Source organism: Rhopalosiphum padi, chromosome 3 (genome assembly GCF_020882245.1).
Source record: "Rhopalosiphum padi isolate XX-2018 chromosome 3, ASM2088224v1, whole genome shotgun sequence".
In the NCBI taxonomy this organism is placed as follows: Eukaryota; Metazoa; Arthropoda; class Insecta; order Hemiptera; family Aphididae; genus Rhopalosiphum; species Rhopalosiphum padi.
In genome coordinates this window covers 17,371,474-17,443,562 of record NC_083599.1, presented here as the reverse complement: position 1 = coordinate 17,443,562, position 72,089 = coordinate 17,371,474, and the positions used below count along the sequence as shown (strand labels likewise).

General features: G+C 27.0%; 7 protein-coding genes and 1 long non-coding RNA gene across 10 annotated transcripts in view; 6 read left to right on the top strand and 2 right to left on the bottom strand.

The window, feature by feature from the left end:
* Positions 1-6,039, bottom strand: part of LOC132924087 (solute carrier family 66 member 2) — a 16,368-nt gene extending 10,329 nt beyond the window's left edge. The window contains exon 1 of the mRNA XM_060988184.1: positions 5,363-6,039. The gene's annotated coding sequence lies outside the window, so the exon portion shown is untranslated. The remainder of the gene's footprint in view (positions 1-5,362) is intronic.
* Positions 6,040-8,464: 2,425 nt separating this feature from the next.
* LOC132924088 (uncharacterized) lies at positions 8,465-8,855 on the top strand. The gene is made up of 2 exons (XR_009661294.1): positions 8,465-8,623; positions 8,756-8,855. It is a non-coding gene; the product is annotated as an uncharacterized LOC132924088 (long non-coding RNA).
* Positions 8,856-32,405: 23,550 nt separating this feature from the next.
* On the top strand, positions 32,406-36,916 carry LOC132926989 (zinc finger protein ZPR1). The gene is made up of 6 exons (XM_060991428.1): positions 32,406-32,676; positions 34,352-34,765; positions 34,822-35,089; positions 35,163-35,323; positions 35,508-35,777; positions 36,684-36,916. Exons 1-6 carry the CDS (start codon positions 32,569-32,571, stop codon positions 36,801-36,803), a joined length of 1,341 nt encoding a protein of 446 aa, XP_060847411.1. The 5' UTR covers positions 32,406-32,568; the 3' UTR covers positions 36,804-36,916.
* A 4,202-nt stretch (positions 36,917-41,118) lies between these two features.
* Positions 41,119-49,036, bottom strand: LOC132926531 (phosphatase Herzog). The gene is made up of 5 exons (XM_060990888.1): positions 48,287-49,036; positions 44,768-45,036; positions 44,488-44,637; positions 43,634-43,819; positions 41,119-43,548 (listed from the first exon to the last, which is right to left on the bottom strand). The coding sequence occupies exons 1-5, from the start codon at positions 48,357-48,359 to the stop codon at positions 43,360-43,362; spliced, it is 867 nt and encodes a 288-aa protein (XP_060846871.1). The 5' UTR covers positions 48,360-49,036; the 3' UTR covers positions 41,119-43,359.
* Positions 49,037-53,945: 4,909 nt separating this feature from the next.
* LOC132926960 (mitochondrial import inner membrane translocase subunit Tim23-like) lies at positions 53,946-56,317 on the top strand. 3 transcript variants are annotated; one of them, XM_060991389.1, is made up of 5 exons: positions 53,946-54,092; positions 54,190-54,435; positions 55,099-55,363; positions 55,442-55,611; positions 56,136-56,317. In XM_060991389.1, exons 2-5 carry the CDS (start codon positions 54,408-54,410, stop codon positions 56,252-56,254), a joined length of 582 nt encoding a protein of 193 aa, XP_060847372.1. In that variant the 5' UTR covers positions 53,946-54,092; positions 54,190-54,407; the 3' UTR covers positions 56,255-56,317. The 3 variants fall into 3 exon arrangements, with proteins under 3 accessions (XP_060847372.1, XP_060847373.1, XP_060847371.1); XM_060991390.1 differs by having other exon boundaries at positions 53,959-54,092; positions 54,201-54,435; XM_060991388.1 differs by lacking the exon at positions 53,946-54,092 and having other exon boundaries at positions 54,099-54,435.
* A 2,634-nt stretch (positions 56,318-58,951) lies between these two features.
* Positions 58,952-63,876, top strand: LOC132926974 (WD repeat and FYVE domain-containing protein 2). The gene is made up of 8 exons (XM_060991414.1): positions 58,952-59,105; positions 59,181-59,357; positions 61,111-61,252; positions 61,485-61,711; positions 61,920-62,159; positions 62,297-62,402; positions 62,804-63,027; positions 63,113-63,876. Exons 2-8 carry the CDS (start codon positions 59,197-59,199, stop codon positions 63,246-63,248), a joined length of 1,236 nt encoding a protein of 411 aa, XP_060847397.1. The 5' UTR covers positions 58,952-59,105; positions 59,181-59,196; the 3' UTR covers positions 63,249-63,876.
* A 519-nt stretch (positions 63,877-64,395) lies between these two features.
* On the top strand, positions 64,396-66,081 carry LOC132927506 (micronuclear linker histone polyprotein). The gene has a single exon (XM_060992048.1). The coding sequence runs from the start codon at positions 64,573-64,575 to the stop codon at positions 65,326-65,328; it is 756 nt and encodes a 251-aa protein (XP_060848031.1). The 5' UTR covers positions 64,396-64,572; the 3' UTR covers positions 65,329-66,081.
* Positions 66,082-67,002: 921 nt separating this feature from the next.
* On the top strand, positions 67,003-69,990 carry LOC132927182 (tubulin beta chain-like). The gene is made up of 5 exons (XM_060991662.1): positions 67,003-67,136; positions 67,282-67,390; positions 67,732-67,927; positions 68,010-68,169; positions 69,002-69,990. Exons 1-5 carry the CDS (start codon positions 67,080-67,082, stop codon positions 69,815-69,817), a joined length of 1,338 nt encoding a protein of 445 aa, XP_060847645.1. The 5' UTR covers positions 67,003-67,079; the 3' UTR covers positions 69,818-69,990.
* The last annotated feature ends 2,099 nt before the right edge of the window (positions 69,991-72,089 follow it).

Here is a 72,089-nt window from a genome sequence, read left to right as displayed (position 1 = left end):
AATGTTATGCCAATAAAAATATCAAAATAAAACAATTAATTTTATAAATCAATACTGTTTACAATAAATAGGTCATAAAATACGACATTAAATAAAATTATTAACAATTCTATTTTTTTTTTTTACATTTGACTAGGAATTCGCTAAGAAATTAAATTTAAACACAAAATTCAAGCATTTGAAAATATTACAAATAATACCCTCAAATCAACCAAATAAACACAAAATACAATACGGCCATAGTATTTAGATAATATTATATTTTAAAGTACCCAAGTCAAAAAAGTCACATAAAAAATAGTGATATAAAAGTTGATATACACTGATGTGCATACTTGCACATTATTAAGTTTATGAAAAGATACCATTATGTATAATATACTACTAACCACAAAAACAGTTATTGTAGGTGAACTTAATCTTCTTAACTATTATTTTAATAAATACAATTATAATACTCAACTTGAATTTATATTTAAAATTAATGTATTTTTTAATAAATAAGGACAACATTTTTTACAGACATAATTTTTTCCAGAAACCTTGTAACATATTTATACCAGGAGATAGAAATAAAATCACACATCACACAATAGTATAATTTCAACTTTCAGGGTCACTTTTGTAAGTACATTATTTTATTTTTATTGTAAGATCATTAGGAAATTATAAATTGATACATTTATTTATTATTAATATTTAACTTTAAAAGCTAATAACTTCTGAATCATCAACAATTGATTTAAGAATGAAATTTATAATTAATTATACTTAAATATTAGTTTAAATTAAATCTTTAACTCTTTATAATTTATTCATGCTTTAATTAAAAACTTTTATTGTTATTATTAAAATATTTACTATACATAAGTAATTTTTTAATATAGTTATAACTAAAAACACAAGAAGGTAAAATATCCAGTTATAGAACCTATTACAGCCCGTGATTATCAAAAGTCACTATTAAGTTTATTTAGTTTAAGTAAAATTAATTAATATAATAATTGGTATTCAGTTTTATATTCCCTTCCTCTTCTAATAAAAGCAATTTGTATTATCTTGTCTGCAGTATCTTCAGTATTATAAATTATCATTAATTAAAAAAGATAATAGGTATGTGTATGCAGTTAAATTGTGAAATTTTAACAATACTTCATAAGCCATAAATGTATCCCTAATCAACAAATCTTTTGTATACATTGGACTCACTAGCTTAAACTTATTGGTTTAATTAGAATAGAAACAATAGATTTTATATTCTATGTATTAGAAAACAAATTAATACTGATGAAGTCATAATGAACCAATAATGTTTCAAGGAAGTATAAAGGTAATATATAGTTATGTAAATATAATTTATATTTTTTATTTCATATCAATAAATGGTATTATCTTGGGAAATATAATAAACTATTACTATTTAACTTTTATGATTTACCATAGGTTCCAATAATGAAGTAGTTTATAAATTAACAATAACTATAAATATTTCAAAACTTTATTTTAAATACAACATAATATAGTTTAGTTTCCAAACAAAATATAATTGAAATATAGTTTATATATACTTCAAAACTTATAAAATAAATTGTTTACTTATTGATAAGAGCATGTTGAGTTTAATTGAATTGAAACTTTTGGACTATGTACTAAAAGTGTATAGAAAAAGTATAAAAATAAATATAGAAGTAGGAAAACCAATTCGGACTGTTATATTTATTTTGTTAACACTATCTTTTGGTAAGCGTATTGTGTTTATTTTATATTTGACACAGAAAATCAATTTTATAAAAAAATCTAAATTACAATGAGCTAGTTTCTGAAAATTTAGTTAAAAATAAAATAAAAAAAATGTTCTTGAGGTAAGATAGATAAATATTAGTTTTATTATTCTATTTCTAAAAATTTAGCAATTTATGAAGCTTCTATTATACATTTTAACTTAAAACGTGAAGAAAAAATTGGTTTTTATTCAGTTATTTATTGTTATACTTAAAAAAAAGAAAGATACTTTCTACTTTCTAGCATACCAAACATGTAATATCCAACATAACTAAAATATGTAATTGTATATGCGTTATACATTTTAAATTTAGTAAAACAATGTAGTGATGTTTTCCAGAGGTAGTACTACTAGTACTTAGATGGGAATGTCGCTGTAGGTGGATATATGGGTGTTTGTGTGGTGAAATACAAATAATATGGTACTGGTAGTAACTGAGAGTATTTATTATTATTGTATTTAGCAAACTTAAAAGTAGTAACAATAGTAACAACTACAAATCTGTTAGCCAATATGAGTAGAACAATCATAGAAAAATAAAATCATCATGAGTCAAATTACGAAGAGCGGTGTAGTCAAAGATCAGTTGTAATATTTTCTATAGTATTTATTGTATTTCTAGTTGCACCCATCTGTCAAAGGTAGCACACGAGAGTTGAACATGAGAACATTGGCTACAGCAGGTAAACCACATTCAAACATGTTTTCTTTGGTCAATGTCAATAGTAAAAATTGTTACCAGCCACTTGTTAATATATCAGTAGTGTAGCCCAGGGGGCAGAGGGGGCTGCAGCCCCCAACTCATGAAATATTAATAAAAATTTAAAAATTATTTTAGTTTTAAATGGTCTATGAAAATCACTACAAAAGTCTTAAATGGTATTTTACAAAAATTGATCAGCCCCCCCCCTGAAGAAAAACCCTGGCTACACTACTGTAGTATAATAATGATATATTGTTTACTTTTTAATTTGGTTAAAAAAATTTTCTGATAGTATAAAAAGCTCAAAAAGTTTCATGCATTTCTTTTATATATTTAGATATTTTTTCAATAAAGATACCTTAAGCAATTTCATAATTTTTAAATAAATATGACATTCAATAAATAAAACATGAATATTCAGTAAAATAATGTAAAAAAATGTCAATATAAATTATTAAATGATGATGTATAATGTAACCTCTAGACCTAAGTTGTTAAAAAAGTATGAAGAATTTTCGATAAAAAAAATAATTTATTCATCTACATTCTACATCAATATTATCCCCTTCAAAGTTGTGTATCTTTTAGATATTATACACTTATCACTTACATCAGCTCTTTTTTCAAGTATTTTTTATATATATATATATATAGCCAAAAATGAAATATATCACATATTATATTTACATTAGAAAATTTTAATAGGTAAAACATTATCTTAAAATAATAATTTACTTTAATTTACTGTTTTTTGAAATGGTTCATTAACTGTTGTTATTATGCAAGTTGATTAGTCTACCTAACTAAGTATTTATGCAAACAACATTTACTATATTAAATATAATTTTTTTAAATTAATTAATAAATATAATTTTTTTTTTTTTTTGATTATTATTTGGTTGCTAAGTGCTCATCATATATAATTAACAAAACTCTATATCAATATTTGATATCAAAATGAAAATTTTTATTTGAAGCTTAAAAACAAATGTACTATTGTAAAAACACAAAGGAACATTAGGGTTAATTAATTTTGTGAATTATTACATAGGTATTGTATTATTAGGTATAATATATAATAAATGGTTCAACCATTGTCATATTTTTAAAAATGGTTATCTTTATGAGATCATAAAAATCACTTAATATTCTTATTGCATGCAACAAATATTCATAAAAATCACTGTTACCTTATCTTTTTGTTTTAGAAAAATAAATCTCATTAAGTAGGAGGTATCATTACATTTGTTTACTGAAACTAATATGTTTAACCATCAAACAAATGTAAGTCCTATTCATTACATAATGTGTATTAACTATAAGCACATAATAATACATTTATGGTACTATATTTACACAAACATGTAATCCTATCTAGTCACACAATGGAGTGTTGTGGGTTTAATTAATATAACAATTTCTAATTATGCTTATAATATTAAATAAATAAGCGAATAATTTTAGGTAAAGAAGCAACCAGTAGGGGTTTGTGGGTAACCCTTCATGAAATGTTTTTAAAATACCTACAAATTATAAATTTTTGAGTTATACAATACAATGTGATGGTATCTAACAAATGAAGGTCTTATAGTTTTAAATATAGCAACAAAAATGTTGTATAGTTTGTGTTCTAAGTATTTTTCTCTGAAAAAAAAACTATATTATTTAGTTTTTACATATTTTTTCTGTCAGATAACATTTAGAAACATTATTTTTATCAACAATTATAATTGTTTTTTTCTATCAAAATATTTTTAAGATTTAAATTTTAACACAATCTCAAACGCAGTGTTTTTAAGCTTGTATTTATAATCATATATATTTCTTATAAATATGTTAATGGTATTTTAATTTATGTTAAAATAATTTTTAATGAATAATATTATTAGTTTTTGGTCTAGGCAGGTGGTAATAAATATTATTTAGGTATTCATAAGTATGTGATTATGATATTTACAACAAAATATTGATTGTTTTTTAATGACTAACACATTTTATATGAATTTAAAAATATTACAAATAAGTACCTATCTAGGTAATTTTATAGATTTTTATAAAAAAAAATAACAATTAATCTAATTGTTCAAATAAGTTTAATAAAAGTTATAACAAGTTATTAAATAATAAAGAAGTTTTGTTATAATTAAAATTGAATATAGTAGGTACCTCCTATAACCTATGTTGTATTTTAAAAATTATATCTAAAATACATTTGAACTAGCATTTGAACTACCTAATTGAAATAGATAAAACAATTGATTTCACATACGGTTATTGCCGTTTTTTTTTTTTTATCAGTTCAATTCAAGATCAGTGAATTTTTTTTTTTTAATCATGGCATACAGTGTACCTATAAAATATTTATTCTTAACAATAGCAGTTCAATGACAAAAACATAGGTATAATTGTATACGCATGACCAGATCTATACTAAGTCAGTGCGATCAAGGTCTAACTCCTATAATCTGAAATGCAAAAGAAACATTACTACCAATTGAGAAAAACTAGAAGTGTGTAAAAATGTTCTTCTTATTGATCGATAGAAGTCAAAGGAGAACGGATATGATGGGAGTTAAAAAGGACTTATGTACACACAGGTACATCAATCTCCATATCGACAATGAACGTTGTGGAAAAGTGACCATTTCTGTCGTGTTTTAATTTATTTTCACAAGCTCTCGAATGCCCAATAAAAACCTGGGTGTTTAAAGTACCTAGCGCTTATAGACTTCAGAATTGTCGGATTGATGTCCGACAATTCATCGGCCGATGGCGTTTTCGACACACGTCCGACGACCGAGGACAGCAATAACAATATATAAATAGGTAGTACACACGAGGGCAGAGAGACAACACCAGTGCAGTGGGATAGTTACCTAGAATTCAAGGCATCGTGACGACGACGGCTTTGGTCGAGTCGCCTTTGCGTGCGGGTTTGTGCGGACACCGAGAAACTCTCCTGCTCACGTCGTACGCATGATCGCGGGCAGCGACAGAAACGGTGGCCACGAAACGCCAAAAGTCTCACCCGTTACTCTGCTACGCGACACACAAGACACAACGGCCGAGGAGCTGGTGACGAATTCGTAACGCGACGGCACGCCGCTGACTGGCGTCTGACGCGCGGACGGCGATGGAGCGGTGCGATAGCGTGCACCGCACTGTGTGTGTGTGTGTACGGTCGCCGATAGCGGTCGACGGTGTCGTCGTCGTCGTCGCGCGCGCGTTATCTGAGACGACGTCGGTGGCGGTGTGTGTGTCGTGGACGACGGCGCGGAGCGCATTAAACGGACGGCGACGGACCGACTGGCACGCTGACGTTGGTCCTACTACTTACTACTATCACGACAACAGCAGCAGCTATCGCCACTGATGCCGCTGTCGGCTGTCGCTGGCGTTGCTGTTGTTTTTGTCGCTGTACACGGCGGCGGCGGCGCTCGTATTGTTCGATTCATTTGCGTGCCCGCACGAAACGCCAACGGTGCTATTATATGCGTTACCGTTGTCTCGCGTTTTCGACAATGAAACGCCGCCGCGACGACGGACGGCTTTAACAATTTTGACAAATCGAACGTTGATAGTGAAACAATAATAATAATAATAATAATAATAATAATAGTAGTAATAATAATAAAAAGCCCCCTCGGACGCGTTATCGCGATAAAAGTCGACGGCGGGTCCCGAGCAGTGGGGGGGTGCGCTCGTAAAAGGCGGCGATGATGATCGAAGAGTGAGAAAGACGCGGAGGGCGAGGCGCGTGCAGGGACTCGGGGAGAGGCCGCCGGCGGTGTGTGGAGAGCGAACGATGAGTGAGAGTGTCATTATTCGCGAAACACTATGTAACGAACGACGACGGTGTATAATGTATATAGAGCTAAAAGAGGCGCGCGATTTGCCGGGGGACGGGGTGGCGAACGAAAAAAGGAACGAACACGAATATACACTCTTATTGCTACGCATAGGCCTTTGTAGAGAGAGAGTGAGAGAGTGTGAGAGAGACACGTCGCAAGGTCGTTGTGTAAATAACGTCTATGCGTCATGCCGTCATAGTGTTCAAAAAAAATGTGTTACAATAATAATATTGTTTCATAACTGTAATAGCGGTGTAATCACGACGATAATATACGTCATGCGATGTACACACCCAAACGATGAAACACGTAGGAATTTACGATTTTTACCTGCCCCGCTGCCTAATACGAGTCTATTACCACAGCCGTGGTTATTGTCATGCTGCACCAGATCACAGGATTCGCACACGGTGTTACATATTATTATATGTGTACAACTACCGTACGAGAATACGAGATACGACATGCACACAAAGTGTAGGCCGCTGTAGTCGCTACAAAATCTGAATATTAATCGATGCAATTACTGTTGATAGTCATCGGCACTGGTGCAGTGATGCGCAGACAGGTAGGTACCTGCCTACCAAATTTCCAGTGTATATGGAACAGTCAATTGTTCAATAAATAATGTATGAATATAAGTGTGACACATTCATTGACAGGCCGTGATCGAGGTGGGGTTAGCCTCCTGAATAATTTATATGAGCCGGAATACTTTCAAAAATAAAAATAATTTCTACTTTACATATGTAGCTAAAAAAAAATAAAAAATGAAATAATCAATTATTTTTAATTAATTAATTATTTATATTCTTTTTTTTATTCTGCATGTATACACACGTTTTCAGGTAGATAAGTATATATTATATCTACTTAATATCTCCAGTAGGTCCAAATAAATCATTTAAACTTTAAGTTTTAAAGAGGTGCCTTTCCTTGGAACATAATTCGAAACATAAACTTGGTACTTTAGAAAGGTGATTTTCCGAAATTCTCAATAATTCAAAAATTATTAAGAAAAAACTCAAAAAAACTATCGAAAATTGAAATATTTTGTTTAATTATAATTGTTTTAAACAATTAAGCTCAACTATTAAAATTGAACTAAAAACGGGGAATTTGCTGAATCATGATCGATGAATGAAATTTATTTTAATTATTCACTCATGCGGTAGGTATAAATGATCCAGAATGACAGTTTTTAATTTATTTTAATACGAACTTTTTACACCAGGGTTTAAGGTAGACCAACAGTTTAAGAAATGTTTTAGTTCCATAAAATATTTTATTTATTCTCTTCAGTTCGATCGCTTTAACATAACACACCAAAAGTTCTATAAAAAAGTAAAATATTTTAACTGTAAGGTAAGACATGCTGGTGGTGGCATATAGCGGCAAGGCACCCGCATATCTGTTTATTACCAAATACTTAAACCCCTGCACCCCCCTCCGCATCATAAATATGTAACAGGATCACCGCCAATATATAGACATATTATTAGACTTGATCAAATTACCTCATACTTTTATCATGTCATCTATGATTTATTGTCATGGATATATTTTCAAAATCGATTTCTATAGGCAATTATTATACCATATTTTCGACACGTACACACCCAAATTATTTAAAATGACGAACAAATTATAAAGACCAGTCAAGGTTTTGTGGTTGTTCAACATAATAATATTAATGTTATGTGTTTGTGATTAAATTTAATTATAGCTGTAGGTATTCACAATTTACGCATAAAAATTTAAAAAAAGAAATTCTCTCATTATACATATAAAAACAGAATTATATCCATACACGAATTTATTCAGTGTGGAAACCGCATTATCTTTTTGAAGATTAAAATAAAAATAAAACACAAATAAAAAATTCTATATAGTAGGTATATTATTCACATTGGTAATTTGTATAATCTCAATTCTCTCGCACTCACGTTGTTTACGTTTAGAATAATTATGTGGTAATTATTGAACACGTGTAGTGTGTATAGAGCTGAGCTAATATATACGCCTAAATAATAATGGTCGCAGCGAATAATTATTATTATATTAATTTTGAGGTAGGTACGTTTAATAATATATTTCAATATAATATTATATAGTCAGCGACCGGCGGCAGAAGAACCGACCGACTTATATAATATAATATTATATTATAATAATAATAGTATAAAATTATTTAATGCATAATAGTGTTCTGATGTTCGCGTATTATCGTACTGCAGCTGTGGACTCGATAAAATTATTACTACGTGCCGATGAGAATGATTTAAGGTGATAATAATATTACGTTAAAAATTTGATGCGGATATTTTTATATATAATATATATATATACGTACCACTCGTACCAGCATTATTATTATACGATATTATATGTCTTATAACGGCGTGTTGTAAATAATAGTATGACGATGACAAACGACGGAGCTGTAGGACCGAGTGGCCGTGCCTTTGTGGACGACTACGAGACGACGAGTTGATTCCGCCGGGACGTGTCCGCAAAAGCCGATATTATATTCAACTGCCTGCGTAGCATTTATATAACGGATATACCGTTGGCCGTTGCCGCCGCCGCCGCCGCTGTTGCTGCTGCCGCCACGGCGCGGTGAGAACGCGTTGTGGGGGGAACGTTTTCGAAAGGAAAAAAATTGAGTAAAAACCACTCGTACACACCTTTGTACCTATTACCGAAACTATACGGTATACGTTAACGTATATCATGTTACGTATACCTAAATGTGAGTATATTAAATTATATGTTAAGACTTAAGTGCACGAAAACGAATAGGGCCTGCAGACGATGTATAAATGTACAACGCGTAATATGTTTAGGTACCTACACATATTATATACGATATACCTACTGTGAATAATTATTACGTTATTTCATTATAATTGTGCATATTATAGGGTAATTATGTATTTTTATGGTAATTATTGTTATATACTTATATTATATACCTATGATATATATACACAATATATACTAAAAAAACTAAATAAAATAAATCATAAATATATATATATTTATATATACACGTATAGTTTATATTATATTATATGTACTTACTATGATAATAATAATAATATTTCTATTATATATACATTTTCTAATATGTATAACGACCACTCGAATATAATGGCGATGTCCGAAAACGTATATATTATAAATAATATTGAGTACCTACCTACCTACATAATATATATTATATACGTGATGTGTAGTTTGTATACTCAGAAATAAAATGTGCCTATTATTATGCGGCTAAACATACACAAATGTTTATCATACACATAAACATAATACACACACAAATCAAAGTACACACTTGGGTCAAACGGTGACCTTTTAAGTTTTGGGTGTAACCCTTGTACAGTTGTACTCCACCGACTATAAATATATGGCAGTCGGCAGCCAGCTATTATATTCGGCTATATACATATATCGACATATCGCTCGTAAATATGATAAAATATAGGTACATGGGTATATTAGATTTTATGCATATATATATATATGTATATAATACAACGCGATTGAAAAATAACACAAAAATAAAATATACACTCAAGTGCATATACACAATACGCGTATTATGGTGGTGTATTGTATTATAGTATAGTTAGTTGTAGGTACGCTATATATGCGTTGCAAACAAAAAAAAAAAATGTTTGTTGTTTGTATGGAAAATCAAAGTATATTATACCTACACCTATATAATATAATATACAGAGTATGATGCGTGTACTGGCTGAACTGCAAGATGATTCACCGAGCTTTTTCACCTTTTAATTTTGATAATTTAGCAATATTTATTAATTTATTATATTGATTACATTAGATATTCAACCGAAAAACTAATTAACGAGTTCGGAGTTTAATGTATATTGAATATTTTAAAATAAGTATTGAATTTGAATACATAATAAAAAAAAATAAAACATAATTTTCTATTCCATTCGAACTACAACACTGGGTATAGGTACAGCAAACAATTAATATTCCCAATTTTGGCAAAAAAAAAAAAAAAGGTTTTCAATTTTGTGGGGACTCAGATTTACACTTCAATTATTTAACCAACATACACCATTACTATTTATTAAGAAACATAGATACGTATCTCACACTGTATATAAATGGTTACGTTGCCAATACGTGAACAAAATTAAATTACATTATTATCATTTATCATTATATTATATTGCATTCACAGTCTTATAATTATTAGCAATTTAATTTAGCATTATCTTATTTTTGTTATACCTTATTAGCATTATCTCATTTTCGTCCCCAAATTAGATATTATTGCTATTGTTTTTTTTATTATTATATAATACTATTAATGTTATTACCTAATGTTATACATTTTTTGTAGTGAAGATAATTCCACACGAAATTTGTTACAACGAATTCCAGTAATCTTAAAAATAATTTTAACAAAAAAAAAAAAAATATTTTTATTCAAATACCTACTAGTTTTCAATTTGGCACCTAGTTCTTAAATATCATATTTTCTAATAATTAGATTTGTTATACCATTTAAGGAGTGTTTCGTGGTGTCGACGATGGATACTTACAGACTTTTTGTTTTCATATGATGACCGCTCTTTTTTACTATATAAGTTGTTGGTCATATGCATATATGCATATAGACATATGGTAGATCATTGTTTTTGTAAATGTTTATGCGTTTAAATTGAATTGTATACTTGATAAATAGTATAATATGTGAACGTGTACTGTGTAGATTTTCAGTTATTGAACTTTAGATAGGCATACTTACTTAAAAATTTGCGAAAATTAGAAGAATACGATTGATAAATCACTCTGTATACGAACATACGCCCGATGAACTCTCCGAAATACCTATCATACAAAAGTGTAAATGTCACACATTAACTGCAGAAATTACCCTGTGCCTGTATATAATATACATATTATATATAGCGTGAATAACATTTATTATTTGACCCGCGTTCACAGTCCGATTTAATAGGTATTATAATTTTATATCATTATATGTCTGTATACATCATATATATATATATATATACATATATATTATATATTATGTGTATGCATGTAGTATGCGTGTGTACCTTTAATGTGTTGTGTCACTGTGAGGTGTTTATTTGAACACATGTGCCAACATACAATGTATCTACTACCGAGGACGGGTATAAATATAACATATGTATATTGTATATATATATATAAAAACTATTGGTACATTACGCTATTACGCTACATTATATTTCAAGTGTTTGTTTCCTCCTGTTTTCACACACACACACACACACGGTGTATTTTGTATTTGCTTTGTAATATACCTCAAAACTCGTACGGGTAAGTACGACTAGTACGAGGTAGTATATACTGGTAGTACATATACACCTATATACTGCTGTTATGTCGCTGTATTACATATATATATATATACATATTATACTACGCGCGTATCGTGCAGTGTGAAATATGTATATTAGTATATTGCACTATTTCAGTACTTATTACGCTTATATAATACTACTTAGCTGATAATAGGTATAAATGGTATAATAGTATATTACATTGCAGAATATTTATTTTTTGTACCAATTATAATTAATATTATATATATATAGGTAACGCCGAATTGGAGCTTAAACTCGGAACCATAATAATAATAATAATGTTAGGTATATGATGGTACGCGTGGCTGTAATAAGAGTATAAGGCGTAACGATGGTGATATATACGCACATGAATACATGATACCCATCATGTATGATGAGCCTGTAGAGTGTGTATATATATAATATGAGCTACGATGTGCTCACGACCATCTCGCGTATATAATGTCATTGCAGTCTGAAGGCAAACATTAACCAAAAACAGAATTTAATGAGTGATTGACCAACGAGGTGGACGGTTTGCGTATATGTATATAGCGTACACGTCGAGATGTCCGGTCAGCAAACAGAGGGCGCTCCGCGGAAAGCCATTAAAACGCCTCCACTCGCGATTATAATATACATCCGATTCCGTCACCCTTTGACCTATAAAATCGACCTGAGCTCGGAATAGAACCTTTATAAGATCTAAAATGATACGAAGAAAACGTTTACGACAAAATTGTACAACCATCGTCACGTCGCTCATGATGCAGCTATTCTATGCAAATGAATAATAATTATGATGTATACTTGTCACATGACATATTATTAAGCTTACATCGTATTATATACCAAGGAAAATAAATCGATATTCGTTTTACAATGTTGTACACTTATATACATGTTAAACATAGGTACAACATGTAGTACACAACTGTCATTTTAAACCGATTTATCTTATACGTACGGCCATACAGCCATACAGGTATTATAGTAAAATACTCAAATTATATATATATATATATAAGTATCTACAAATAATATATATATCCATGTCATAAACATAAAATATTATTCATTTGTACATATATATAACTAGCTATAGGTACACTTTATATTATATGCTTGTAACTTTATTCATAAATAAAATTTGAAGTTGGCAAATTCTTGTAAATAATATACATAATACATGGATTGGGGGTCTAAACAAACATTATTGATACGCAGAGCATTTATGTAAGACTGGGGATTTTATTGTTTTATAGTTCTCCTCATCCCCCCACACCATAAAACTACGATCATGTATTATAAAATAAATATTATACTATATAGGGTTTATTTAATCAAAGATAAAAATTAAATAATGTAAAAAGCAAAAAAAAACAGACTTAAATTATTTGTTTCTTACAAAATTTAGAATTCAATTTAGTTTAGGTAGTATGTGTTTAATAAATTCATTTTTAAGTTGAAGGAGTGTCCCACAGATTGTATACCTATATAAATAAGACATTTTACCGACAATTTTATGAAAATGTTTTATATAGTTCTTAAAAAATTTGAAAAACTCTACTCCTATTATATATACTCCGTTTTAATTTTAAGGCATATCAACATAATAAATAATAATAATCAATTTTGATTATTTGTTTCATATAATTTAGGAAATGTTATTAAATGTTTGTCGTGTAGGTTTGTGCTGGGTATTGGCTTGAGTTGATTATATGAAGTTTCGACTATCATTATAACCTATTATCACTGTATAGAAGATTAAAAGAATAAAAAAAATGTTTTGAATAAAAAAATGACTTAAAGGTCATATTGTATAAATATATTTTATAATAAGAGTAAGGGTACGTCAATGTAATTCATTAGATACTATATAGTACTATACACTAAACATATATATATATATATATATATATATATATATGTGTGTGTGTGTGTGTGTGTGTGTGTGTATAATCATTTTATTTTTCGGGATAACAATAACAAAAGGCATTGTATATTTTAATATTTGATAGGTATTTATATAAATATATGATAGAGCGTAGTTAATTAATTTTGTGAAATATGACCAATGAATTGTGATATTGTGATCTATTATATTAAGATGATTAATGCAAAAATGTTTAAGACTTACAATTATGATCAAGCTATTCATACTATATAGGCTATAGTTACTTGTATTTTTGAACTCAATTCAAACAATTTTGAACATTTTTATACACAAACTCTTTCTTTTGTGTTTTAAAAACCTTAACTGAATATACACATTTAATACTTTACTAATATTATATGTATATAGTTTATTTAACTCCTCTTGACACTTGTATTAGAGTTGTATAGTAATTAGTAAACAGTTATAGAAGGTATTTTGAAAGCGATAATAATCATTAATCACTTTCTTGATGAATACACTGAGTAATTATACATAACAGCTAGATATATTTACTCTGCTTATATTTTAGTTTTAACCAAACTGCATGGATAAATAATGATATTTTTCTTTTTAAAGAGATCTGTATTCATTAAAATAATATTATAATAAGTAATACGTAGGTATGTATAAAAAAATATTCACGAACAGCTTGGTCGAAGGTGGTGTCAATTGACATATATTTCAATATTAATGTTTTTTTTCTTACTTTACTTATTTTTATTGGATGGTTGGTATGAAGAAAATGTATAAGTTATTGGGTTGATGGGCTTGCATTTAATTATCCAAAGATTGAACCAATTTTTTAATTACATATATTATTTTAAAATATTGAGTTTTGATCTAATTTGTTGAAGTTTTATTTAATACCTACAATTCATACAATATAAATTACACCATACAGAGTGACATAATATTAACGTAAGACATTCATTATTTAAAAAAAACTTTAAAACACTAACGTTATCAATAATAAATATTTTAAATCATTTTAAGTTGAGCGAACGACATTATTGGAAAAAATGATAGTTTTTACCATTTTTTATCACTATATTTTTATAAATTTTTATTCTTTTAAACGACAGCAAACAAAGTATACATTTTTAATTTCATATTTCTATAAGCAGAATATTATTTGGAACATTTATCGATCTATTAAAATCAAATTTCGGATAAGTAGCGATTAATAGTTATGATACAAGAGTACAAGACATAGGTAAGTATTAAAAGTATAGACGAGCGGAGTAGTGGACCAATATTTTTCGGTATACTCATTTAGTAAATAGTCCTCTCCGCTCGTTTAAAATTTAAATATTTATTACTCATTTATTTAATATTGATACAATTAAAATTATGTGTGATATAAATTACTCGTCAAAAATTAAATTTTTATACATCAAACAACTCCTAAAATGTTTTTGCTTTGAAATAAGAAATTAAATATGCACGTTGTTATTAAAAAATTTAAAAAGCTACAGTGATAAAAAGTAGTAAAATATATGTTTTTAACAATTTGAAATGATGTAAAAAAATATATTTAAAAACATAACTAGTTTTTTAATTATTGATTGTCTTACGTTAAATAAATCCGGTGTACATCACAGTATTTTTACACCTACAATGAACCCAAGGGCGGATCTGAAGCTTGTTTAAGGGGTGTTAAGTACAGGAATATTTTGAGTGATATAAAGTATAATGAAATTTATAAATTAACTAATTAAAAAGAAACCTTTTTCGTGGGAAGGAAACTATGTAAGACCCAAATCTCCATCTATGTCTTGAAATTTTTTAAATTTTGTGTGGAGTGATCGACGAATATATTGGTTTACAATAACCAAATGTAGTTTTTAATTTTTGCATGTGTCTATGATCATCTTTTTGAGCAGTAAAAATGTTTCAATATTTTTTACTTAAGTTGTTTGAAAAAAAATGTGCAATTGTATTTTTTGATTTTTTGGATTACATAAAATCAATAATTTTAATTTTTGAAAAATTCAAATATGTACTTGTAAAATAATTGTGCCTATATTGAGTATATATCTTAAATATTTATAAATTTATAAAAGACAATTTTGATTTAAATAATAAATAGAAACATATTAGGTTCCTATACATTTAATGTTTTTAAATAATACAATTTGTTGGATGATGTTTTATATGTACGTTCTACGTCTCTACGATACAATTTTGTCAAGATTTGAATTTTAATCGTTCATAGAACATTTATCGGACGTATTTAAATTCACCATTGAACATGTTACTATGTTGACATGTCTAATGTCTATAGTATATAGCTCTGTCTTCTATACGTTATTCATATTCTATAATCTAAATTGATGAATCTCATGTATTTCTGTGACTAATCTATCATGTCTTTATCCAGAGCCCAAACGCCATAAAGAACCAACGTGTGAAAAATAGATGTTGTTATTTTGTATTAAATTCTTTTTTTCTGAAGTATAAAATATAATACTATGGTACCTAATACCAAACTAGAAACCTAACTGTTACAAATATACAATAGTACATAATCTGATTAAAATATTAAATAAATATAAAAAATATATATAATATATAAATATAAATTAAATTTTTTTGTTGGCTATGAAGTAAAATTTAGCACATTTATAACATCAATAGTATATTATAAGTTGATTTTTTGGAAACTTTCCAGTCCTATACATTCAATTCTGGCCAACTATAATATATTTTTACAAACTCAATTTAACCTGATCAATTACCTATAGGAACGGTATCTAGATTATATATATTTTTTAGGTCATGGTTATTTATATTTTTGGTAAAGTTAATAAAAAGATAATTGTTGGTAAGTATTTCATTTATATTACTAGTTATTTTTGATAAAATTTCAGTCTAACATTTTCATTGTATATATTACGGATTATTAATGACAAATTAATAAAGGGAGTTTATCTTAATAGTTGGATAATTAGAATAGAATGAGTAAATAATTAAAAATAAGCGATTCGAATTTTTTTATTTTTAGTATTTGCGGTCGTTATTATAAAGAATTTAATAAATTCCCTAGGAAATAACTTATCATCCCTATAAATAGCTATAATATATTTAAGCTGATGCAGTTAAAAAAAACATTTTTTGTAGTTTTAATAAAAATTAATTTTGTTTTTTCAGATCATATTTTTATTAATTATTTATACTGTTTGAGTGTTTGTATAAAAAATCAAAAATGTTTATATGTTTATCTAGTTGACACTTCGAAAAGTGATTACTGTTCAGTACTCAGGTATATCCGGCACGCCCTATGTATATATAATATATATTATGTTTCTTAATGTTCAATGTTAATATTGAATTTTTTGTCTGGGTGATGTAATATATTAGATTGTACAATTATTTATGATATCAATACCATAGTATGTTTAGCTTATCATAGTCGCTAACTATATTTCAGAAATATTCACAAATCACGCAACTATATACTATTATATCTATATTTACAAGATTTGTGGTACGCTATATAGTATATTCATTTCTCATATTATAGTACTAATACTATGTATATAATATGCTGTATATACCAGTGGCGTGTTTACAGGGTAGGCCGACTGGGCCCGGGCCTGCCCAATTTTTATTTGACTGTTTGGTTTTTGTTATCACAAATAAAAATGTTATTATTCATATTTATTATTGAACATTATTATTATAGTCATGTCCCATACTCTCATGTCATAGGACCAATCTTCCCTAATAGTTATAAACACACACACACACACACACATACACACACACTCAGAGACATATTTAGGAGGGTGAAGGGGGGCAACGCCCTGCAGGGCACCAAATCGTAAGCTTCTTAAAGGCGCGCTGCGCTAGAAGTTAAATGTTTAGGATTAAGTTTTTTAATAGGGGAAAAAGGACGCCAATATATTTTTGCATCTAAAACGCCAAAATTGTAAATACACTTCTGTACATCACACTATACAGAACAAAACGAGCCTACCCAATTTTTTTTTGCTGTATACGTCGATGGTATACACCAATATTATATATGTATGTTTTATATACATTATTAACCATGTAAAAATAGATTTTCATCCCTCACATTCTATTCTCTACAAGAAAAGTTAAGAATGGTCTGTCATCTTATAGTCAGACTAGTCAACTTTTACCCTTTGAACGTAGCAGCGCAATATTAGCAGTCAATAACTAAAACAATCTATTATCTAAGGTGTAACAAATACAATTAATACAAATGTTTAGTATAAGTAGACTAGTATAGTTAATAGTAGACACTGTTAGAAAACTTTCAAAGGTTGCATAGACTTTATTTTCGACGCTAGACTATTTTTAACTTATGATCTGCATCTTCAATTTAGCAACTAGTAGACAGGAGCAAACATAGAACTTTTTTTTTGGACAATTTTAAGTATTATTTAGTTATATTTCATTTGCATATTGTACATAGCTATAATAACTAACTTTAAAATGAAAACATCGACAAAAACCTAAGTGATGTCTTAGATAATATTCTTACTTTAAATAGAATGTAGATTGATTTTAATATTTAAGCTAATAAAGTAATAAGTAAGTACATAAAATGGATTCCGCTGAACGCGATTTTACTATGTTGTATGTTACTATTTATAGTATATATGTTAGTAAGATGGCAATACAGCGAGTATTCTGAACTTAAAATAAATTAATAAATTTCAAATTTATAAGATTATTTATTCTAAATCACACTAAAATAACAGTTTATTTTTCCAAAAACTTATGTAACGTACATAATATTAAGTTTGATTCCCAGCTATATTTTGTTATGTTTTCGCTATTATTTTGGAAAAGTATTAGTGAATTTCTATTTTTCATAATTATTATTTATAGTATTTATACCTATATGAAATAGCTAGTATTATATAAGTGATAATTATTTATGTACATAGAATGTAATTACGATTAAGAAATTATTTTAAATAATTAAAAATATGATATATAATATTTTTATTAGATTCTGAGCGAAAATCGAGATGAACATGGGCGTAGCTAGGATTTCAATCAGGGGGGGGGCATTGCCGTAGCCAACTTTAAATCATTATAACCCAATATTTATAAGGTATAATAAATATAATTTAGTTTGAAGTGCAAGGGAAGGGCACATGCCCCCTCCCTGCCCCACCATCACTACGCCCGTGGAGATGAATATATTTGATTTTAAAATGATGATATATACTTTTCTTATGTCTGTAATCGTTCTTTGGTGCAGTAAAAATGTTTTCATTTTATATTTTAGGGGTGATTAATGGTAACAAATTGGATTTAGAAAAAAAAATTCAGAACTTTTCTCTATAACTATTAACTATTGAAAGAAAAAAATTAAGGAAAAACGAGATTTTTTACGCTAAACCAATTTTAGACTAAATTGATTTCTATATTTTAATTTTAAATTAAAAAAACCAAAAATCATATAATATAATTTTCTATACATTGAATTATCAAAATAATTTTATTTTTTTTTTTGAGCTATTCATAGAGATGTGAACTTTTCGAAATTTTATTATAATTACTAAATATTAATAATAATAATATAGATGCAATATTTTTGGAACAAAATTAATCAATCCATCGTAGTACTAATAATAAAATAAATTACTTTAATAACAATATCATGTATATAATTTGTGAATTGTGATATAGACTGACAGACAGTTGTACGATTCTCGTATACAATATAACAATGATTTATCATTGAACTCAAATTTAACATATTATCATACATAATTAGTAATTATTAATTACAGTCGACACTTACTGTAATGCTGTATATACAGCATGATCGGTTACCCACTTGCTCACCTTTTTAATATTATTATTTTAAGTATAATTTGTTATGAAATATTTTTCTTAGGATATTTTGATTTTGGTATAATTTTCTAGTCATTATTTCTGCAGGGATAATTTGGTTTTGAAATTTACGGCCGGAATATTTTGGTGTAGAACCAGAAAAATGTGTTGATTATAAAATTTGATTTATCATAGATAATTTAAAATAGCTGGTTCTTATTGTGACCTTTACATTACAATTTGCAAGTAAATATAGCTGTCACCAATTCAACAATATAACAAATTTGTTAGATATATTATATTATTGTTAGACAGCTTTCATTTTTTAACGTTTCTTACAGACTTTTGTTGACACTATAAAATCTTGAATTTAGTTATTACCGTCTTTATAAGCTGCTAATAAATGAGCACGAAATATATTATGGTTACGAAAAAATAATACATAAAGCGTTAAAGCTTTATTCGGTTAGAAGTTAGAACAGTTATACAACATTGCTAATTCAACACAGAAATAAAATGCCAAGATTATTAAGTATTTTTTAAACAACCATTTCCATAAAAATACGTCATAAAATGAACGTGATTTCTCAGCTTTACGGCAATTAAAAATATACTTAAGAATTAATGCTGCGTTAAGAATCACACAGTTTAACAGTAATATGTATACAAAAAAAATATTCTGTCAATTTTAAAAATATAATTGATAAATTTGATGCTGAGGAGTGAGAATTCAATAAAAGATCGCTGTTTGACACTATACTCTATACACAGTAATAGTAGGTAATCAATTAGCTGTTACAGACAGTTAATTTTTATTATTATTAATTATTTATGGAAATAAATTAATGCCAGAATACCTATTAAACTAATAACTACTCATAATAGTATATTTATTTATTAGATATTTAATTGAAAACAGTTACAAATTAAAAAAAATATGTTATTTTTGTAATGCCAAAATTAGTTTAATGTACCTACTTTTATGAGTCCTGACGGTGATTTTATAATTAATGACGTTTAGACGGCATAATATGGAATTTTAATTTGATAAAAACTTCATATTTATTGATTTGTAGATTTGTGAATTATGATAGATTTTTGCACCCGCTTAAGTTTATACATCTAGATCCACTTATAGAGCTACTAGTGCCTACTACTAATCACAGACTAACTGCAGTTAATATAACCCTTATAATTGTATTGGTTCAAATTTAGGTTTCGGTTCTAAAAATATAAAATTTCTGTTTTGATTTAGGAAAATATAAAATATTGGTTTTGAACCCTATTGGTTTTAACCTTTTCTATAAGACTTTTATTTTTAAAAATTAAGTAGTACATAAAAATGAACAATGTTTGAAGAACCTTTTTATTTAATGACAGCTATTTGCAATTAAGTGTCTTTCAGAATTTAGATTATTTATCATAATAATATTATCACTAAAAATATAAAAAATACTATTATATTAATTTGACTATTCATCATGGACGTTTCGCTGTACCCAATTTAACCTAATCATAGAGTTCTAGACATTATGAGAATTCAAAAAATATTGCTAATAGGTATATTACGTGTATTTGATTATAGAAAACTAAATCATTATACTAATACATATATTCCAAAATACCTTTTTTATTAGGTAGTTAATAATAATTCAATACATATAAAAACATATATATGTATATAATATAATATTATATATATATATCGGTAAGATAGATACAGTGGTGTAATGAGGTAATAGAGTGTCACCATGGGCGCCCGCAGGAAATTTATCAGGGAGGGGCATAATGAAATCAAACACCAAAAAATACACTAAAAAAAGTTTATTCCTTGTAAACTACAAAATGTGTTAGAATTATATGAAATCAAATACCAACCTCACACACTAAAGTAAAAATATCGATGAAATGTTTATAAATCAAAATAAAAGTTAAAATGTTCAACATTCTATTTGAATTCCAGGGGGGGCAAATGTCCCGTCTTGCCCCCCCCCTTCCGGGCGCCCACGAGTGTCAAATGACCTTTTTTTATTTTAATTAATGCATGTACCTAATGCATATAGAAAATAATATATTTTTATATATATAATATATATATATTATTATTATTATATTTTGAAGATTTATGTCAATTATTTTAATTCATTATAGCATGAATAAATTAAACATAAAAAAAGAAATATAATTTATAGTAATGTTCAATGTTCAAAATCTAATATACTTTATTACTTTAATATTTATATAACCTTTAGTATCCTATTATTCCTATTACACAATAATGGACATATATTTTTTAATATAATACATTAGATTAGTTAATTAAATTAGAAATTTGGATTAGATATATTATTTATTTTAGTAAATATTATTATAGTATTACATCAACTAAAGTCTAAAGTAATGCAATAATCTATTAATAAAACTACCTTCGGTTTTGTAAATGGCGTGTGGGCGATTTTTGAAACTGTCAATTTGATCTCGACATGTTGTAGTAATTAAACAAAATATATAAGTAGAGTAGTATATTTACAATTTCGTACAACCTGTCTATGCTGTGCTGCTGTGGTTCTTGTTTAATTAATAATCTTTAATGACTTCACATTAATTAGTCCTTTTACGTGTTAGTTTTATCATTTTTTTTACTTTGTGTTAATAACTTCTCGCTTCTAAAAATTAAAATTATAATATTAAAAGGTCAGTGTCCAGTGACAAAATATAATATATAATATATTTTATATAATTGTATAAAAGAATTTACTCACGATATATTTACATTTTTCGATGTAAAAACCTGACACTCCGAGAGACTGAAGAAAAGATTTTATGTATAAACCATCATAAAGAGAAAAAACTCATCAATCGTGCATACACATTACACACGCATAATATATTGCATACCTAGTCAATTGCAAGCAGACAAGCAGGTGATTCGACAGTGGCACAAAACACGATGAACATTGTTGTCAGTTAATAAATAATGAAATTAGTACCGGAGACGGATGACTACCCTCTCGTAGGACTGATGAAGCCGAAAATATATAAAATAGGTAAATCATAATGATATACTCGTAAAATTAATTAAGTAAATTATTGATTATTATAACATACTTGTATTTCTTAAAAGTAATACAATTGGAAAAAATGAAGAGGTCAAAAGCCATAATATTATATATATTATATAAATTATGCATACACTAAACTATATAAATATAGGTACCTAATATAAGTATTAGTTTTTATATTTTCATAAGTAATCATATTTTGCCATTCTAGTATGAATTACAAACCATAGCCGTTCAGACCTCGTCCACATTTAATAGCTGCGGGCTATGGTCTAACGTAGATATATAAGGTTCAGAGCTACTGATTACAGTATTGAGAATCAGAAAAACATTACAAACTGTTGCAATAGAAATTACCACACTAAATTTACAAGTACATATCCAATCAATAAAAAAATTATTTAAGACTACACGTTCATAGTGGTGGTCGGTGTGCTGCTACATTACTTAAATATAGCTTATGCCCTATAGTCTATACAATAATCCACTTATTATTTATTACAGTTATTGAACTATGTAAATATACAACTATGCAAGTAATATCATTTGAATAGTTCATAAAGCATAGGTTATTTTTTTCCTTAAAATATCTACTAAACACCAATAATACCCTAATCTGTAATGATTACTAAACATAATGATTTATAAATATAAATTTCAGTGGATTATGTTATATTCATCACTGTGTGTTTAATTTAGTTACGATAATAAACATGAATCGTGATGGACAGTAGACATTCTAGATTATTTATAGTGTACCTATACTGAAATCTAAAAAAATCATAAACTGAAAAACTAAATAAAAACCAAAACACACTAATTATCATGTTAAATATAAATATTAAATTATTTATATACGTATATACATTTTAATATTAAAAATAATAGTATATAACACTTTTTGTACCATACTAAGTTAAGTAAAACAAATACCATATACCATAAATATAAGCATATATCACATGTTTGCAGTGTTTTTAATAAAAATAATTTTATTGATATGACAGGTGCATTAATTCTTATAAAATAATTGTATTTTGAAATATATAATTTATATTTATGTATGATAATGATATAATAATAATAAAATCACTTTTAACAATCTGATAATTTTGATTGTTTTGGAGTTTTTGCGAATAGAAATATTTTTTATAGTCTTAAGGCACTAGGACATTAAATAAGTGTTAGTAAATAGGTAGGTGACATAGGTAATTTTTATAATATAATAAATGATATATTATTATGCCTTACGCCCTTACAGTACATAAATATAACTTGAGCAATTAACAGAAAACATTGTACAAAGTATTATAAAATAAACGTATGTATAAATATAATGTTGAATACCTAGCTACTAAAGTATATATAAATTTGTAGTAATATATATTTTATTCGTTTTGTGTTTTTACATAAATAAACAAATATGCATAGACGCATAGTGCATACATTCTTGGACATAAGCCATGATTTAAAATTAAAATAGAACATAGATTAAATCTAAAATTGTTGACAAAACATATTTCTAATTTAAATTTAACAAATGTCAAATAAATTTATGTGAAATACTTCAATTTGATACCTGCTATTTTAAATATTATTTATAAAAACAATCTAGTACATCTAGTTTAATTTTAATTAGGTAAGTAATATTGATTTGTTTCTGTAAGTTTTAAATTGTCTGATATTATATTATTATTTATTGTAATATTGTGTTAGCTAATCGAGCTCGAAACTAGCTTTAAATAGATTAGCTAATAGCTAAATATAATATGCAAATTAGTGGATGATTGTAATAACAACACTTAAATTGTAAAACATAACAAACAACTTAAAACTACTACTTAACTTTAAATGGCTATTATAACTAACAGTATAATACTTTGAAAGTTAAAAACTAATGCTTATTGCCTATAATACTATACACCATTGAATATAAATTGCGTGTACTACGGACTTGTAATATTTTATAATTAATGGTTAGTGAAATTATATTATATTATTTAGATACAATGAATAATGATGAGTATGATGACAATATGACATAATGATAAAATGACAAAGAATATGGGTGCACCGGTCGAAGTATCTACCTAAAGCTGCACGTGGTGATTTGTTTCATAAAGTACTCATTCCGCGCGGATGTTTAACAACAATTTTACATCATTAGTTATAATATGTAAAGTTTTATATTTTTTTAACGTTAAACAATCTTTTATTATTATTATAAGGCCTCAGCAACTGTATGCTTGCTTATGGTTATTACTTTATTTTAGTGATATTGATTCATGCCTGGTGGACGCTAGTTATTATTTACATTATTATTTATTAGTTTATTACATTACTACACTCAATTAGTCACTATAAGTAGTACCAAAATAACACTTTGTTGTACAATTGTTATTGTATATTTTGATGAAAAAAAATTCTCAAAGTAAAAATGAATTATTAAAGTACTTTGATTTACCGATATAATCATTATAATCTATCTATTTTATACAATCCATACTGAAATACTGAACCGAATTCAAGTTGACGAACAGATATGTATGTTATATTCATTTAATTATTTTAAGTATACTATATAAATACAAGATACAAGTATACAACATATTACACGTCTATACCTCCTTAACTTAATAATGATTATTTATCCATTAAAAATATACGTACCTACAATAAATAACCGCGGTTATTCCCACGGGGAAATATATCAGCTCTGCGGTGTTGTAATGTTGTATAGTAGGTAAGAGTAGGTTTCTGTAAACTGTAAAGCATATTACCGATATTTAATATGAATTAAATAATAAATCATTATTCATTACCTATGAAAAAAGGGTTCTGAACAGGGAGGACCAATTTTAGTAGGTACACACTACACGGTGTATCTATGTATCATCATATACTATATTACTATACCTATAGATATAACAATCTTACATTAAATTTACATTTGAATGTGTCAGATCATTGTGATACACTCATTACACTCTGTGCATATCGTCATTAATAATTTATTTTTCTATCACTGATACAATAACTAATTTTCCCAAAAAATAAATAGCATGTATAATAATATTATTTAATATAATATAACTAATTGTTAAGTAAGTTATAAGTGAATACCGACATCTGCATACCAGTAAATAGTTTGAATATACATTCGTAGACCGTGGTATATAAATAGCTTCTAATAATAATTAATCTAAATAGTTTGAAAACTTTTAAGTTTAAAATAAATAATAATGTATCAATCCCTTATAAATAATATTATTGGAACTAAAATAATATAAATAGCTAAAAATATTATACTTCATTTAAATAGGTATATAATTTCAACGAAGGATTAATATGAAAAGTAAAAACTGTACATTTTTATTATTGAGATGTTTAATGTTTTGTATGGACTAGGTACTGATACCTTGTATTAATTTTCAATCTAGTTGAAAATTGTATACAATTTTGATTATTTTGTTTGAATCTAAACTAAACGCTTATAAAAAACATCGTACTGTGTTTTAGTTACTTTTTAATGTGCGGTACAAACAATTTATATTCTTCATAAATTGTTCTTCTAGTTTAAAATGTTCAAGATTTTTACCCAAAAATAACCATTGCATCACATATAAATAAAAAAATAGTTTGGACAAGTGGGTACTGCTCTGCAGCTGTATACAGTGGGTATCTAGTAAATCACTATATGTGCCTATGTAATGGACGCGTTAAATTTGAATTCAACTATAACGTTGTGGTTGTATGCGAAAAACAATTCCGATTTGAGATGGTCAGTAATTAAATTATGGTTAGATTTAAAATATTACCTATTTATACTATGAAACTATTCACACAGTTTTATACTAAAATGGCATTAATTCAAAAGTTAATAACAATAATATAATATGGTATAGGTATAATATTATAATATATTAATATAAAATGTTAAAAATTAAATCAACTTACTGTACCTAGTATTAATAGTAAAATTAGTAAAATTAATTACTTTAACAACAAAATAAAAGAATAAATCATAAAATATTATACTTACCTAGTGATATTGATTGACAGTCGATTGATAGTCTCCGCTCAGAATTGTTTTTCGTTTACAATAATATATCATTATCATTGAATTCAAATTTAACACATCCATTACAGTGGCCAACTCTACACCCATCACTGTACAGAGCGGTTTCCACCTACCCACATTTTTTTCTTAGTAATACCATAAATTCAAATAGTTACATGTTTGCCAAAATCATAAAAAAACTGTTAGGTACTTGCATTATATAATATATATTATTATACATTGCACTTATAAATTAATTGTGTCAATACATGTGGACAATTTGTTTTATAAGTAGGTATTTACAGTTCAATTTTCGACGAAATTTTGTATTTATCCAAAAATTATTTTTTTTTTTTTTGTAATTATAATTAAATTTGTTTATCATACGTTCTTATTATTTTCTATGTATAATATAGTTTAATACTATTTTCTGATAGGCTAGGTAATTTTACACGTATAGCTATTTATACCTTGTACTTATTCACACGCGTTTGGTTATGTATGTGTAATGTGTATACCTCTTTGTACTGACTTTCAATTTATTACATTAAACATTATTGTATAAACATTAAATATTATTATACCATTTATACCTTGGAATTATAAAGACAATGGTATCTTAAAAAAAGTTTAGTTACTGCATTGGCTGTATACATACTAGGTTCTTATATATAATATTATACATTCCTATACCTAAATCATATTACTAAATTGCTCCATGTGGACGGATGCTTATTATATTGATAAAAGCCCAGTATATACGTAATAGACTAATAGGTAATTACTAATTAGTAGCCACCAGTGCCAAATCTTTTTTTTTTGTAATATATTGCATAGAAATATTTTTATAAGTTTTTCATTAATATACATACCTATTTATATAATTCAAGGTAAATCTATGATAATGATAAGTTATTTGTAATTTGTATTCGTGAATATTAAATAGTAATGATTTATGATAAGCACGAACTTAAGATAAGAAATGACAAGCGGATCCCATTTTTGTGCTTGAACACGATTTATAGTTTGATTATTATGTATAATTGTATATCATTTAAATTTGTTTAGTCATTCCATTATAATCTCCTTTATTTTTAACTAGTCCCATTTATGTAAGTTCAAGTCTGGCTTGCAACCTGGTTTGTGTTATATTATATTTTTAATAAAAGTTAAAAGTTATGATCTTGTATTCCTGTCGTTAGTAAATAGTATGGCCAGTATGGGTACTATATTTATTAACATAGTTATTACTTGTATTCATAAAAGAGTAGATGCATAGAAAACACTTTATAAACAAAGGGGTAATTACAAAATAATAGGTTATAAGTATGTGTATTGTATAGGTATTCTAGCATTACAAAAATGTTAGAAAAAAATTAAGTACGACCCCCAAAATTTTTTAAATGATCTGTTTACGGCATTAGTAACCACTATATTATTAGTATATAATCAATAAAGAAATAAATACATGCTTAAAAATTTGATAAAGAATCTATTGACAAGTGACTGATATTTTTTTTCTTGATATTCGTAATTGTGTTAGTTAGGCAACTGAAAAATAAGTCTGTAAAAATATATAATAACATTTATGACATCGTTGAAAACTGTTCTACATCTAAACATTATAAAAAATAATCAGTAAATGTATAATTGTGTGACTCACTTTAAACAAAAATTAAAATTACAAAGATACTTTGGTAAGTATTACTAAAATAGTAAAATAACATAATATATTGTATGAGTGTATTGTGTATGACCACAGAATAAATGAAATTCCATCTATTCTATAGTATATGACTGTGTAGTGGTATGATGGCAATATGGCGTGTACAAAGCAACAAAGTTAATTCAAGAACGTAAACACTAAACATCTAAAGCAGTAGAAAAGCAACAAAAAATTCTCACGTCTAAAATTGATAAAGTTAAAGTTTAAAGTAAGCCATTTACTACGCGTATGTAATGGGTAAAGGTTTATTTAATAAAACCTATTATTTTATGCTATTATGTAGGTTCCTAAAAAAAAACTTAAATGTAAAATTGTTTGAAAAAATATGATATACACATAATATAATAAAAAAAACCATTTTTATGTATTCGATTATTATTAGTTTGATATTTATAGAATTTCTTTTTTTCATATCACATAAATGAAGTTTTAAGTAAATAAAAAATCTTGAATAAAATCATTATAAATTATTACTATATTGGTTAATTTTCCAGAAATACAACTACACAAGTGTAATTGTGTAAGGATTTGTTTTAGGTAATATATTATGCACACATACATTATGTCATTACCTATGTCAAGGTGACAATGTGTATGTAGTTATAGGATTAAATGTTCTAGTATGTAAAAATTATGCTTATGTATTTTAATTTTAAATAAGAGCAAATTATATCTGAGATCTCATAAGTTATAAATTATAATACATCAAGCTCGTTGAATAACATTTTTATCATAATAAAAAAAATTTGAAAATTTGAATTCTCTAGTGAAAATGATAATACGTAGGTACCTAATATTTAATAATGAAATGTTTTTTGAATTGCAACAAAATACAAAAAATAGGAAAACTCGTTATTTCATTTTTTAATTTCCTTGTCGTCAACATTTTAAATTCAATCGCGTGTTTTATTCTATTTTTATATTTAGGTACACTTAAGTAGCTAAGTTTCCAATATATTTCAAATAAAATGGGTATTAAACTATTAAAATAGAACTATTATGCCTTTTGCTCATACATAACTGAATTGCTCCAAATGTAGGTACTGTAGAAGGACGTACTGCACTAAATAACAGTAAGTATAAAAGAAAAAGATTTAAATGTTTCATTTCCTCAAAATATAAAAACATAACGGACTAATCGATGCAGAATTATTAAAGGCGATATAGTGCTCAGTGGATACCACGATTTAAGATATATCTTAAGCCGTGATGGATACCAACAATTCATACAGTTATACGAACTGTGAAAATATTATCAATGTCCACAATACAAACATAGATTATTTTTTATTCGTAACTAATATTTCATTTTAATTATTAACAGAACCCAACTTAAAAAATATGGGTAGGGACAATATAATTGTAGGGGCCTTTAATATTTTGTTAAATGTAATTTAAACAATTTAAAGTGAACAGTGAACTTTAAAATAACATTAGTGAACACAATTTGATTTACACAACATAAATTAATTTGTATTATATTTAAATATAATTGTTAACTATCTATATTCTATTAGATAGTTATAATAATATCATCAGTAAAATGAAAAATATTAATTAATGTTTACTGATATACATCTTGTTAATGTCTAACAAAAGCAATGATATACAGTTTCACAGTGCCACTTTAATTTTTAATTATTATAGGGGCCTGGAGACTCCAATAAAATCGGCGTCCGGCTGTCCGGGACTGTAACCCCCTAGCCTCCCATAAGTTGGTCTCTGGGCTCTGATTATTAATTATTATAATCAAACTAATATATTATTTAAATATTTCATGTAACATGATGCCATGCATTACAACTTACAAATAATGCATTACTTCATTAGATAATTATTTAAGTCTTATTAATGTTTATTTTATTTGTTTCCATAAAACGGTAAACGGTAAAAAAAACCAAGGAAAAAAAGAATGCGGGAAAAAAGAACAAACAGAAAAGAACACGGAAAAAAGAACAAAAAAAAAAAAAGAACAGGGAAGAATTGTTTAAATACATATATACCTATTAATTGATTATGAAAATTAAAAAATGATTACTTACACATATTTATACGACCCGCATGTACACACATAAAAATTAAAAATAATTAAAAAATTTATAGAAAGGTATCAAATTATTATTATTAATTATTTATCAATTATTAATGATAGTATCATATTATAATCTTACAAGCATAATAAATATATCATATAAAAACATTTAGCATGTTGCTGGTAACATTTTTGTTCAATTGATCGTAAAAAACTAAAATAATTATATTATAATTTATAATGTACATTGTTGTAGTAAAAATGTTTTTTACTCTATATTATATCTATAATCTATATTAAACTAAGTTAATATAATATTGTTTTTGATATATAAAGATATACTATAGACTATAGTCTATAGGTATATAAATATACTACCTATATAAAGATGAAGAATGAAAGATACATTTTTATATTTATCATTATCACATAATTTTATGCAATAAGAAAACATAATTTTTCAAAATATATATATTTTTTATATTTCAATATTTTTAAAAATTATATTACTTACATCTTTTACATTTTTCTTGAGGAAATTAGATAGGTACCGTCCGTTTTTAAGCAGTTCAATATAGTATGTAGACAATTTCTATGTGTGAGCGTGTTATTTTTACCTTGGTCTTTTTTCGAGATGCCGAATCAGATTCAGAGCTTTTGAAAATAAGTCAAGTCAGGTCAAGATAGCACTATCAAACTTAATAAGACTAGCGTCATTCTGCTCGAAGTGCGAAATCCATCTGCCACATTTGACACCTGTCGGAAATCTGCTTATAAAATATTTAATATTCACACAGTTAATTGGATATCTTTTTATGTATACATTAATACATTAATATTTAATCATTGTGCACAGTGCGATTCACAGTATATTCATACATATACATAATATATTATGTAACTAACTTACTATAACGATCATACATTAACAAATTATTTTTGTTTAAATTCTATACTAGATATTAGATATAATATTAAACATATTGCGGGCTGTTGAAAATTTGTTTGGCCAGCCAAGTTTTCTGCACACTTTAAAAAAAGTTGAAATTACGCCTCTGTAGGAATCAATAATCATGTCGTATTATTGTCGTGCTCGGAATGTTGTCCGAGTTTGATAATAGGGTATACTTTAACATCAATTAGGTATTTTAAGGCATCTTATTGCATCAAGCATTTTTTGAATACCGTGATAAATACTATAGCCGATAGAGCATTACAGATAGTAATAGATACCTTAGTCATATAATATGTATAGACATGAAGTCATAGGCGTATTTACGGGAGGGACCGGGGGCACTGGCCCCCCGCCGGAGTGTGCCACCAACAAAATCATGCCCGGATAAACAAAATACATAATATGATACGAATGTATTTTGTCATGCAAAAACTCGTGCAGTGTATACCCTGCAATACCTTGTACTTACCTACAGATTTTGATTATTTGTTTTATATTTTGTAATTTTTTAATCCTGTAACGTAAAAAAAAAATGTTTCTTCGTGTCTAGAAAAAACATAGGTCTCGCGATTTAAAAATTTGTCGTGCTCCCTCCGTCACCAAATTCTGAACACGTCTATGCATGTAGTGTCTTGATTGGTTTCAGTTTGATCGTTATAACACAAAGCCGTTTTGGTGTTATATAAACTGCCAACAGAAGTGGATATTCGGCATAAATCTAGTTTAGCGCCCACGTGAATTTTTCAATTTTTTTGAAACATGAAAATATCAATAAGTCGAGAAGAAATAATTATTTTTTATAAGTTATAGCCTCACGGAGTGATTTTACGCGATTTTACTCGCGATTTTTTACGCACGCACTAGCACTACGCTCTAGTTTAAAGCGCCTTCGACGAGCGAAATCAGCGAATCGTCAGCGAATCGAGTATCGACTCTACTTGTTTTAGACGATATTATTTACCCGCCATTTAGACGACCCGTATTATCTTTGGTACATGAGTTGTCGTAAACACTATAACCTAACTTTTTGTTCACTATCACGGGCACGTTTCTTTTATCACCACATTTTTTAATTCCATATCAATTTTTTATAATATTGTCTTCGCTCACCATGTTATCTTAATTAATTCGAGTCTCCACCGAATAACGTTTCACATTCACGGTTGCCGCATTCGATTAATTCGATTTAGAAGTCGTCTTGACTCTTTCAAATTGTATTCCATTGACTGCGATCGTATAAGACAGCTATGGCTGACAGTAAAAGTGCCGATATCAATAATGTATTCCCGGAATTGGACGTAGACCAATTGGAAGTAAACGTAATCGAAAGTCTGTGCTTTAGTTGTGGAAAGAATGTGAGTATACTATTCGATTTATTCTGCTTTTTTAAATTTTAAATATATATCCACTTTACACTTACACATTGTTCATGGTCTTATCAAATTATTCGATTACTGTAGCTAGTATAATTTTTGATCATGACAGTTAAATAAAAGTAGAATAGCCACACTTCCCTGTTGGCTGTTGAGCCAGGAATGTGTCAGTTTAGAAATTAGCGTCTTGGTGTTTTGGATCGGGGAATTTTCCCGGAATTATACTTCAATAGTTTATAATAATATTTTGTTTATTTTTCACTTAACATTTCAAGTAGAAAAGTTTTGATATTTGATAAATTAATTGGATGTTTACTTGATTGTTTGACCAAATGTTTTATGAAATTATTTGCTTGGTTTGGTGACAACAATTATTGGCTAATAATAAATATGTTCATAATTATCTATTCTCTCATGTAAGTTTGGTTATCACTAATAGATAATTTTATCTTTACTTTTCTAATTTGTAACGGCCACGGACAAGTGCCAGTATTTTCTCATAAAAATCATCTAAAAACTCGTATAAAAAGTACTTGTACTAACTAAATAAAAATAAAATATATATATAGCGCCAACATTATATAATACATCAACTCAAATGAATATTTTTAGTTATTTATTTATCTAAATTGTTTCAATGATTAAGTATATTGTTTTTATTTTTATTAAATGGTATGACATTAACACGTTTAATAGTCACTTAGTATTCAGAATATGTATAGTATATACAGTTTATACTCTATAGTCTGTAGCCAAGTGAAAAATAAGTAGGCCAAATCAGCGATTTGCAATTGTTACCTTGTTTTCATAATTTATTGAAAATTGATATTAATTGTATTTAAGATGAAACAATTTAAAGTTAATTGGTAGTTATCATTATTTCGACTTGTTTGATGCTATCCAGTTTGGTATCTATAATTTCTGATATAATGTCTCATTATTTTAGGGACTAATATCTCAAAATATCTATAACTGTAATAATACTCATCCAGCATTCCAGCAATATTTGTTATTTTTAAAAACATGAAATTTAAAAAAAATGCCATGTGTCCCCATAATTTATTAAATAAAGACAACCAATTATTTTCATTTTGGTAGTCAAGATTATAGAATTGGTACTTAGAGTAGTTGAGCCAAAAAAAAAAACACTAGTGAGTATATTATAGTTAAAATTATAATAAAAATATTAGATAAAATAAAATGACAAAACAAATATTTATGAATGCCGCACCTAGGGTAAACATTGTTTTATTTACAATTAAGTCAATTTTATTATATTAAATATTTAGGTATTTGTCCATTTTTAATTTTTAATAGCATCTAACGATATTTTAGAGATTATGTTAGGTTTAAATTTAAACTTGGCTGTAGAAATAATAATAAATTAAATTAAATAATATTTAATATCTTGTGATAGATATATGATATATTTACAAATTTTCTATGTAGAAATTTGACTTACTAAGATCTTTTTTTTTTAACTAATAAATAATATACTATTTATTTAATATATTATATTATAGGTTTTTAGAAATTGACATATAATTAATAAAATAACCTTATAAAAACGTAATTTAGAATTATATATGGACATTATAGATTTTAATTTACTAATTACTCTAAGTAACATTATCTAATTTCCTAAAAATTATCTTAGGGCACCACACGGCTCTTGTTGACACGCATTCCATTTTACAAAGAACTGGTAATATCATCATTTGATTGTCCACACTGTAATTATAAAAATAACCAATTGGACCCAGCAATCGAAATTAAGCCACAAGGTGTTCGGATGTCTTTAAATATTGAAAACAAAGAAGATTTGGATAGATATGTGATTACAACAGACTACACAAGTGTACAAGTGTTAGATTTAGACTTTGAAATACCACCAATGTCACAACGATCACAAGTAACTACTGTTGAAGGCATAATTACCAAGACAATTACAAATTTAAGTGAACAAAAAAAAGTTCTTGATCTAACACATCCTGAATTAGCATCAAAAATGGAAGTTGTAATTAATGGATTGATTGGTATCAAAAATCTTACCAAGCCCATTCCAATGATGGTAATTATTTTTATTATTAATTTTATTTTAAATTAACTATGAATGCATTTTTGTAGGTTTTTGAAGATGCAACTGGGAATATATTTGTTTCAAATCCTGTTGCACCTTTGGCTGATCCCAGAATGCAAACAGAAATGTTCACTCGAGATAGTGCTCAAGATGAAATGATAGGATTAACAGCAGAAGACAATGCACAGTCGATTATCAAACCATTAGGCACTTTTAATGATTCATCTGTTAATAATATGAATGATGAAATTGTTCAATTTAGTGGCCCATGTCCAAATTGTCAATCAATTTGTGAAACCAATATGAAAGTGACAGGTATTTATTTTACTGTACAGCAATCAATATGACAACAATTATTTTGGTTATTTTGTTACATTGATATTTTTAGATATTCCATACTTCAAACAAGTAGTGATCATGGCTACTACATGTGAAGATTGTGGCTATCGTACTAATGAGGTGAAACCAGGTGGTGGCGTTGAAAAGCAAGGTTTACAAATAACTGTTAAAGTATCAGATCCAGAAGATTTAAACAGGGATATATTGAAGGTAATTAATTATTAATTTTGTTACTGAAAACTCGATAAAGTTTATACACTAATATTTATCCTCATAAATATATTTTTTTTCAACTATTACATAAACAATCATATATAAATCTTAATGATATATATATATATTAATATCTTAATTTTATCTTTTGTATACATATATAAAAAAAACTATTTTTTAGTCAGAAACATGTTGTCTTCGTATTCCACAATTGGATTTTGAAGCTGGTGCACTTTCACTGAGTGGTCGATTCACTACTATTGAAGGTCTCATAACATCATTACATGAACAGTTGAAAGATACTGCTACAGCATTTTATTCTGGTGACAGTCAGTCTGAAGGTGTTATCGCCAAAACAGAGATATTTTTAGAAAAACTGAATAATATTAAAACTTGTAAAATGCCAGTTGATATTGTACTGCATGATCCGGCCGGAAATAGTTATGTCCAGGTAGATAGTAAATACTACTTATAAATAAATAATATATAATACGCTCGATTAGTGCCTACGTCATACGCATTATCAATTAGATCATTTTGGATCCAAACAAACTAAGATGCTTACTTAAAATGTATACAAAATAAATTATTAAATTAATTTTGTTTGTTAAAACAATTTAAAACAGTTTAGAGCATTTTTTTTTATTTTGCATTTTTCTTTTGTGGATAAATCAATAGATTTAGCTGTTTTAAAAGACTATAACTTATGAACTTATTTTATTTTATATACATTTTAAATGTGTATTTTGTTTTGTTTGGATGAAATGTTGATAAGGATTAATAATGTATGTGATTTCACACTAATTGTTCTTATTATTAACATTTATAATAAATCCATACCTTGTTACTTAAACCTTTTATATCTTTTTATATAATTAAATAATTTACTATTGTCTCTTATAATAATGTTTTTAAATAAGTTTATAAAACTTTAATTTTATATTGTTTATTAAATATGCCTTTAAAGAGTAATAATATTAAAAGGTTTAATTTTCCAACAGTACAAAATACAATACTAATTTAAGATTAGAATGAATTGTTTAACCAACAAATATAATGTCTCAGCAATGTTGCAAACTTACTCATAAAAATATTAATTGGTATCGTTTAATAGTCAATGCCAGAGAATTTATCACTTAGTTTCTATTTAGCAGTCCAATAGAGTTTTGTAGCTCAGTCTGCATAAAATATGAAAGCAATTCACTCTAATCCTAAATATAATATAGTTTGTAGATTTTTAAATTATTATTGAATTACAAAATTATAATATGAGCGTAGTATATAAAATTAAAAGTCCAAGTTTTTTAATCATTTAATACTTAACTAAATGACGTTAATATTTTTTACCTTTTTTCAGAGTTTAACACCTCCAGATTTGGATCCAAAACTTACTATCACTCGGTTTGATAGAACTGAAGAGCAGAATGAAGAGCTAGGGTTAAACGATATGAAAGTAGATGATTATGAAAAAAAATAAATGTACCAAGTAATATTTGGTTTAATAATTATACCCAGTTTTATTATAATAAAATGTAATACAGTAAAAATATGACTAGTATTTTTATATTGAAATTACAACCACAGTTATAATTTCATTTTTCAATTACCTACTGAAAAAGTTTAATTTTTCCTTAGCTGTAAGATTTTTATGTAATGGTTATGCATTCATATTTTAAATTCCTACATAGTACAATTTATTTGAATTTAATTACAAATTTTTTTTTTTTTATATTGATCAATACTTATGTATAATAAATATTATTTTAATTAAACTTTTATCCTTATTTCCAAGTAAGTGGTTATTACAGTCTTAAATAATTTGTTTGATTTTGTTAATTACAATTATGAATTATTACATTTTTAATTATATAAAAAAAAATATATAACAATTATAATATAAGTATAATCTAATAAAGTATTTACTGATTCATAATATTATTTCTGACAATAGTATAATTTATAGTTATCATCAAATATTATTATTTATTTATTCTCATCTAAGTATGCAATTTTTACGCATTAGTAATAAAAATAATTTACAAAATATTATTTAATAACAAACCTCAGTAATATTAATGAGAGGTTTTATGTGAGCAAACTTTTTGGATATAATATTTTCATAATTACAATCAATTAGTTGAATTTTAATAAAGATAGAATAGTAAATATATTACTACCAGTTGTAATATTAATAATTTTGTTTTTATACAATAATTTAATTTAGCAAATACAATTTTTTACCATGCTTATTGTTCCAAAATTAAAATTTATTTAAATTATCTTCACTATTGTGTTATAGGCTTCATACTTTCATAGATCCAATGTACAACTAACAGATTTATAGAAATATAACTACTGTAGTTTTGATAAACCGATATGTAGTACTGCTAGATTATCGAAAGAAACAAGATATTTAAAACAGGAACTAGATAAAAAATAAATATGTATTTATTATCATTACATTCAATTCAATTGAAATATGCTGGTAGAAATGATTATTATCACTGATAACTATAATTTTTGTTGTAATTCTAACAATTTTATCAGAAGAATCAAATGTATTGAATTATTAAAACAATAATTCAAAAATAAAATTATAGCTAGATTTGGTATGTTAGCTTACTGATTCAGTACCGGATTATCAAGACTATAATATATATATCAGAGGTGGCAAGTTATTTGAACACTATGTGCTAAAATTTACCTTTTCTATTTTGAGTGTGCCAAAAAATATCATATAAATTATATTGAATAATGTAAGAAAAAAATTATTGTTATTTTATTGTAACTAATGTATTAATATAAAATATCTTAATTTTTCATGTGTCATGGATTTGCCATCCTTGGTACATACAATAGAACATCTATTTAACTGTAACTCTATATAATGACAATTTCATTTAAAACTGTCTCTACATAATCAACAAATTAAAAAAGTTATATTATTACATATTTTTATGAAGTACACACTTGTCAATTGTACCTTGTTAAATGTTATTACCTTAGATTATTATTAATACTATATTATGTAAGAGATGATCTACAAATACCAAAATCAATTGTTGCCAAATTATCAGTGCAGGTAGTATTATACTTACCATTAAACGTTTTTAAGAGCATGTTGCCAATTCCAATGTGATACAGGCCGAGAAAGGGATGGAGTTAGAATATTTTCTAAATATCACGTTTTTTAAAATTTAAGAAGTTTTGCTTCAAACTCTGTTATGCTGTTTCTGACGATACACTGTCATTCTGGCTGTCTGGGGATCACACTCTCCTAAGCTATAGTTCTTATCGCAATTGACCATATATTCATGTATACATATATAGTCTACGATCAACCTCCGATACTTGTATCTATTTGTTGGATACCCCGTGTATTAAGGCGAGTAAAACACTACTTTAGCTAAATATCATAATAAAATTAAAATATATCGTAGGCCTAAAGTCTATTGACTATTTGTATTTTAACATGTGTCTTATGGTTATTAATTTAAGTTGGGTCTGTAACATATTGTCGTATTCGTTTATAGTTGTATACATATATATATATACAGTATACACTTACAATATTACATATATGTATACTTAATCATAGCTTGCAAGGTACACTAAGCGTATGAAAATGTTATTGTTGCTGAACAACAGAAGAAAAAGAAGATAAAGATAAACCTCATTTTTCTAGTCTAAATATTAGTATACTGAAAAAAGAACTAAATGACATCTTTAATTATTTAAATTAGTGCAAGCATTTTTGTTCAACAAGATATCAGAAAGTTCTTCGATAGCAAAAAATTTTAAAAAATAATAATTTACTTACTTAATTTAAAATTTAAATGTATTATTTTCTTATTCAATTAATTTATTAATATTATATATTATTATATTACTATTTACGTACATTTTGTTTACTAAAATTAGTGTTTCGAGTGAAAAAATGTTATTTCTTTTTAAGAAATTATTTTCAAAGAAACTTCAAGTTCGTAAAATAGAGGTTTTACTGTAATTTGTTTTGTATATCAGAGAAAACAAATAATGTTCCTACCATTGTTTTTTTGCATTAACTTATTTTAAACAACATTTTACAAATTATTGACTTAATTACAACAAGTACAACAAGCCATTTAAATTGTGTTGTATAGAATGATAATATAATCCCATATCCAAACAATTTATAAATATTTTATGCCATACAACTACAATGAATACTATAAATGATTGATTTAATCAAAATAAAAATTTCTATTCCCCCTACCACATAAAAAATAAAACAATGATAACTCTCTAAAAATGTCTTATAAATTCTTAATTTTAAGTACTATTATACTAAACAAGATCATTGGAAGATGTACCAGAATAAAATTTTTTTATCGTAGTTTATTGAATTTTCAAAATAGTGTAATCATAACAGTAAAATACAAAAAAAAAATTACACTTTAAACTTTGTAGATAATCAGGACTTTTCATCTTTGTTGTAAATTAATTAAACAGTCCATAATACATAGGTAGTTTTTTTTTAAGAAAAATTATCTTATAGAAAACGCCTGATAAAAGACAGATGGAAATTATTACACAATATTTAAATTATATTTAATTTTTATTGTCACATAATGTGTATTTACGTGTTTATTGTGTTTAAGAGATAAATGTAATTTATGTTTTTGTTATAAATATTTCAAGGTAAATGTATTTTAAGTCTTGAAATTGAATATTATAATATTGGCACATTCTCAAAATATTAATTAATTTGTAAATTACATTAACATACAACATAAAGGCTATTAATATTTTACTATGCAACGTTACGGCTTATTTGTGTTGGACATAGATCTGAGTGATCTGAACATCATCTAACACTGGTTTTAAACAAAAAGTTAACTGAATAACATTAACATGTCTAATGATAAATTCAAATTCATACTCTAAAACCTTGTTTGTATTGTTTACATATGAATGTCATTCAATAATAGACAACAGTACCTAATTAAACCAATTTGTTCTTGTACATGTTCTATTTTAGTAATTTCACGATATCCAAGTCAAAGATAAAATATAATTAAAACATGAAAAATAGTTGTACAGTAAACAATATTACATTTAATATTATCATTTTTGTTTTGAAAAATTTCAGTGCCAAAAATTGGTTTTTATCAAAATAAATATATATAAAAACCATATCATGTCATAGAAGTTCAATTTTAGTACAAGGTCACTTGACCAAAGAGTGCAAATACTTACTTTATACCATTTATCTTCCATATATATATAATGTATTTAGAACCTATTTAGTATTTACTGTTTACTGAAAAGTACAAAGATTGAGTTTTCATATCATTTAAATGTTATTATAAACTGTTTTTGCAGTAGTTTTTTTTAGAGATAAATATAATAAAATATTTATCTATGCATATTCCTATTTATATTTCTCTTGTTATAACCTAAACTTTCTTGTTAAAATAATCCTGTGTGTGTGTTGTCTTTGTCTGATAAACATAACACATAGCAAATTTGCATTCAGCAAAACCAGTTTTATGTCGTTAATATTAGAATGAATTAAATATTACAACATTAAAATGCAGATACTTCAAAATTAAAATATTAACTAAACAGTAAAAGTCTACAATATGCCATATAGACAAATTATCATAATATATTGAATTAAAAATTTTATAATATTGTATATTCGCTCCGATATTACAACAAAACTCACATACAAGAACACAAATGGCATTACAGAACGCAATTTTTGTAATGTTGTACAATGTATGTTTGTAAGACGAAGAAAAAATGTGTGTATGGCAACCTTTAAATTTATTATACACATATAATATATTATTGGAAATAAAAAGTACAGTTATAATTTTATTCATAAACAAATTTAGACCTTGTTAATAAATCATAGAGCTAAATAATAATATATATGTGTATATTTTATAGTTTCAGTACTTTTTAAAAGAGTGATGTGTGTATAATAGGTGACAATCTAGTCTATTAATATACATGCTAATATTTTACATTGATACTTCATTTATTAAATAACTAAATGTATTTCACAAAAAGAAATAAAATTGTACGAAAAAAACCAAAAATTTATAGTAAACAAGAGATTCAATTATTTGAAATCATAATATGTAAAATAAACCAAATTTAAACTGATGAGCATAAACACAATACTAAGAGATTGTATAACAAAACTCGTACAGATTGTAAAATGTTCAACTGTAACTAGTAGAATAACAAAAAATAAATATATAGATATTAACTTAATGTTAATTCTAATTTTGTTTGTGATAAAATGTTAAAAATAAATATAATTTTAAAAGAAAACAAAATAAAATAATTTAATAATAATAATAAAAACACATGTTCAAAAATATTTTGAAAGACAATCACAAAAGGTAATAGTACAACATTGGTGTTCTTAATATTATCTGTAGCATATACAGGACTAATTAGAAGTGTAAAAAAAATTATTTGATTTTAATTAATTCTGTGCTTAATATACCTCTTTTAATATTTTTTTCAACTAAATTAGTATTAAAATAATTTGTGCAAATAAATATGCTTTAATAATTATTTTTTATTGGAATTTTTGATTGATGTTAATGATAAAAATCACACTTCTCCCTGTATAAGCCACTGAATATTTTTAATTAAAACATAAATAAAAAATAATAATAACATTTATTATTTTAATTATCTCAAGAGTACACAATAATAATTAATGAATATACAACAAAACAAAGTTTGAACCAGTCAATTTTGATAAATGCATAATTTATCATATATATATACATATACATATACAATATATTGTTTTTATAAAATAATTGAAATACTGCTTATAAAATAAAAAAAATATATTAAAATATAGAATAATATGGTATGGACTTTTATAAAAATTATAAAATATTTCCATTTGTTTACAAATTACAAAGTGTAAAAAAAATGTATAAATGATAATGAATACAACATTTTTATAATTATGAATATATATAATTTACTCCATGGTATTGCATACTTATTTTCTATACAATATTGTTAAAATTATTTAAAGTAATTTAAAATGCAGTCATATGACACTATTTAAATACAAATATTTATATATTACTGATTGTGTCCTCTTGAGAACTTATAATTACCTATTAATTAAAAAATTGATTATTTTTTTTTTCAAAAAAAGAAAACACAAAATAAATATTAGAGAATGTTTGATTTTAGTTAAAATATATTTTTAATGTATAATATATTATTAAATTCGTGAATCTATGCAATAGGGGTGTCAATAATTTACTTTTAATTTGTATAAATTACATAATAATAATAATAATAATTCCATTACAATCAAATAAAAAACAATCAATTATTGACAAAAGCATAGATATTTGTAACTATTCTATATTAAAATACTTATTATAAAAATGGACAGAGAAACATGAAAATTAAAAAATAGATTTGATTAAGTTTTAATATTTCATCCATAACTTGAACTTTGAGATTAAACCAGTATGATTTAATATGATATGTTTATATAAACATATTTATCAGATGTGTATTAGTACACATGAAAAAAAATAGTTAAATTAAATTAAATTGTTTTGTCCTTGATTAGTCCACTATAAAATACATATTATGCACGGATAATAAGTACTTTGATGTAAATAAATACTTTAAAATGTAGGTAACCTATAATATTAAACATTAAGTGTTATTAATTAATATTCTAAAAAATCATAATGAAAACATTTTAATTGAATGATATAGGTAGGTATAATACCTTTAAAAGTTACCAGTTTATGATTATTTTTTAAAAAAACAAAATTATATATTTAAAAAAGTATCTTAGAGAAGTTTAACGAGAAAAAAAATTAAAAACAGTTTCAAATTATGTTACCTAAATTAGGTAAATATTATAAATTTTAACTTTGTATACTTTATACGATTGTTACATTATGATTATTATTACTTTTGTTTAACACGGTAGATTTGAATAATTACCATTGGCACAAATATATTGTACTTAAAAATTTATGCTATAAAACATCGTCGGCATTCATTTGTTGAGTTTGTACTGCAATAGCTGCAGCAGCAGCATTTGCCATATGATTAATGTTGCAAATAACTGGGTAAACATTTTCCATTTTACTGAGTTTTTCAAAAAATGGAATTAAATGCAACAGTTCTTTATCAGTCATATCATCAAACCATGAATTAACAGGAACCTAAAATAATTATTTTAGGAAAATAAATATTAAGTTAATGTTGTTTTAAATTAAATATTATGGTGTATAAAAAAAATAAACTTACAGCATTATCTGGATGGAAAATGTATGATGCAGGTGAATTATCAATAATTACAACTTTATGTAATGCGCGACCTAATTTGTTTAAATCTTTCACATAATTTCCTCTATAAAACACACATGATTCACGGAATAAACGGGCTCTAAATACACCCCATTTATCTAGTAAATCGGCAACTGGATCGGCATACTAAAAGTGGACAAAAAAAATACAGAAAACATTATTTTTATGTTAACTGTTAGCAGTGTTATCTCGTTGACTACCATGTGACCAACGTATGCATGGTACAGCATTAGGATACAACATTATATTTATGGACACCCGCGGCCAAACCATGTTATTATTTATATGCTACATGACCGCCGGCGACCATAAATTAATACAATTTTAAATTATTAACTTTTTTATGGTGCTACAATAATATATTAAAAAAAAAGCAGTGACATAGTAGAAATAGTTAAAATTTTATTTATTGTATATATGTTTTTCAATGTTTTTTCAAATAAAATAGTATATAGGTACAAATTAGAAATTATATGGAAAAACATATTTTGTGTGTCGGTAATACATATTGTGTGACTACTAGCAGTTACATAGCAGTCAACATGTTAAACCATATTATACATTGTTGCCTAATTAAGTTAATAGATTAGCTAGAATATAACCAAGCTAAACATAAAATATCAATATATTTATTCCTCCGCTCAGAATCTAAAAAACAATATAAGATATTATACACCCAAAAATATTAAGGATTAATATGCATTAAATTGTTAATAAAATATTTACTTTACACATATAACCCAAGGACATATTTTAAATTAGTAATTATATAAATAATTAAATAATAAATTTACCTTGGCAAGACTTGCAGTAAATAATACACACTCATAGAGTTCACCCATACGTTGAAGAAATTCATCTACATGTGGTCTCTTTAATACATAGACTTGATGAACTGTGCCATCTATTTCAACAGGTACTACGAAGTCTGCATTATTAATTGCCTGTTAAAGTTTAAAAAAATAAATAAGTTTATAATATTTAATATACTAAATTAACACAGTATGTTTTTTGTGTTTCATTAGTTTAATGTTTATGTATGAGATATAAATATATAATACATTTTTTATGTACCTTAAAAGAACTATGGACAAGTGTTTCATCAAGATCAATAACCATACATTTTTTATGCATATCTTGGTGTCTAATAGCAGGAAGTAAGTATGATGACTGTGAAAGATCTGGGCTACGAGGAGGAGTAAAACTTCTGTCAGACTTAGTATTCACTCCACGTATATTACTACTTGGAACAAAACTAGAATTTGGTCTTGTTCTTGATTTTCCAAAACAGCATAGTAATGTTCGCCACAAACCTCGTTCATTTTTCAATCGAACATGATCAGCTATAAAATAATAAAATATAAATATATTAGTGTATGTACAATTAATATATACATAATAAAAATATTCCCTATAAATAACAATGAGTGATGATTCAACAATTTGAATTGACTTTTTATTTAAATTTAATTAGTTATAAGTATTTTAAAATTTTAACTTTTGATATAAATTTAGATTATTTATTGTATATATTGTATATAATAAATGTTCTAAATATTTCAAAAACAAAATAATGAATAGAAATTGTAAAATAACTAATCATCAATTACCGAATTATACTTATATGTATCAAATAACAGTACCTATATTTATTAAAATAAACCACCAGATGTTAATACATTTTAAAATTGTTAAGGTTATTAAAATTAAATTTTTAATTTACTAATAGACATTTTGCCATACCTAGAAGGTCAAATTGTATAATTGTTCATTAGTAGGTACAAAAATCAAACAAAGGTTGTTAAAAAAGAATAATATAATTAAATTAAAGTAAAACTGAATATTTCTTAACACACATTATTGTCTTAAGTATACACAGAGAAAAAAAACAACAAATAAATTAGGTCATATGTAATTTAAATAGGTATGTATGCATATAATATATTTATGAGTACCCCATAAATCAATACTTAAGCATTATAATTTAAACTAATTTTTATGTGTTTGAATCATCAAAATATTTTGAAGAAGTGCAATTACTTACATACTTAAAGCTAAAAATTAAATAAAACACAAAAATACAAATATCCATTGATTCGATAGCGATATATATCTAACTGATATTATCATCAATTAAATAATACAAATCACTCAATAAAAGTAATAAAACAATATAAATATATAACATTTAATTAAAATAGCAAAGTTTGTTAATCCAAATTACCAGGGTTCTGACAATTTATTACGTACCTACTGTTTATAAATGGATTTGAACTATATTTTGTTATATTATCACTCATTAAATTATTACACGCTAATATATAAATACATAAGGATACAAACATTTTAATTCAATAGGTATTATTATGTATTATTAATCAACTAAACCTGAATAATAAATTATTTAAGCTACCAAAGTTTTATAAATATATTAGTTCTCCATTATGTAGGTACTTACATTCTACATATTAGTTAAAAAGGAATGTAAGAACTTGAAGCTATTATTTAAATAGTAAAATTATTATTAATCAACTACAAATATGGTTTAAGATAATTACATTTAGTTATGCACAGTATATTGATTAAATGAGATAATTAATAAACCTAAAACTGCTTAGAACACATATAATATTAAAAATGACGACATTCAATTATTCCAAATTAAATAAACATAAAAATAATAATATTGGTAGGTACATTACAAACACCATAATTCTAATCTATTACGTCAAAAATATTATAGTTCAATTCATGAAATCATAGAAGATAATTATTAGCAGCAAAAATAAAAATGATGCAAACAATAATTAAGATTAAATAAACATATTATGTATATAATTTTATATTTTATATAACATTCAATCTAGTATGTTTGCTTTTGATAAATAAAAGAAGTTAGGTATTAATTTGAAATTAATTTATCATAAAATACATAACTAAAACCTTTCAAAATACCTAACTTCTTTATGAAAACCAAATTTTAATTTCTCAATGAAATAGTCATTTATTTTAAAAAAAATTATAACAATAAAAACTGTATAAAAGATAATCAACACAAGTTGTAAATAAAATCTCTATGATTATTGGATACGTAAATATGATTTTTTATTTTTTTTTTTCAAATGTATTTATATTATTTTTAAAGATACAATATAAATTACAAATATATTTGATATAGTAGACATATTAATTGGTTAACGACCTACTTAATATGTGCTTAACTTAAGTTTTTAAATTAAGTTCCGATATCTAAAAACAAACAATATTTATGCAAATCAGATATCTTAATCCCTTAAATATTAATAAAAAATGATTAATTAAGTATGGGCAAGTATTACTACATAATTCATCTGAATAATTCAAGCAATTATGTACACATGATATAAAAGTTCAATAAACAGTAATTTACCTACCTAGTTAATGTGTATAGGCAATCAAATATATATATATAAAAATGTTCAATTGCGCATGGGTATCACTTAAGGGCATCAATAGATATAATGGTTATTCTAGAAATGTTTCTTTTGAGTTTTGATACCACTCCCAAAAAATATTTAAGCAAATATAAATTTGCATATTTTTGTAGAATATTTTACTACGTAGGTACCAGATAGTTATCAGTTACCCATTAAGTTATGAATAATTGGATATATTGTTAACCTTATATTGTGACATTGATACAATGTGACATAATGTCACATTATCTATCTATCACTATAATAGTATAAACATGTTATTCATATTTAATTATTGCACGCACAATTCAAATTTAATGACACCTACTAAACATATAACGAAGAAAAATAAAACTACAGTAACACTGAAAAAAAAACAATATTATGTTGGTAAAAACAAATAAATAGCATATTATAAATAATTTGTACTTTTATAAAAATAATAAAAGAAAAAAGTTAATGAATAAATAAAACCAATTAACATATATTATAATTAATACCTATTACACTATTACTAATCAATAAATGTTAAACAATAATATTCTTATTTCAGCATGTATAAATTATTATAGAATAAAATAAAATAAACAAATAATTATAATCCTTTAATTTTTACATTATATAATAGGATGTTATTTGACAATATATTACGAGATATTACTAGTAAAACATGAAAACGTACAAAATGTCTGTAGTAGCCGTATAGGCTGAATCGGCGATTGCCAGGGAGTGCTAAGATTATTTTATTTATTATAAGAGAACATATAACCAAGAAATGTAATAAAATCTTTATAACTTCTGTCTTTTGGTGGTTCGTTTAAAATCAGTATATCAATCAGTCAGACTAACACTATCTATAAACCTGATTATCACTAAAAAGTAGAAAAATGTTTGCATATTTTTTGATAAAATATGAAACAAGTCGAGTTACATAAACAACTATAATTAATATGTAATACAATTAGGTAACAACGTATAAATTATAGTAAATAGAAACAGTTTATCTTTTATTTATCGTGTCCACATGGCGAATTACTAGACTTGTAATAATCCAAAATGTCATAAGACGACGACAATAAAAATGATAATGTTATATAATACCAAAGACGAAAAATGCAAATAGGAGAAATCGGCTTACCCTTATCTGGCACAAAGCTTTTTAGGTGTTCATCTTCACGCGACACTTGGGTGATAATTGAAGATGCTTCCATTTAAACATTTGTTTTTTCACCTCCCGTGGTGTCCTGTGAACGTCCGTGCGGTCAATATAATTATTATTATAATGCACCATATATGTACGGCGGAACGATGGTCGTGTCGCACACGCCAGTCACCGAATGCGGTCGGTCGTCGAAATGGCCCAGTAAAGAAAGTGTCCTTCACTTTTAATCGTGCCCACGAGCGCAACGACTGCGGTGAAAAGGGTACGATACGAACGGAACAAACGTTGTGCGCAACCGAAAAGTGTCGATCGTATATTATTATTATGACGCCGCGTCAAACGGAATCGTAGATATACATGTACCGCAACCGAGACGGAGATAAATATTGAATATTATAATATTGTTTCGCACGTACGGCCGAGCGACGTTGTTGTTAAATAATAATAATAATAATAATAATAATAATAATAAGTAGTTAAGAACACAATAATAATAATGTGCGCGATATTATCACCGAAATCTGTATCACTGAGTAATTTTATTGTTTTTATTATTATTATTATTCATAAGGATTTGTTTATCGTTTATTGGCGTTTGAAAAGGCGAACGTACCTACACACAAGTACATATTAACTACGTAGGAGCGCTACGGGCGGTGTGTCGTCGTCGTCGTCGTCGTCGTCGCTGCCGCCGTACACGCGCCGCGCGCATACACTCTCACACATGTACACACACGCACGCACACGCACGTGCAATGGACACACACACACACTATTGCGCGCGCCCGCCACCTCGCAAACACGCAGACCGCCGGACGAGAAAGCGCACGCGCACACGGTCCCGACTGACAAGCGAGCAAACACGCACGCACGCGCACGCGCGTAAACGAGCACGCACACTGGATTTTCTCCACTCCGCCCGCCAACAACCACAGCAACGGCCACCGATGGAATGCGTACGGTTCCCGCGTATATTCGAATGACCGCCGCCGCGCCTCCGCCACCGCCGTATGTGTGTATATAGAAGGGTTATAGTCGTCGTTATACCTACGTATTTATTTTGTATTGTTATGTTTTTATTTGTCGACTTTTTTTTTCTACTACTACTACTACTACCAGTACTCCTCGTCAGTTGCAGAGTATGAAATATCACGCACTGGACCCTTACACGTCGGCGGGCATATAGGCAGGAAATATTTTCAAAAGCGAGTCAATTCAACAACCGAATAGAATATAATAAAATAATAAATTATATTATATTATATTATATTATAAATACAAAAACGAATAGATACCTCTCGCCTCTCGGCTCTCTTTACTGCTACCATACTATACAGTATTTTGTGATATTGCAGTTTTGCGCTGAACGGTTAATGATTATTTATTTTATTATTGAGTAACAACTATTATATGTAAGAGTCAAAGTATATTAGGTATACATGGTTGAGGTTTATTAAATAAACAAATACTCGACCATATCATCTATACTAATATATCTCTATGATAATTACCAATTTTAACAAAAAAAAATATTTCATAAGAGAGATAGTTGGCGGATAGATAATATTAGTCGAGACGTCGAGTTATATGTTATATCTAAATGACGTATTTATAATCCAAAGTTTTTGATAAATTATTAACACTAAATTTTGCATACGTATCATTTGTATCAGGTTGTAAGAGTTTTATAATAGTAGCCACGGCCCACGGGTAAGGGATAACATGCAGTTATATTATTATTTTTAAAAGCAAAGTTTTTGGGCGTTTGGCTGAGACTTATATAGAATCAAAACATTTTTTTGGAGAAATAGTTATTAATTACTACAATACAGGTGAATATCTAATGTGTAAAAATATGGAATTCAAATATTCATAAAAATTAATGTGAGTTTCCGGTAAACTTTATATTTTTCAAAGGTAGAAAAACTAATGAGGAGCCTTATATTAAATGTTTAAACCTTAGGCATAAATATTAAAATTTTTAAAGTATTTTTAACTACGAAATAATTTATACATTTTCTAGATTTTAACGAAATTTGTTAAAATTCTAACTTTAAATGCTCACAACAAAAATATTGTAACTATACATTTTTGATATTTTTTTAATTGGTAAATGATCAACTTTTTAGGAACTTTGATTACATTTTCAAGCATTTTTACCTTTTACCCAATCTTAAATATTTTATCAGAATTTTTAAAAATTTTACCGTACATAAAGAAAATGATAGTAAAAACTCTTGGTGAAAAAGTTTTTACAGTTATTCGCCTTTTTATTATATCAAGATAAAGAAATAAATTTGTCGAAAACGTCCCAAATGGTGATTATAGACATAAAAAAACATACATTGTAAAACCATAATAACTACATTAATTGCTTCGCTCGGAATCTAAAATGATTTATAAATTATAAAAGTTCTAATGTAAATAAATGTTTTTTTTCTAGCTATAAGTTTTGAATATTTCATTCCTTCACTTATCAAATCTACAATCTTGGTAAAATCATGTCTTCATCATACATAATATTGAGTAATTTGATAATTTTTCATTGGCTAATGATGATCGTAAATAATTGTTGAATTTTTTATTTTTTATACAGAATAATATATTTTCCCTGCACGAATTTGGCATATAAATTAATATTCTTAAAGTAACTTCAACATTCGAGAATGACGCAATATTGAGGTATAATATTTTATCCTTATTAGAAAATATATATTTACTATAGGTATCAACCAAGTCTTAATCAGAAAAAAAATATTTGCATGTTTAATTCTATTTTTTCCCGAGTAAATTTAGTTACGTCATTCATTTACTTGAGCTTTTTAAGAAAAATATTTCAAATTTGATTTGTCAATTTTGAATATATTGAATATATATATAATATAGGTAATAATGTCATAATGACATTTACATAAAAACATACATGGTTGCAAATGAATATGGTTAATTGACAAGCCTATATTATATAATTTAGTCAAATACCTACTTTTTGAAGTATTCTGTTGAATATTCCTAAGATGGACGCTCAAAAAAGAAAAACAAATTTAAAAAGTGGAATTTATAGCATTACAGCAATGTAGTAAAAAAAATATATATAAAAACTTTTAAAATGATTATTAGTTATTACCTTTCAAGTATACTTATACAAGAAACTTAATATCATCATTAGGGAGATATGTGTAAGAACTTAATTTCATTACGAAACCTCAATAAATAAAGTAAGACTGTAAAAAGGTTAGAAAGGGCTAACTTTTACTAAAAAAAAATTAGGAAGTGGACTGATTTAATATACCTATAAATCATAATATAAACTGACGTCAGACATGCAATCAAGAGTTATGCACACACACACACACACACATATATATATATATATATATACAATATACACTATTATACTGAACAAACTATATAAGTGGTGGAGTTCATTTCTGTTAAAATAAACTATAATGCTATGATAAATAGTAAATAATAAATATCAATACATCTATACACTATAATACGTCTATCACTGTCATTCATTATCGATAAAATAAATATATTAGTTACTAATATAGTAATATTTAATTGGTTAAAAAATGTATCAAATATTCTACCGCGAAATATAATACTTTATAACGCTATAACTTATAATTATACCAATGTAATTAAATTTTAATAATTTTTGAACGAATGGAAGATAATTATTACGAAAAAAAATTATCGTAGCAGCTGGCAGTATATATATATTAGCTAAAACTAATTCATTGCAATTTAATAGATTCGTACGTGTAGTAATACACGAACAAAAACATAAACTTATATATATATATGATATAGGTAATATAATAATAATAATAATAATAATATAGTATATAGTATAGCTTTTTAGTGTATTGTCTACAAATTAATTAATTATTTAATTTTTATTGAATTATAAAATATTCAAAATCAATATTGTTAAACTTTTAGTCTTGCATGACTACGATATATATTCTATGCTTCTACAGTATAAAATAATAAGTAATAACTATAATAATAAAAAACTTATAGTAGGTATTATCATTAAGTGCCAATTAAGTAATTTCCTGATTTACTTGTGTAAATCTCTCGTTTATGCTCTTATTGTAAAATGGCTAAAATTAATATTGATTAATAAATATTATACTAAATAGTATAAGTAATATTGATTTTAGGATTGTGATTTCTCCAATAAAATATTCAAAAAAAAAAAATTAAATTAAATTGATAAGTATATTATTATAATTTAATTTATTACAATTTACAAGTATACAAATTAATTTAATTGTTGTATTTATAGCATATATTACAATAATACCAATGTATACAGTGTTTTTTGTGATATGAATTGTAATAATATGTAGTTTTAAATTCATCTGTAGGTACCTATTATTATAATTGATTTTTTACAATTTACAAGTGTGTACAATTTTAACTATAGTAGGTACACCTATAATTATTGCTGTATTCGGTATTTACGGTACTTATTATAAAAGGATGTATACATAAATACATATTTTTTTGTGATGTGAATTGTAAAACTTAGTTTTGGCTTTTGGATTTTCTTTATTACTAAGTATTGTGGATCAATTCGAAATAAGGTTATAAATTTATAATATATCGTACCTATAATATATATACCAATTACCACTAAAAAGTTATAGGCACTAATTTAATACCTACTCTATAGTCATGTATAGTAAATTAGTAAATGTTAACAACAATTTTGTTACAAATTTCAAGATTATTTTTGAATTACAACAAATAAATAAAGTTGATTTTGTCAAGAACTGATTTCGGGTAAAAAATTCCAGAAAAATAGTGAACCATAGCGAGCATTTTCCATTTATCCTAAATAAGTAGTACTAACACAGAAACTCTACAGTCTACAATAACTATTATTTCAGTGTTATAGTACTACTATTGCTTATAAATATATTTAATTTACTGCCAAAAATAGTCTTCAAAGTTGAAAATGTAAGTATTTTTTCTTCTAGAAACCGTGTACACACCATTTTGCAGAATCTAAAAACTTAAACATCAGGTAAATGAGGTAAATATACTAACTTCTAGCATGTATGAGTACTCTGGTACTCAGAAAAGTATACGTGGTTCAGGTACCTATTCGATGTTCGACGTCTAGGTATTTGAATTCCTCGAATACTTATACATTATCAAATATGAAATAAGTAAATATTTTTGTAGGTGTGTACTACTACTTACTACTTGACATTTTAAAACATACTTATTAAGTACCTACCTAATATTGAATGTATACCTATTAAATTAAACCTACATAAAGAGCACACTGAGATAGTGAGATAAATAATAGGTACAATAAAAAATATATCATATTAATACCTAATTTATTCTTATCTAGGTCTACCGACAAAGCTAACCGAACTGAACTGGCCAAGTCAAAATTTAGTACCTATGGGATACGCTTTGTGTAATATCGTGAAATTATTTAACTTATTTTGCTTCTGTTATAATGTCATAGACTAATGATGACAAAATAAAAAAAACACTAATATATTATTCTTCCTATGGAGGAATTAATAACGAGCGATGACCTCCAAACAAGCCTCCACAATCACGCACGACAATACGGCATACAGATAGGCGATAACATTAGTCGGTGTTGCTTATTTCGCAGTACTGTAAAAACACCATACGTTATCTCTAGAGTTTTCCGTATTATAATTTGTATTGATAAAACATAACCAAAAAATACTGATTCGATTTTCATTTTTTCATCATCATTCAGCCTTGAATTTTTTAAGTGAGTTAAGTCTCAATTAGTTATTATTTAATATTTATTAATTTAACTGTGATATACTCGTATAACTTATCAACGTTCATCATTGATTTTCTATAAGTTGACTTTTAGGTACATTCAGTTTACATCGCTGTATGTTTTACCATTGATGAACAAAAACTTCAATTATTAAGGGACTTAGGTGTGGGATTTATGGTCACAACTTTACGCGTCAAATACGGATGCTTGGACCAGCATAATCATTGAACGCCTACTATCCTAACCTTATTATTGAAGAATCAGATATTTGTGAACTGTTCGTTACCTTCAGAAACGAAAATGTTCAGTTTAGAGGGCGATGATAAAGGTATTGTTTCATTTTTTTAAATATTTGGTAATACCAATTTCTTTCCAATATACCTATGATTTTTTTCCTCAATAAAACTACTTCCATCAATAATTAATATTTTATATAAGATTATTACTTTGATAGACTAAAGTATATACGACCTGTACGGCGCCTATACATGTGTTTTTTTTTTTACCTTTGTGTTATGTTTCATAGTAATTCTAATGCTTTATAGTTTTGTAATGCACATTATATTTGACTATCAATTTTTGGTATTCTTGTTCAATATCAATAGATACCTACTATGTTTTGTAGGATTAGTAATTAGTACTAATTACTATTACAATCTATAATTCAATATTTAAATTGACATAATATAAAATAAAATAAAAAAAATTCTTTTCAATAAAATCAATAATATCTAATATTCACTAAGAACTGAATCGTGGGTTCTACAAATATACATTTTCTAGGCTGTATACAATGTGAAAAAAACAAATCATTGTATAGTGTGCTACAAGGTGTGCTATTTAAGATAAAAAGGTCACATGTTTATTTATAGTAGGTATGGCGATTACAACTAAAACCTTACTACCTATTTAAATATACCCTTTATACATAATTTTATAATAATAATTCAATTATTGATTTCGCTATTTTTTTTTATTATTTTTGAATTAGCCAATAGAGGAATGTTGAATAGTTTTCCATCAGTTCCGTCTCCATATTTAAACTATGACCCTCAACTTCTACCTCAGTCATCTCAGCCAGAATATATATTTCTGGAAGGAGCTGGTTCCAAGCAACGTGGACGTTTTGAATTGTCATTCACTGAAATTGGTACATCATGTTTGATTGGTGCTACAATTGGTGGTATACGTGGAATATACAGTGGTATAAAAATGACATCAATGGAAAATCAAACTAGTACATACAATAGAACACAGTAATATTTATTAATATTATGCTTTATAGTGTATTATTGATTTATCTTAGAAAGTAATATTGTTATATAAATTTTCAGGATCTTAAATAATGTTTTTAAAAATGGAGCACGTTTGTCTAATACATTTGGAACATTATCTGTATACTATAGTATCTTTGGTATCATATTAGAAAAGACCCGGGGATGTGAAGATGAGCTTAATACTATCGTAGCAGGAACAAGCACTGGACTTTTATACAAAGCAACAAGTTAGTGGTTAATTGAGTATTAAGTTATAATTTATTTTATTTTAGAATATTTAACAAAAAATCTCAATGAAAAAAGTAAAAAAAAAAATTATTTTCAAATAAATAAAATACTTAAATTATTTCATACGAGTTTATTATAGAATATTTATAAGTAAGAAGGTTAATTAAAATAATTCTCTGCTTAGAAATTAAATTATTTAAATTAGTCTTTGACTAAAACATATATTTAGTAAACATATTAGATTTAGTTTTAATAATTTTTAATCGTTAATGTTTCTTATGAATAGAATATTCTTAAAATTGGTCCAAAAGTCTTTTCACAAAGTGAATTCATGTTTCATAATTTTTGATTATAAATCAGGTATGATTTATTCCAATAACAGATTAATAATTGTAATACAAATATTACATTTATTTAGCATTATATAGTGGACCATCATTTAACTTTTATCATCTATCTATGTATATTTGTATAAATAAAAAATATATTTACTTATATTTAATTATTTATTTTAATTTTTCAGGTGGCCTTAGAAGGTGTGGCATTGGTGGTTTGATTGGATTTAGTCTTGCTACAGCATTCAGCTTAATTACATCAAGGGATAAAATTAAAGAAATGGGAAGAAACGTATTTCATTCCTAAAAATGTTTACCAAAATAAAATGTTCGCAAAAATAAATGTTCATAATAGTTTTTTAGATATACAGTATAATGCCTTTTGATTGGTGAAAACTATTAACTTATTTGGAGTCCTATCCTGATGAAATTTATTGAATTGTAATTAAAAAATATTTGTATGTGTATAACGTAGATATTTTAATAACTACATTTTAAGTTTGTTAATTGAATTGGTTTTCAATATAATTTCTGTTATGGTTCTGATAAATTTATCAAATCCTCTAGTTTAAAGAAACAGTTAGCAAAAATAAATTTGTCTTGATGTTGAAAAGTATAAAATGTAATTCATCCACCTTATTCTATTATAAAACTATCAGTTAGTTACTAAGGGATATTCTGAACCTTATGTTTATTTGACTAATTGATTTGCTGTTCGTCTAGTGTTAATTTTAGTGACTGATGTAATTGTTATTTGTATATATTTTATCTGGAAAGATTAGAAAAGTTTAGATATTTTGTTTGTAGTTTTATTAATTTATAACATGTTTGTTGGTTATAATAAATAAGAACTAGTATTAGGTATAGTCAATGTTGATTTAAAGCGAGCTTAAACATATTTAATTATTATTGGAGCTCATCAATTTAATACAATTAATTAAATTTGATAATAAATTTATAGATATCATTGTCATACTTAAACACATTTTAAAATTTGATTTTTTTGAGTATGATAACATATTTCTATATTTATATACACTACATTCAACTAAATTAATATTTAATTAGAAGTCCATTATATATATACATATTATACATTTTTTAACTTCCTACTAAATGGAAGTAGTTCTTCAAATAGTTATTTAGTTAAAAAGAATAAAAACTAATAATATTGGTATGTCTAATTTTTATTTTAAATTTGTACTTTTCATAAAGCATACAAATGTAGGATTTTGGTGTGTCGTGTGTCTATCATGAATATTATATTGATTATAAAATATGTGTGTTAATTTATTTTTTTGCTTTCATCCATTTATAAAATATGTCATTATTATATCATATAAAATATAAGACTTATTTGAAAATTTCTTTTGCAGATTCAAGTGTCACATACTTAAATAAAAAATGCAGTTTGTTTTTTTTGCTCTGTATAAAGCAAAGGAGTATGTACATAATATAATATAGTTCAGCATAAATGTACACACTTTTTTTTAATCTTTTTAAGTCATTTATGTAATCTCAATAAAAATATGTTAAATACACTTACACAATTGTGACATATTGCTTATAATTATATTGTATATCTCAGTGGTACAGTCGCTGCTGCCAAATAGGTCAAATTTAAATATTCAGAATTTTTTTATTTCAATAAAAATATGTCCTATAGATTATAGATATCTAATAAGTATTAGATTTTTTTTTTAAATAAAATAATTTTATTATATTTACATACTTCGTAATTATTGTTTTTTTTACTTGTATAATCTATATTTGTTTTGTTAACCTAATGTTGCAGGTACCCTAAATAATATCAATTTTTCGTGTCAACCTAATTGATATTCTCGATGATTAGGTTACTGTATACTCTAAAGCACGAATTAAGATATATCTTAATTTGTGTTTAAACTTGTGGTGTTACATTGGCCAATAATAATTTAATTACTATTATTAATAATTTTTAGTTATTTTAAAAACCAACTATTTAATATAGTATCAAGTTAACAACGACCAACTGAACTATTAATCTTAGCATAAATACACTTTATGCTTAAATGTATGTCTTAATAACTAATAAGTAATAACACTTCTGACGATTCCAAACCGCTAGGTGTCTACAACTTTTTGACATAGGTAGGCAGTGCCATAAAGGGTATAAATTGACGTCTTAGAACTTTAACTAGCTAAAAACTCGTAAAATGGGTTAGAAAAATTAAGTCTATTTAATCTTAAAACTACCAAAATATTGTCCGACTCTAAGAATATAACTCGGCAAGTTTCATCCAGGTCTGTAGGTAAATTATAATTTTTTTACACCATTTAATAGTCTGTGTTTCGAATAACCATAATAGTAAATAGTAAATGGTATATGATTTTTATCAAATTAATTTCTCTGTCGAATAAACTGGTAGGTAGTCTTAACAAAATAACAATAATCATATGGTATTAGTGACCCAGTAGTCTAGTTAATTTTCGTATAGAGCGCCGTGTTAGTCTGCGTCCCGAATAGCACGTAAGTATCATTAACATTGTATTTGAACATGGCGCACATAGTATAAATTATGATAATACGTACTAACTACTAATACTAATAATTATGTTTACCTAAGTTGGTAAAATAAAACAAAAATGTTGAGCTTAAATAGTATGATTAACTACAACAAAGTAGGTACTAAAAACTTTAAAGAGTAAAGAGGGGCCGAGCTCAGCTCAGTTCAGCTGAACTCAAAGCGACGAACTCGACGAAGCCGCCCCATTCGATAATTCGATGCGCAACTGGTATACAGAGTGATTATTTATTATCAAAGTCGGCATACTTGCTGCGATTTTATTAATTTTCAACTTCGTACAGTATATTATTATGTCTTCAAAATTGGAAACCTAAATGTCGATAAATAGATTGAAATTTTCAATTGTCTAATGCCTGGAAAATAATTGCCTTATTCGCATAATTAACAAAAATAAAATCACTCTGTATGCAACGTTTGTTTGAACGATATGATAAGAAGAAAATGATGGGACCGTTTTTATCTTTGTTGATAAGGATATGAAACAATAATCTGTTGTAATTCTTTGATTTTGTATGCGTTAATAGTATTATGAAAACTATATTCTTGGATGTTTTTATTTAATTAGCTTGTAGATGTGTGTATCTTAACATAGTAAGGATTTTCGTCACTCAACAAAAACTGTGGTCAATTATTGGTTTTTATCTAAATTTAATCATCGTTTTAAAGACTGTGAGATTGAAAAATGGCAGCTCAAATCAAACCTGGGCCAAGCTCAAGCAATGATAAGTTCAATTCAAACCGCAAGCCTGTATTATTGGCCAAACTTGAAGGATGCAGTGACAATGTGAACAAGGCCATCATTATTCCGGAAACTGATGGAGTCATTAGTGTTTCAAGTGATCGGTAATATTATTATTTTAATTTAAGATTGGTTGAGATTTTATTTTATAGTACATTAAATATTATATCTACTAATGAAAAAGTGATTTATTATAATGTGTAAACATTTTTACAATGAAAAATTTGATATGTAGTAGTTAATCGTCATGCATCTACGTCTGATACAAGTTTCGCTGGTATGCCTCACTTGTAACATCTTAAATGATTTATATGTCTATACTAAATTTGCAATTTCTCATAAAAATAATTCATTATAGATTAATTTATTACATATTATAGATCTTTTAACAATTAACTACCTGTAGAATATATTATGACATAACGATAAGGTTATCATCAACTCATAACTTAATAATAGGTATTTGGTCCGACATCGTGAACACAGAAATATGTTTTTATTACTTTTTTTTTGTAAAAACAATACAACTATATTATAATATAACAAAATTTAAGTTCAAGAGTAGGTTAATTCACTCCAATATAAACATTAACAATGATGATTTAAGCAGAACTGCTAATCACAAATTTGTCATATTTCATGTGGGTTAGAGAGTATAAACAAACAATGTGTTGATATCCTCTTAAAATATATACTATTTTGCGCATTATATTAGATAGCCTATAATTTAAATTGTTTAGGCTCAATTTAGGAACACATTGAAAAGTAATTAGTTTATATTGTTATAAGCATGATAATTAATATTGTACATAGACTACAACATTTACACGAAGGTACTATAAGTAATCTAGTAGTATTTATTTAATACATTTTGTATAAAAATGTATTAAATGTCAGATAATTTTTTTTTCCAAGTAAATTAAATGTTATCACAATATATTAAAATAACTATAGACATAAGATTTTATATTTAAATAATTTATTTTAAAATAAAAATATTTATTTTTGATATTGAACAAAGTGAGGCCTCCACTTAAAAAAAAACACATGAATGTCTAATTTATAAAAATAAAAAAACATGTATTATGTTTGGAATTCTATTCACTACTCTAGATAAATTGTAATACATATTGTATACATAATCATTTATATTTATTAATTTTTCAGTTTTTGTGTAATTAAGATTACTTAGCTTAATAAAAAGTATCTTAGAAAAGGCATTGCTTTTTTAACATTAATTTTAAATTTTTGACAAATAATATTTCAAATCAAAATATACTTATGTATTTAAAAAATTGCATTAATTAATTTATCATATAATTAAAATATAATGAATTCTAATTTAATAATTTAATATAATATATTTTATTTCTAATTAAAATTGTCATTGTTATTAGTTTAAATATTATTACTTCTTTGATATTTTCATTATAATATATGAAAGAACGTTTATCCAAGTGTTAAAAATGATTTCCTCTTGTAAACATTATCTACTATAAAGATGATGTAAATTAATTAAAAGCAAACTCATTATTTGCTCTTAATTTTAATTTTCCTATAAATCATTTAAAAGTATACCTATGTAATAACAATTTATCTTAATATTTTTTTTAAGAACACAATATTATTAGATTAGGTTGGATTAAGAATACTAGATATAAATACTTGATTTTTATTTTGTAATAATGTATTAACTCATGGAATTATTGTTTATACGAGTACATAGGCATTAAAAATAATATTAATTAAATAAAAAATTATAGTATACATATAATCTTCAGAAAGTTTATTTACTTAAAATATTGTAATGAGTATTAATTTATTCTTGTCCATTAATTAAGTTATTAACATTTTCAGATCTGTTAGAGTTTGGTTAAAAAGAGATTCAGGTCAATATTGGCCAAGTATATGCAATTATTTGCCATCACCTGCTGTTGATTTATTTTATCGACCAATATCTAGACAATTATTTGTTGGACAAGAAAATGGAACCATATCAGTAAGTGTCACATCATTATTATAATAATAGTTTATTTAAAAGTGTGAAACACACTTTTTTTTATTGTATTTGTTAAATTTTTTCGAATTTTTTTAAGTATTAAATTTGATAATTTTCATCTTTATACAACTGTTATTTTTACTTTAATGTTTAGTTTGTAATTAATATTATTATTTCTTTTCTATTGGTTATAAACAGAAAATTATTCAAAAATTTTATTTTATTTAACCAGGAATTTATTTTAGAAGAGGATTTTAATCGCATGGAGCCTATAGGTGATATTTTAGCTCATTATGGCCGCATAACTGGAATGATCTGGACTGAAGTAGCCATAGATGGTGCTGTGGAACAATGGATTTTAAGTACATCTCGTGATAAAAGATTTCAATACCATAATGCAAAAAATGGCAATCCAATTGGCCCTCCATTTGTGTGTGCAGCGTGGTGTACATCTTTGGAGTATCCTTTGAATTAAAATTTATCTAATAAGAATAGCAATGAGTAGCTTTATAAATAAAATAATTCTGTTATTATTCATATAAACATAATTGTGATTAATAATTTAATAATATTTATAGTATATAAATACAATTTTGATTGTATCATGTTTATGTGTAAATAGTTGTACAGAATATAAGTAAATTTGATTTACATTACCTTAAATTAGATATGATGCTGAGTCAGCTCATGCTTTTGTTGGAGATTACTCTGGAAATATTACAATGCTTAACATAAAGGCTGATGGGTTACAAGTTGTGACTACATTGACTGGCCATACTGCATGTATTGAAATGCTCACTTGGGATTCATCAACAAGACGTTTATTTTCAGCTGGACATGATCGTTTAATTATAATTTGGGATATTGGTGGAGGTCATGGCACGGCTTATGAACTTCATGGTCATACGTATGTATTTTTAATATCTAATTAAAATTTTAAGTTATCATCACTTGAAATAATTTATAATTATTAATGATTATATTGTAATAATAATTGCAAGTATAATAATAATAATAATAAAAAAAAATTATACATTTTTTTAGTAATCGAGTAACATCGTTGGCATTTGTATCATCTAAAAATCAATTAATATCGGCCGGCGAAGATTCTGTCTTGGTATTTTGGGATTTAAACGCAGAAAGAAAAGAAGTAAGTTTTTTAAGTAAATTTACATTTTTCAATTTTGATTAGTATTCCTAAATCAAAACAAAATATTTATGTGTTAACATTTTTTATATACTGTGAAATTGTAATTCTACTACATAACATTATTGTTACAAGTTACTACCATTTCGTTACCACAACTGCTTTGTTTTTTTTCTATTTTTATAAATAGTTTTAAACTGACCAATCTCATAATTTAAGTTCATGTACTAAAGATAAGAATTAAGCTATACATTAATAATGTATAACAAAATATCTTGCAGTTTATAATTATAAAATTTATGCATATAATTATCATATATTTTTCTCATTGAGCAATGATTTTTAGATTTTGTTGTGTTTCGTTCTATTCGTTTAATTAATTTTATTTATTAATTCTTATGTAGACACCTCCTTGGGCTGAATCAGATAACTGTGAATCTTGTAGCCGACCATTTTTATGGAATATCACTGGAATATTTGAACGCAAACAATTTGGTTCAAGGCAACATCATTGTAGAGCATGTGGCCGTGCTCTTTGTGATAAATGTAGCCAAGAACAATCGACCATACCATCTATGGGATTTGAGCTTCCAGTAAGGGTCTGTAAATTCTGCAGCAGTAACATAGAGTAAGATTTATTTTGATATTATATTTATATATTGATATTTGATGTTTTATATTATGATCTATTTAACAAACTTATTTGTTTTTAGTCATACACCGCTTGCAACATTCCATGATACTAAGCATAGCGTAATGTCAATTACAATGGATTTACAACGGAAATGTGTCGTGACAGTTGGTCAAGACAGAGTTATAAAAATTTGGGACGTGTCAACGCTATTATAAACTCTCATTTGCAATTTATATATTTAACCATTGAATATTTTAAGGTTCTTTTCTGTACCTAAACTTAGAAAATGAGCCTATATCTATGCATTTATCACTTTAAAAATAACTTAGTTAAACATTAAAAAAAAATATTGTATCTAATGGATGATAATGTTATTTGTTTATAATACAATATAAACACAAACACATATTCATATAAATAAATTGAAAACCTATAATTTTAATCAATTAAATTATACCTACTATTATTATTATAGTAAATTAGGTATTTTATGTCATAAGTAAAAATAAACTTAAGTATGCAAATTATTTAAAACCTTTTTTTATTTATTATTACCTATTGTTTATTTATACAAGTTGCAGTATATTTAATATTTAATTGACTGAACAAATTTAATTTTAAAGGATCAGATTAGGCTGCATTCAACCCTCAACTGTAAAACTGTATGTTTTGGTAAATTAGTTAAATTAATAAATTTAAAAATACATAACTGAATTTTTAACAAATCATTAGATAATACCACGATTAAAGATAGTACTACTATCTTTAATCATGGCCCATGGGTAATACATGTATCAAAATGATGATATTAATAATAAATTTGTTTAGTACATTATAAAGTAACTATATTTTGTGTTTGAAATGTAGGATTATAAATACTTTTCTAGTATAATTTATTTGCACCTTATCTGAAACTATTTATTTCTATGTATTATGTATAACAGTAAAGCTATACAGCAGAGCCAGATATTAGTTAAATCTTTACCTTTTTTTGGAATTACAAACCCTCTAATTTGAGTTAAAATTACATTTTTTTTAAACAACTTTCCGACATCAAATTTTTATCTAACTTAAAAATTGACAGTTTGAGAACGAGTTAAGGTTTCAAAAAGACAACAAATCATATAAAATAACGTGTATACAAATTGAAGCGCAATTCAATACATCGAAATTTTAATTTTAAATCACTCTTAATTGGGCCATAATTTTTTACATTATTATTATTCAATAAAATGTAATAGCTATTCGAATTATTATTAAAAAATTATAAATAATATAGTATCTGGTATCTACCTAAATATTGTATGGCGTATGCATAATGCCATAATACATACCTATATATCTAGCTATTAATAATTTTAGTGTTACTAGGCACTAGTAAAACACGACAGCGTTAGATTGAGCTATTAAGTCGCGCTCGGCAGTTTTATAATAGATACCCAAATATTATTTTGCGGACGCGGAAACATAATTTTAAAACACTATTTTATAGTTTTTAAATATTTTCAAGTATAATCTGATTGCCAATACATCCTCCATATGGCCCCTATGGCAAGAAACAAGACTTCGGTGCCAACGGACGGCAATGATCGCGAAGGTGATCACTACAACACGGTTGACAATCCGACAGACGAGTTAGTCATCGATCAACCGGGCAATTTCGTCAGCGGTATCGTCGAGATGAGACGAGGCCGTCGGTCACGTAGACGCCGATCAAGGCGAAGGTCCAGGAGGGCTGGCCGCAGGCGGTCGAGCGTAACCAGTGGCGCGGACGAAGACGAGCAGGACACTGAGGAGGACACATCGGATAATACTAGCCAGGAGCAGGACAGCTACGATGACGACTCGTCCACGGACGCTGACAACGAAGCTGCTGATGCGATGGGCCGTAGGAGAAGGGGTAGGAGGAGTAGAAGACGGAGGGGCAGACGGTCGTCGTCGCGGAGTAGAAGACGGCGGAGCATGAGTGGCCGTGGCCGGCGGCGCAGAGTCGCGGGCAATAACACTGTCGTAGACAGACAAGACCTCGCGGGAATGTCCGACGGCGTTGAAATCACGGATGCTGCGAGGGGCCGCCGTCGCCGCAGCGGTAGCCGGAGGAGGAGGTCCTCGAGTAGGCGAATGGTGCGCAGGCAGAGGAGAGTCCTCGCGGAGGAGTGTGGCGATTCCACCGCCGACGAATTAAACATGTCCGACGCAACACCATCGAACAACTTGCTGGTATCGACTACCCGCGACGCTTCGAGGTCCCGGAAACCCCGACGCCGCACAAGTAGCAAATCACACAAATGCTGACGCAGTCATCCGTTTTTTAAATATTTTCCAACACGACAAATACCTACACCTGCAGTGATAAACAATATTTTTTAAAAATAAATAAACTACAAACATATTTGTACTCTAATTCTTAGATCACAACGATTATATATGCGTATGTCATTTCATAGGCGTGAGCAGACTTTAATTTCCGATCGACTCTGGAAAATAAGTACCCCAATACTTGGAAAATGCCCCTAATTTTTTTTAAATACATACCTAATTGTCCTAATTAGGTAATATGCATACTATAAAAATAATTAACTATTCTTAATTAAACCAAACTTTTAACTAAAATAAATAGTTAATAGAAATAGTTTTAATTAAGAGAGAGAAACAACTTTTATTTTCAATAAAGCGAGCTGCTCACAATGTGAGTTGCCAGTAGACACAGCATACAGTAGTATTATAGTACTAGTGACTATAATATTTTAATTAAAATTTTGTATTTATATCTCTACTAAGATCGTTTATTTATCTTTACTGCACAATAGTTATGAATAGTATGTTGCAACTACAATTATATAGAAATTATTTTTTTCCATTAAGACATTTTTGAGCGGAGCAAGTGGTGTTTTTTTCTGTGTGAGACCTTCTTAAAATTTTGGGGTAGGATAAAAATTGCCTATTTATCTCTGCAGTATGATATTTCTATGTACAAATTAGCATAATTTAATAGTTTAATGGTAGGTATTTGTTAATACAATTAGTATTTTCATAATTTATATTGGTACGAGGTACCTACCTGATTATAATCGATATAGGTATAGTATAACGGTACATAGTAGTAAATACTATTTACATTGTTATGTTGTTATGTATAAATTGATTCTTATTTAACAATTTAACTATTTTAATTACCGCCTATCGTTATTCGTTACTCTTTAGTCGTTACTATCGCGGTAATTTTACAACGATATAATTATGACTGATTAAAATTAAAGTAACAATAACAATTATAAAATTAGGATTTTTGGTTTTTATAGGTAAGCTGAATTTTGAAATATTATTATTTATTATAAGGAAAAAATATCGACTTCTATTGACTTGGAACATGCCTACACAGTATTCGTTTATCCAGGACTGAAATAAACATATTTCAGTCCTGGATAAACGAATAAGTATGTTATCTAAGTAAGTGTGTTATCTTGCACAGTTGCACGTTGGTACTTATTTTAATTTTAAAAGTATACTTTTTGAATGCGGAATACAGACATATTATTTATTAACATATAATAAATACGAAAATGACTAGCTAAAGGTACGGAAAATAAAATTGATACATATCCAGTATATCTGTCGACTGCCAAGAGTTTCGGTGACAATTTAAGTAAAAAATTAAAATCCAAATTGATTACTCGTATTTGTATGATGAAATTATTAGCATAAGTATATAGACCTTCGGTGTTCAATAAGGCGAATTATAAGTTTGCTTTGGGAAATTTAACAATTAATATTCAAATTCTGAACATATTTTCCCACAAAAAATGGTTATACAATGCAAATATTAAGCGTCTTTGGAAATAAACACCATCGGTGATTTTCATACGATCATCTGTCACGTATTATGGCTGGCCAATTTGGTATACCTACGAGAACTTAGTTATTCTATTCGGTGTCTTGTTTGTTAGTGTAGTACATAGTGTACAAACGTTTCAGTTCTATTTTTCGTCTTTCACATAATTTTTTTTTGCTTTTAAATCTAATTCGATTACCGGTGTACGATAATCATGCGGGAAATTTGTCATTTACAAGCGGGTCAATGCGGAAACCAAATCGGCGCTAAGGTAATTCAATTAATATTTATACATTCTAAATGAGATTTCAATAATTTTTCATAACATTTATAATTATATGTACTCATTACCAATAAATGATAGGTACTTACACGATTAAGTGTTACATATTATATATTTATTATAAACTGTTTAGTTTTGGGAAGTCATATCCGATGAACACGGTATTGATCCGACCGGATCATATCACGGGGATTCTGATCTACAACTGGAACGGATCAATGTATATTATACTGAAGCGCTCGGTAAATTAATTTATGAATAATAGGGTCTCTAGTTACTAGTTACACTGTATTATTCTATGATTTCATTACTTATTATAAAAAATATCAATCAAGGCCGTAACTGGGAAGAGGGTCCAGGGGTCCGGACCCCCCCCCCCCGAAATTTTTAAAAGTAAAAATATTTTAGTGGTGAATACAGTTTATTGACTATACATTTTCAACGTTTATATTTAAAAAAAATGTTGGACCCCCTCTCCGAAATTTTTTTTCAGTTACGGTCTTGATATCAATTGTATGTATCTAATGCGTATTGTGTAATAATAATAAAAAATAATACGATTACTTTTGCAACGAAATATTAGGTGGTAAATATGTACCTCGAGCAATTCTTGTGGATTTGGAACCGGGTACTATGGATTCGGTGAGATCGGGCCCTTTTGGTCAAATTTTTCGACCAGATAATTTTGTTTTTGGACAATCCGGGGCGGGAAATAATTGGGCCAAAGGACATTATACGGAAGGCGCAGAGTTGGTGGATTCTGTCTTGGACGTAGTCAGGTACTTAAATATACGATTATATGAATAATTTTACATTGCCGGTTTTCGTGTTAAATAACTGGGAAAAAAATGTGTGTTTCAGGAAAGAAGCAGAAAGTTGCGATTGCCTGCAAGGGTTTCAACTGACCCACTCATTGGGCGGCGGAACTGGTTCCGGGATGGGCACACTTTTGATATCTAAAATTCGGGAAGAATATCCGGATCGTATTATGACGACATACAGTATTGTTCCTTCGCCCAAGGTACCTATAATTAAAATTAAATTCTTAAAATATTTTTAATAATAATTTTTTTTGAAAATATATTTATCTACATTTTCATTTTAAATGCAAGCATATATTAAATAAAATAATTACATTTGGTTTACTTTTACGTATGTAAAGCATCAGTTATTTGAAAGTGTTAAACATATTATTTAAACGTTAGTTGGTTTTTCTGTCAAGGGTTATTTATTATTACATTAATTTATAGACGAGTGCATTACAGTATATTATATAGATTATATACCGGTAAAAATTACTACCTAACTATAGTCATTAATAAGTATAAACGTATGATAGATGTTTAAATATGTATATTTCAATTATTCGACTTGAAATTAGTTACATAGTTACGCCGGTATACAGCGACCCTGTCATCACGTCACGCGTCGGTCTTTCGTTACTTATACTAAATAGGCCACTGGCCCGTGCTACATTTCAAATTACTTTATAAAAATATAAAATGTTAGGATTTTTTTGTATTTTATTTTATTATATTTATAAAACTGATATAATTTTTATTGTATAAAACGTAGACAAAATTTTTATAATTTTTTAAATGTTAATTGTAAATTGAATTGACCTTTTTTTTTTTATTATTTTTGCTTTCTATGTTCTCTGGCCCGTTAGATTTACACTTTCAAAAAATTGGCCCTCTAGTAGTATTGAGTTGCCCATCCCTGCTATATACCGTAACCCTAATTACCTATATACGCTACTGTCGCAGTTGTATGCAATCGGGCGTAATAACTCGCGCATACAACGTCTCCTATATAATCGTTTTATCGCGTATTCACACGATTTCCGTGCGCAGGTATCGGACACCGTTGTGGAACCGTACAACTCCACGTTATCCGTGCACCAGCTGGTCGAGAACACCGACAAAACGTTTTGCATCGACAACGAAGCGCTGTACGACATATGCTTCCGGACCCTGAAGCTCACCACACCCACTTACGGCGACCTGAACCACTTGGTGTCGGCGGCCATATGCGGCGTGACCACGTGCTTCCGGTTCCCCGGACAGCTCAACTCCGACCTCCGGAAGCTGGCCGTCAACATGGTGCCGTTCCCGCGCCTGCACTTTTTCATCACCGGGTTCGCGCCGCTCACGTCCCGCGGTAGCCAGCAATACCGCGCGCTCACCGTCCCCGAGCTGGTGCAGCAGATGTTCGACGCCAAGAACATGATGGCCGCGTGCGACCCGCGCCACGGCCGGTACCTGACGGCCGCCAGCATATTCCGCGGCCGCATGTCCATGAAAGAGGTGGACGAGCAAATGCTCAACGTGCAGACGAAGAACTCCAGCTACTTCGTCGAGTGGATACCGAACAACACGAAGACCGCGGTGTGCGACATACCGCCCAGGGGCCTGAAGATGTCGGCCACGTTCATCGGCAACACCACGGCAATCCAAGAGATGTTCAAGCGCGTGTCCGAGCAGTTCACGTCCATGTTCCGGCGCAAGGCGTTCTTGCACTGGTACACGGGCGAGGGCATGGACGAGATGGAGTTCACCGAGGCGGAGTCCAACATGAACGACCTGGTGTCCGAGTACCAACAGTACCAGGACGCGACCGTCGACGAGGACGGCGAGGGAGATGACGACGACGAGGACGCAGAGGCGTAAGCCCGAAGCAGCTGCCGTCCATCACAGATTATAATATTATGTTACACGCACCTATTTCGATTACCTACTCTACCTACTACACAATAAACGAGGCGATGCGTTTATGGTGCGGTATGCGTTTGGTGTGACGTAATCATATAATATACAGCGTGTGTGTGCACGCGAAATATCTACATGGCTATATGTATAAAAATATATAAAATATTCTGTCTAATCATCATAATATTATTATTGTTAATTCTGGTGATCAAAATATATATAATTAAAATTATTCCATCGATGTACGTTTGTGTGTGTATACCTAAATAATAATAATAATAATATGTTAGGTACTGACGGTACTGTCGCAGTGTCATGTCATAGGCACTGAAGTTGCAAATTGCAAGCACTTCCTGGAATTTTCAAATAATTATACATCAGTGCTTTCAACCAAACTTAACGGTCACAGGACCCCAAGGAAGCTACATCTTAAGATGGGGCCTTTAAAACACGGTTCCGATGCACATTATCTCATTATAGTCTCTATACATATATAACAACGTAGTGTAACATAATATTAATTTCCAAGTTACTATTTACCTCGTAATAATATTCTTATAAGCCTTAAAAAATAAATGAATAAATAATATTCTACACATCACTAACTATTTCTCCATGTTTAATGTTGATCTATCTTGCAATGTGTGTGTGACGTTTTTTTTTTATAATTCGCTGGGGGCCTGGGCTGGGCTTCTTGCAGGGCAGCTGCCTAGTTTACTTAGGTGGAAGTTCAGCATTGTGGGTGATTAACATATTTTTGAGAAAACCCAAACTTTTGGTTTAACACAGGCCACAGCACTCATGAGTCATAATACGAGTATGTAGTTAGTATTTTTTTTTATTACGGATTAGTCGCGCATCATGTATTAGGTAATGACTAAAAATTGTTTATAATAATATATTATATATACTTACCATTTTGTGTTAATTCGGATTTCCCGGCCGGATTTTGTTCTCAAATTCTCAATTGAATTGATTCATGACTCTTTTTTTGACAAAAAAGTTTAAGGAAAAGGGAGTATTTAAATAATAATTTAGATGAACATTTTAAACTATTAGTATCAATTTTCAATAGTATCATTAAAGTTATCTTTGTATTATTGAGTTATAAGGAAAGTATTAAGCTTTTAAAATTGCCCTAAAGAAGAATACCTATTGATCCATTTAAAATTTAAACAGAAATATTTTTATTTTTTTATTTAGTAAGACAATTTAAAAACATTCATATAAGATTTTGTTTTAAGCAAACAGTACATACCTATTTATGTTAATACTTAAATTATTCAATAATATTAGTAATTTAACAAAAGAAGTTAAATTTACTGTAAATTATCGTTTAACATTTAAATCAAATACATTTATAAATCTCAATTAAGAAGAAATAGAAATATGACTAAAATATTTTCTTCTTCCATATTAATAATTGATCATCACTTTTAACTTGACCTTAGTAGTTATGCAGTGTTCTATTGTGTATAAAAGGAAACTACTACAATTTGTTGTTCATTTTTAGAACACCTTTCCTAATTATTTTTATTCAAATAACTTGATGTGCAAGTTTATGACACATTCTTTAAACAAAATGTATTTTTGGAATTCTTTACTTTTTAATTTAATTTTAAAACATTAAAATTTTATTTGATGAAATATTATAATTTATTATGTTAATATACTAAATAACAGCTAAGGAATATAATTTAATATTTATTTATATTTTTTAAGTGTAGGATCTTGTTTTTTTTAGTTTTCCGATTCAAGCATTGCACTTAAGATAGTGCTTTATTTTTTTTAAATTAGAGAAAGGTTTTTAGGAGTTGATGATGAATTGATGATACTAGTAAAGAGCAAAACCATACTACAACAGCATATTAATAATAATTTGAACATATGTTAGAGTAAAACTTTTTAAGAGAAATATTGTCTGTAATTAATATAAATAATTTTATCAAACATAACAAATACATTTTTTATTGTATTGGATCAATGATATACAAGTTAAAAAAAAAGACCAAGGTTGGAATTTATCTTTCATATTATCATCTACATCCTTCATATCTAGGATATTGCATTATAGATGATATACTCATAACAATAACAACTTAACCACTGTAAAATGTGTAGTTTAAATGTCATGTCAGCCATTTTTAGTTTGAACAAAATATTAGACACTTGAATTATTTCATTAAATTATAAAACATTTGTATCTTGTACTTTTATGTAAAGTAATATTATG

Coding starts and splice junctions, on each gene's coding strand:
- LOC132927506 (XM_060992048.1), top strand. CDS start 64,573: ATGGCCCCTATGGCAAGAAACAAGACTTCGGTGCCAACGGACGGCAAT.
- LOC132926960 (XM_060991389.1), top strand. CDS start 54,408: ATGTTCAGTTTAGAGGGCGATGATAAAG. Junction 54,436..55,098: donor TTTAGAGGGCGATGATAAAG/GTATTGTTTCAT, acceptor TTTTTGAATTAG/CCAATAGAGGAATGTTGAAT. Junction 55,612..56,135: donor ACTTTTATACAAAGCAACAA/GTTAGTGGTTAA, acceptor TTAATTTTTCAG/GTGGCCTTAGAAGGTGTGGC.
- LOC132927182 (XM_060991662.1), top strand. CDS start 67,080: ATGCGGGAAATTTGTCATTTACAAGCGGGTCAATGCGGAAACCAAATC. Junction 67,137..67,281: donor GAAACCAAATCGGCGCTAAG/GTAATTCAATTA, acceptor TAAACTGTTTAG/TTTTGGGAAGTCATATCCGA. Junction 67,391..67,731: donor ATATTATACTGAAGCGCTCG/GTAAATTAATTT, acceptor ACGAAATATTAG/GTGGTAAATATGTACCTCGA.
- LOC132926974 (XM_060991414.1), top strand. CDS start 59,197: ATGGCAGCTCAAATCAAACCTGGGCCAAGCTCAAGCAATGATAAGTTC. Junction 59,358..61,110: donor ATTAGTGTTTCAAGTGATCG/GTAATATTATTA, acceptor TAACATTTTCAG/ATCTGTTAGAGTTTGGTTAA. Junction 61,253..61,484: donor AAGAAAATGGAACCATATCA/GTAAGTGTCACA, acceptor TTATTTAACCAG/GAATTTATTTTAGAAGAGGA.
- LOC132926989 (XM_060991428.1), top strand. CDS start 32,569: ATGGCTGACAGTAAAAGTGCCGATATCAATAATGTATTCCCGGAATTG. Junction 32,677..34,351: donor GCTTTAGTTGTGGAAAGAAT/GTGAGTATACTA, acceptor AAATTATCTTAG/GGCACCACACGGCTCTTGTT. Junction 35,324..35,507: donor TAAACAGGGATATATTGAAG/GTAATTAATTAT, acceptor ACTATTTTTTAG/TCAGAAACATGTTGTCTTCG.
- LOC132926531 (XM_060990888.1), bottom strand. CDS start 48,359: ATGGAAGCATCTTCAATTATCACCCAAGTGTCGCGTGAAGATGAACAC. Junction 43,820..44,487: donor TTACTGCAAGTCTTGCCAAG/GTAAATTTATTA, acceptor GTCCACTTTTAG/TATGCCGATCCAGTTGCCGA. Junction 43,549..43,633: donor TTTTCCATCCAGATAATGCT/GTAAGTTTATTT, acceptor TAATTATTTTAG/GTTCCTGTTAATTCATGGTT.